Source organism: Onychostruthus taczanowskii, unplaced genomic scaffold (genome assembly GCF_017590055.1).
Source record: "Onychostruthus taczanowskii isolate IOZ18803 unplaced genomic scaffold, ASM1759005v1 scaffold14, whole genome shotgun sequence".
In the NCBI taxonomy this organism is placed as follows: domain Eukaryota; kingdom Metazoa; phylum Chordata; class Aves; order Passeriformes; family Passeridae; genus Onychostruthus; species Onychostruthus taczanowskii.
In genome coordinates, this window is record NW_024498573.1 from 12836128 (window position 1) to 12908216 (window position 72089).

Sequence of the window (72089 nt, forward strand, 5' to 3'; positions counted from 1 at the left end):
CCTCCCTTTAACTCCTCAATCTTTGTACTCCCACAGACTTTCTCCCTTAACCATTTTTCTGTAGGGAGCAGTGGACGCAAATGCTTTCATTTAGAAATTCCGTCTGGGACCTTCTCAGTTCATGACAGGAAGAAAAGGAAAAAAATAACGGGTAAGTCAGGCAGGATAATAAGCTGGGAAATTAGCATATCTCCTGTGCTTCTAAATTCTCTTCACAAATCAAGTGGTGCCTGCCTGAGATAGTAAAATATAGCTCATAAAAAGTCTGAGGAGATATTAAAAATAAGATGCTGCTGATGTTTTGGATTTGGCTCCTTTTAAGTCAAACAGCACTGGATAAACTAGTTTGAGTTACATGTATACTTGATATATACTTTTTAATGCAGGCTCTCCAAGCTAAATAATTAGTAGCTGATTCACGGAAGTCCTTGAAGAATGGGTTTTGAGCGCCACAGTCATGCAGAGAAGTTTGCTGAAGAAATGTGCTCTGGGTGTGATGGATGAAGAAGTTCCCAGCAGGGAGAAGCTGCCCTCTCTGCTGGTCTGGGGTGTGGAGCTCCTTCCACCTTGGGCTCTGCCTTGTCCTTGTCACAGTCTGTTTCTTGGGAGTTCACTCTCAGAATTTGGCTCCTTGTATTAAATCCCCAGTAGCTATGAATACAGGACATAAAAGCAGTTGAGTGCCTTATGTGGAGGTGGCCAAGTTTCTGTGCTGAACTGGACAAAGGCCAAAAGGTCCCTAAAGCAATGAAGCAGTCCTGTGCCTTTATTACACCAGAGAGTAGGATGGGGAGTGGGAAGTGCTCTGGGAACAGATTGCTGAGGGCTGCTGCTCTTCCAAGGGTGCTGCATGTCCTACTTCAGTGTGCAGATGAGTCTGTGAAGTTTGTGAAAGAAATCCATAGGGTCTTGTGTGTTGTGCAGTCCTCTGGCAGACACAGGACACAGCCCTGGCACGAGAGCTGCTGCTGGGTTTCTTGAGAGCCACAGGAAATTCAAGACAGGGCCCCCTGAGCTGTTGTATGAACAGATCAATACCCTGACATTTGTTTAACTGGTGGAAATCTAGATAGATGGTACTTGGTAACATGCATCACTTTATCTCTCATTATTTACGTTTTCAGCTAAAACTCCATTTCACCCTGTTTTGCAGGTTTTCAATTACATCTAATTCAAAACTGTAGTACTTTAAATAGGATAAATTAACTGATGTTAGTAGAAAAGAGAAACCTCTCTTTTCCCTGGGTATGGGAGGACTGATTCTCTGATGGGTTGTGATAATATGCAAATATATTCTTCCATTACAGCCCAAGCAGAGTCAAAGTCAGACTGGGGAAATGCACCTGCAGCACGGAAATGGATGCTGCTGACAATGTTATGTCAATCTGTAATTTCACTTTCTCCTTTTTTCTGTGCTTTGAAGGATAGGCAAAAAAAAAAAAAAAAAAAAAAAGGCAAATATTACTATTTATGCCCTACAGATTCTCAATAGGTGGCATCATTCCCAGGACAGAGATTTTTCTGTGTCCTGTACAAATACAAATCTAGTATCAATTCACCAATCGTATTTTATTTCCTATTTTAAAAGGACTTTCTTTTACACACAAACGCTATGGACTGAAGGCTTTTAATTCTAATGAAAAGTGTTGAGCAGAAAAAAATATACATATAAAAGGCAAATCCCCCCTCAGGTTTACTGTTTCTGATAGACCAGAGTAGAATTTATTACTTATGCTAAAATAAGTATTGAGGATCACTCTTTACATATTCTTAAGTTTTAAGGTATAGATATATTAAGATGTGATATTTAAGGTTATTCCAAGTGATATTTTTCTCTTGTGTTACTTATCTCTTCAAAACTAAGGAGATTTCTCCTTCAGTAGCAATTTGGGGAAGCATGTGATAATTTCCACAGTGGAACTAGTCCCAGCTGCCTGTGTGTGGGAGAATTGTGTCTTTGGGGGATCAATCACACAGAAAATCCCCCCATTTCCCCAAGACTATAGTGGTTTGCAAATTACTGATTTCTGCCCACTTTGTAGAAAAATGACCTGGCTTGTGACAAAACCCAGTGTTGTATTTCATTAAAATGAGGGGTGAGCCTGGGATGGGCAAAAAATAAATGTTTCTATCCATATATTTTCACATCCTATCTGCAAATAGATGGTCCAGAGAAATAACAGTAATTATAACTGTCATTCTGATTTTACTTATTTTGCATTTGAATAAACAAGAAAGGGTTTTTACAAATTGATTCTACTTCTGTCAGTGTGACCTGAATCACTTTTGACCAAAAATAGATAAATACAATTAATATGTCTCTCCTTCATCTGTTGACCTGGTCATGGACTTGGATAATGTAAGGCCCATTTGTAGAAATTTTGATGGAAATTAAATTAATACTGAAAAATGCAAAATTAGTTTTGAATTATAGTAAAACTTAGTGTGAAAGGAGGTATGTGCATCTCAAAAGGATGCTATTTTCAAATATGCTGATATTTAAAAGGAAAGAGAGAAGACTTCTAAAAACTAAGCCAAACATGATTTTAACTCCCATTTTCTGCCATTTTTTTCCAGAAAAGAAATGGAGTAATAATTGCCTGGTTAATTGCTGCAGATGTAAAACATTTTATTTCCTGACAGTTTACGTCTCCAAATTTTAGTCCAGATCTGACAAATGACAGATATTCCATGCCTCATTTGTACATTGAGATCTTGTTTTCTAAGCATGAGATTGCCTTAAAATACAAATATGGAAATCAATATACAGATGCTTTCAACAAAGAGAGCATTGTAAAGTGTCTGCTGAATTAGCTTCTGTGGAATCATCTGTCACATTGCTGACAGCCCTGCTTTTAACCATGATGGTATAATCCAAAGTGTTCACTCTAAAGTTGAGTTAGATTTATAATGTTTTAATTGTGATCTACTTTGTTATATTTTGAGTGAGTCAGACCAGATGGTATAAGGAATATATTAATTAAATTAGGGGGCTATTAGAAAGGTACATGAGCTCTTTGCATCTTCAGAAAGGCTGAGCAGTTCTTTCTCTTCTTGCATTTATGTTTAATCTTTCCAAATGTCACGAACACTTGTATTTTATTAACAACAGTAAACACCCTCATCTTTTGAGCTGAATTGTACACAGGGAGCTGTTTTTAAAAGTATGATCGTTAATTTTGAATCAGATAGTTTTCACTTGCTTTGGTTAATGAAGATATTCGTAAAAGAAACTTCAAATGACAGATTAAGTTATTTTGTACAGACCTATGAAATGCTAACAACGGACTCCTTGTCAAATAATTAAAAGTCGGTGCATAGTTTGGTAGTGGGAGTCTTCTGTTTACAAATTAATAGGAGATGGAGGCTCATTGTAACAAACTGTTTCTTGTGTGGCTTTAAAATCATCACAGCTGCTGGTATTAATTAGCACTATCTGTCTGTCCTTTGCACTGAGCAGAGACTGTAGCACAGACACTTTCTGGAGAATTGCAAAGCTAAATTTTGGCATGGTTGGCCTTAAAATCCTAGTTGGAGATTTGTGTGTGTGTATAAACAATAAGCTAAACTTGATGCATAGCAATAGTCACACCAGAGTCACCTGGATGATTTACATCTGTAGAATGCTCAAGCTTTGCTATTTGTAGCTCCTTCTGGAAGAGCAGATCTCAGTGAACCCTTCATTCTGTGGGCTCTGTGTGTCGGCAGTGATTTCTGCTTCTCCAGGGCTGCCATCCCAGCACATTTTGCAGCTGCTTCTTTCCCAGCTGTATTGTTATGGTGAGACTTTGTACTGCTGCTTTAGTCAGCAGCAGAAAGCGCGGAGATAAGCAAGAGGATAAGGGGAAAAGTTCCATAGTGAACATGACAGAGAAGTTTAGTGGGGATATTTTCCCTCTTTCTGACAGTGGCTTCTCTCTTTCATTGTTACAGGCAAGTGATTTTATTCCCTGTGCCCTCTGCATTGTTAGCAGGGACATCTCTGGGTCTGTGTTGCTGTTTATATTCTCTGGCATAATAATGTGGTTACAGATTTCATAACTCTAAACCAAGGAACAAACTGGAAGGTCAAGAAGATAGAAATCAAATTGAGAAAGAAGGAATGGATTATTTAGTGTGGAGTTTGTTTGCACTTGTCATGTGTTTATAGCCTGTGTTTGGAGTACATACATATAATTTCTTTTTCTCCAAGGGACTTATAGCTATTTTGAGACTAGTAACCCCTACTGTAACATTATGTCAACATTTCTGTGCCTAATGACTGAAAACTAATCCTCTGGATTTGACACTTGTCCATGTGAAATACCACCCCCACCCAAATGTTATATTTTTATACTTGTACTAGGGAGTATACATTTATTGCTTCACCTAATTGAAAGTAACACATGTATACAATCCAGAATAATACATTTCTGAGATGATAAATATTAAATGGACATCATAAATCTGTCCTCTTAAAAAAATAAGAAAAGATACCAGAAAATGGCAGAGAAGATGCTAATTTTCATTATGGCTTTTAGGCAATAATAGCTTCAGCCTGTTCTGAAGCCTGAGTATGAATGATGAGCAGTTGAAATCCAATTTGAATTCATAATACCACATTTGGTTTACACTACCACCTGTCAATAGGAAATAGACTGAGACATATCTCCTGAGATATCCATAGGGAATGCTCATTTATAATTAACATTAAAAAAAACCCCTTAAATATTTTTCATTGCAATGGATTGTTTGTGCTGTTTTCCATTTTAGTAGCAGTCCCTCACTAAAAAGGAGTTGAATTTTTATCTAATATCCACTATGAAATATAGCAGAAAATTTTTCCCATTATATTTTCTCTAGTTTGCTGTTTGCTCCATCCCTTTCTTCCTTTTGTCTGTGCCCACATTAACACCTAACCCACAATTCAAGTGCAATGGCCTCCTCAGATTCTTGAAAGGTCCAAGTAATATCATGCAGGTTTAAGTCAGAATATCTAGCAGAAAATGTAACTATCGTAGGTCTGCTTTTTGAAAGAGGATGTCAAAACCAGATGAAATGATTATGAAAGTGGGCATTGGCACAGATTTAACCTAGTCATTATTCTCATTAGACTGTAATTTTGGGTTCCTCTTTAGATGACAGCACATGATGAGAGCTGACATCTACTTTGAATTAATATTATTATGCTTAACATGTTCAACTAATATTTTCCAACAGCTGAAAGTGCAAATCATGTCTTCTAAGATGTTCATATAAACACTGTTCATATCTATCTATCCACAAACACTGTGGATAATACAGATGGCTGGTACTTAAAATTTGAGAGATAAAATAAGAGTTCTTCTGAATATGAACATTTGAGATTGATGGGGAAAAGAACACACAAAATCAAACCATCTAATGATTTTTTCCCCCATTCAATTTTATACTTCTTAATTCCAGAAGCAATAAAATTTATTTCAGTGTTGGCACATCTAAGAGGATTACACTAGTTTGACAAAGCTCCTGAGTCTTTCAAAATCTTTCTTGAAAAGACATATTCAACTGATGTTTTGTCACTTAATAACACGTGGTGAGGAAATAATGCAGCTTCATCAATAATTTCTTATGGCATCTATGATGCTTTTCTCTTAACAGGAGACTCAAAAATAATACTAAATAAAAATCTCTCTAGAGAAAATCACTTCTTTTTTTTCCCTATAAAGCTTGGAAAAGAAATCAAGCCCAAATGATATGCAAAGTATCTTGGCAGTGGTCTCAGTTTGCAGACTCCCTCTCAGCCTGTACTCTGAAGCAAACTGCGTTTTGCTCCTTTGTGTGTTTGCATTTGAAATGCAATGTCACTCTGGAAAAGAAACATGATTTCTATACACCAGTTTATTTTTTTCTTGTTTCTCTTTCTTTTTCCCCCAATCCATAAATCCTTCCATTTAAGACTCACTGTTAAGCTAAGCACTGTTAGTTCACTAGATATTCTTGGCCTGAGTTTCAGTATTTCAATAAAAGCTGCATGAAATCTTTCTGATCTCAGTGACTTGGTTTGACTATGACTACTGATCATGGATTGCTGTTTTGTCTTTGTTTGTTTTGTTCAACAGTGTTTTGTTTGGTTGGTTGGTTGGTTGGTTTTTGTCTGTGAATCGTGGTTAGTGTCTAACACAGTGGGTTTGCTAGAGTCTTGCAATCTTGAGTTTTCTCATTCTATTTCAATCAACCTCACTGTGTTAAATGACGACAATATTTACCCTTAATGTTATATAATTTTGAGAGCAAAAGGGAATGTGTTTGTATGGGGCATCTGCATAATTTATTGTTTATGTGTTTAGGATGATCTGTTATAAACAAAATTTCAAAAATTCAGAATGAAGGCATAAATACTTCAGAACAATTTCCATCTCAGAATCCTAATGGTTACCAAAGCATTAGAGGAACTAGAGGGCTTTTCTCTATTCTCACACATCTGTTTTACACTCAGCAAAGCAGAGGGACATGCAATTGTACCAGAACAGCACAGAAATGAAGCCAAAACCAAATTGTTCCCCCTTTTCTGCTTCATCCTAAACTCTGGAGATTTTGGCATTTGTGTTATTGAAAAGGCTTTGAAAACAGCAACACAGCACTGCAGTCTATAGAATGCAAAGCATTTAGTCAAATGTAGCATATCCTTTCATTTTTCAGTGGGGAAAATTATCTTCATAGAAGGAAATTAAAATCAAGTCATCTTTTAAGACTTAAACACTATAGATTTGAAAATTATAGATTGTCTTTCTAAAATATTATCTACTCCCATAGTTGATCTTCTTACATTGAACCATGGTCAGTTATCAGATACTTGTCCAAATTCAACTACTCCTAATTTTGAAATTCACTTTCACTCAAGCATTCTTCTTCCTGCTTCCTGGTACTGACAGTGCTTTGTGAACTGTCCCACACTGACTTTGGTACCTATTCTACCATGTGGCTTTCATCTTTGGATTTGATGAATGAAGCCATTATCCTCAGATAAATCCTGATTCATCTGCGGGAGTAGCTGAACATATATTCTGTGTCCTACTGTTCTGCCTTTCCAAAGTTCAAAAAATCCTTATAACACTTGAAACAAGCCACCAAAGTAACACAGAGGGGACTTATTGTATGTGTTTGATTTAAATCACTGTAGCCTGAAGCAGTGCATGTGGTGTTACTTTCCAAGAAAAAGCAGGAACAAGGAAATTCAGGGAAGGTAAATGATATTTTGTGTGAAAATTTGTTTGTTTGCAGCTCTGCAAAAAATATACCTTAAACTTCCCTGCCTTGTTATAAAGGGCTAGGCATGGGATCACCATGTTTTACCAGCAACTATTAGAATTTTCCCATGCAATCTGAGTAGTTATGTACACAGATGCATAGTTACACTCCCACTACATTGTCTTGGTAATCTAATCAGTCTGAAACACAGCAAGCTGCAGCTCATTTTCAGCCCAGGCTGGGTTTAGGTACTACAGCCCTTAAAGCAGAACTTCTACCTTGGCTTGTTATCTCTGTGCACCATTTCATGACTAATGTATGTACATGATTTTCTGCTGGCTGAAGAGACCCCAAACAACTTTACCTGATGATCAGTAAGGGTCTTTTCCTCTTGATGTTCATTATTACAAAAGAGAGAAAAGATGCCCGTCCTGTGTAGGCTGAGATCAGCAAATCTGCTGTGACCAAGAAGTTGATTTCTGTCAGGAACTGCTTTTACCCTGAAATATCACATTTATTATGATTAAATAAGAGGTGAATTTCTCTCCTTGATACCAGCACTATCAAGGATATTGCTTACAGTACTGAGGACAGAGATCTCTGGGAGTATGTAATGGACCTAATGCATCAAACGTAATGGTGTGAGTGATCTTATACAATTATTTCCAAGGGTGTTGAGTCCACATGCTATCAGCATTAGTGTGCAGATGCCACAAGAAACCTGAGACTATAATTTCCACATCCAATTCGCATAATGGATATGGAAATAGAAGTAATTTCAGATAGTAGATAGATATCCCTAGCCAATAAAAAACATATATAGCTCAATTTCCTCTTCAGCACTACAACAGAAGGTAAACAGCCATTCACATACCGTGCTGTGCTCACGTTGCTCTGGACACGTGCAGTGTTACACCTTTGAAAGAATTAGGAATTGTGCAATGTGAAAGGTGTCCTTTTAAACTCAAAAAAAAAATATGGACTAGGATGTAAATTCTGTGTTCTGTATGTTTACAGTTTGCACTAGGGGTAAGAAAGTTAAAAGATATATTTCATCAACTTGTTCTGATGATGTAAAATTTTGTTCTACTTTATGTAATTTGCACAGTTTTGAAGAGTTACTGAACATCAATAGTCTAATATTTTAAAATATAGTTTGTAAATTCACACACAGATTTATTTATGTCAACTCTTTGAAATTTAGAACCTTGCTTAAAATATTAAGAAACAAATCAGCTTTTCCCTCATCCATCTCTGTGGACCAATGCAATAGGGAATTATGCATTCCATCTGATTTTAATAGTTATATATTTTGGATCAAGGAGAAGCATACACTGTATGACAGCTTCATTATAAACAGTGTGAACAAATAATAAGACTTTGTTCTGTATCACGCAAAGCTAAACTCTACTTGATCATGCTAATATAAATCACTTGTTAAAACAACTGTATTCCAGTTCAGAACAGGTGCAACTGATTGAACACTGGTTTAGGTCCATTGACTGCATAAAGCTTTGCAAAAATATTTCCATCCAGTTCCTGCAGAGTAATGTTCATGTCATCCTTTTTGTGTACAGGGTATGAAATGTGTACTGTAAACACTCTAGCAGTGATTTCACTGAAGGGAACTTGCCAATGCTTGAAAAGCAACTATGCTGAAGAAAGGAGCCACAACTCTTTCCTTCTCTGTCCTTAGCTTACTACTGAGAGGCTGAGCATACAGCATTTTTGCCATTGGGAAATAAAGTCTTCCTCATTGCAGAAGTGCACTACTTGATCTTATGGGCATTTAGTATTTTATGACTTCATCTCAGCTTCTTCATTACTTATAAATCACTGACACTTCATACTTAAGCAATTAAAACAAGTAACAATTAGCTTATTACCCCCATGATCCACTGCAAAATAATTGCACTAGAGAATTCATTTAACATAGTAAAATGAAGAACATTAGAAATCATTTTGTGCAGAGCCAGCACTAGTTTGACAATAAGCTTTATGGTGGTCGAGTACCTTATGCTCTACTAAAAGCAAATAGATTTTCCATTACTGCAAGCCATTCACATACAGCCAGCAGGGCAAATTGTGATTCTAAGTAAAGAGTAAATAATCACACTGGCAGAATGTTTCCCTGCAAGTTAAAAAAGTACAACTGTTTTTTATCTTTCTTTTTTTTACATCTTTGAAGGCACAAAAGTATTTGGTGCACTAGAAGTACATTTAGGTGTACTAAGAGGATGTACTTATGCTAAATAAGTAAAAAAGTTTTAAAAGTAGATCAGCAGTGTCAACTGTCTTAAATTTCTTTATGGGTCGCTGATGTGCACAATAATAAATTGAAGGTCTTGAGAATGAGCTGGCATTTATCAATATCTGATTTTGCAAAGCCTTTTCTTAGGTACTGCAAAAACACATGGATGACATCTTGCCATATTTCACCTGAGTTAAGACCTGAATCAAGTCCTGGTGAAGTGGTTAGTATCTTTCTCAGTGGCTCTGCTGGGTAATATCTTCTCCCCTGTTGAATACAATGCTGGCTCAATATTGTGTCATGGGAAACCATTAGCCAAGTGTCTTAGGAGAAATTGTAAACAGCCAGTAGTTGCTGTTTATTCTACTGACCTCTACATTCCCCAAAGTGCTTTCTACCCTGTCCGATCTAATGCCTCTTATTTCTTAAAAAAATTACTTCAATAGCATTTTCTATATATTTTTCAGGTACTTCCCTGAAGTTTATAATTTCCATTTCTTTTTTCTCTATGATTTTGTTTACCATTTTTCTATACCATTGGCAGATCTGATATTTCCTGTCAAATTCCGTCTTCGAGATGATGTTTTCATAGACCTTGGGAATTGGCCATTTAAAAATCTACCATTTCACTTATTCTCTTTCATGGGAGGGATAGATTTGGAGGCAGAATCCTAATCAGTAGAACTTCTTGCTCTTCCTTCCCAAAAATGCGTGCATCTTGGAATTTATTGCCTTGTAAATAATTTATTTAACATTAAGTCTGCTTGATATAGAATTTTTATTCTTACTACAAGGCAGATGGGAACTGTTTCTGCCAATTTCCTCAGGGAAGTAAGACATCAGATGCCCTTTGCTTCTATTCTTATGCACTGACTTGTTTGGGACAGAGCCTGCTGCTATTTTACTTCTAATAAAAGTGCACAAAATGATGCAGTAAGACAAGGCAAGCGTGCAGTTGAGCTAATAGGAGATGAAAATGAGCTGTTGCAAGAAGAGTGCCACTGCTTTCTCTGGTAACTTGCAAGGAGTTAGAGGCTGAATTGTGATTCTGTTCCAGAAAAAGTACAGTAGCAGTTTAGGAGAAGGGAGACTTCCATGTGGCATGGTGTCAGGCATGGCTAGAGTTGTATCCAGTGTATCCCTTCCTTCCTAAACAGAGTTCCCAAAATGTTTGCGCTAGTTGTTTGAAAATTTTGTTCCGAATCTCTTAATTTCTTTCAGTTTATGTTATTTCCCCCACCACACAATTAAAATTAGTTTGAGAGGAAATTTAAATCGGTGCTCTAGCAAACACTGTCCTAATATATGAAGTGACAGTATCAGTGCTGAAGTAAAGACAGAATTCTGAAAGCATGCTTGGAATTAGTTGAGAGTTTATTGTAAAGCCTGAATTAAAGCATGTTGTGTGAAGTGTGTTTTGAAAGGTTACATTCCGAATGTTTATATCTTGAAGAAAAACACACCAAACAATTATTAAATAAGCAAGACACTTAAATTAATTTAGTAATTATTACTGACATGAAGACAAAAGAATATAAATGCGGAAGTTGAATATGTTATTTCTGTTAGGATAATTTGTTCAGCTTTTTAGAATACATAAGGTAAGCTACTCAACAATATTAGGAAGTCAAAACCATATTAAAAAGAAGTACTGCCCTTTCCACTGCCCTTTATTGCTCTTTCTATTTGGAAGAAAGAACATTTAACCTCCGTGTTAGAAGTGATGATAATGGTAGGTAGTACAGCATAATCTTTTAGAGGAAGCCTACAAAAAGCCATTTAAAAATATGACAAGTAAATAATACATAATTAGTCAAGTTTTTGGCATTTAGTGATGTAAAAAAATAATGAACCTTTCAGTTTGAAGAAAGTATTGAACAATTATTCTAGTTCTTTCTGCAATGTCTTAGCTTCAGAATAACTTTTGTAAGTACTTGTATTGGTTTTGCATGGCCTGGTTTTCGGTAGTGGGGGGCCATTGAGGTGGCTTCTGTGAGAAGCTGCTGGAAGCTTCCACCATGTCCAGCAGAGCCAACCCCTGCTGGTTCTGGAGATGGTCATGCTGCTGGCCAGGGCTGGGCCAATGAGAGGTTGGTAACACCTGTGTGATAACATATTTGGGAACAAAATCAAAACAAAGTGGGGGAAGTGTTAATTCCAGCTAGAGAAGAGAGAGAGGTGAGGACATGTGAGGGAAACAACTGAGAGACACCAAGGTCAGTGGAGAAGGAAGGGCAGGAGGTGCTCCAGGGGCCAGAGGCCAGAGCAGGGTGATGCCTGGAGGGGCTGTGGCCCAGTGGGAGGCCCGGTGGACAGAGGGGGCCTGGCTTCCAGGCTGTCCTTGGAGGGCTGCACCCCAAGGTGTGAGTGTGGCGTGGAAGAGTGACCCACGCCGCAGCAGTTTTGGGAGGACTGTGTGCCCTTGGGAGGGACTCACCTTGCAGCAGTTTTAGGAAGAGTGCTGCCCATGAGATTGGAGCCATGCTGGAGAAGTTAATGGAGAACTACACTCCTCTACTGGAATAGCAGAGGAAAATTGGGTGATGAACTGACCAAAACCCCCATACCCTGTCCTCTGCACTGTTGGTGGGAAGGAGGAAGGGGTTGGAAGAAGAAAAATTATCTTTACTTCTCGTTATCATCCTCTGACTCTGTCAGTAATAAATTCATTTTGTACCTCTAAGCTGAGTCTGTTTTGTCCTTGGAGTTTTCTCCCAGTCCATATCTCAGCTCATGAACCCTTAGTTAATTTTCCTCTCCTCTGTCCAACTGTGGTAGGGGAGGGGAAGTGAACAATTTTCATGGGTGACTGGTGTTTGGCCAGCATCAAACTATGACAGTGCTATCCAGGAAAATTGCATATTTATTCCTGTTCAGGCTGCCTTTATTTATGGTATTCTTCAAAGAAATTCTTTGGAAGGATAAATTACAATAAGTTATTGAAATACTTCCTGTTTTACGAAAGGTGCAGTAAGTTTGTCTCCCTACTGACACAGCTCCCATTAGGATGAGCATGATCTAATTTTCCCACCTCCTGAGCTGCTGTTTGCACATTTTCAGCACAGGTGGCTTCCCCCACCCATTCATTAGTTGTGTCTCAGAGCACTATTCATCAATAGGGTCTCAATGGAGCTTTATCCTTGGATAATCCCTGAATTATCTAATCTGTTTTAATTTTAGATGAAATACTGATGCTCTTTTCCCTTTGGGTGATGACAGTAATGGGAATTGGTTACCAAACAGTCTTTTTGAAACAGAAGTGTTTGGATTTTTGTTGTTTTTTTTCTGTTGTGTTTTTCTTTTGTTGTTTGGGTTCTGTTAATGAAAATATTATAGAAACCATGAGAATAAATTTCTTAGATTTCTTCTAAAACTTATGCTTCCTTGCCAGTGGGAAGACTCAATTCTGAAGAAGCACAACGAGACCACCTTTCCTCATGAGAACGTCTCCTTGCACAGCTTCAGAAAAATAACTCCTTTTTGGGTCCAGTAAAAAATCACTTCAGCTCCTTCATTTCCCCTGATCTGTCCTCCCCCCACAGATTCATGGATCTGTAAAAGTCAAATATCTTCCCTAAAGCATTAACCAGTAGTTATCTCAGTTACAGAAAATCTCTGAAATGGTTTCTTTAGATTGCATTATACTTTGAACTGTGATATTTCTGCCTTCAATCACAAATCAAGCTGTAATGTACAATTATACCTTCCCTTGGAAATATTCTGCTAATATGTGGGTACCACCATCAGTGTATGGTTCTGGCAGCAATATTTTTACCAAGTAACCTTTTGGAAATGTTGCTTTTGATTCTCCATTGATTTAGAGTATCTTAAAGGTTTTATCATTGATTCTTTACTGCAGTAGAGATTCCAGCATCAAATTTATCAGTTGTTTGTTTTACCATTTTCTGAATAATGTGAATGAGTGAGCAGCTTATATCAGGTGCTTGAATTAGGCATTTATTCAAAAAATATATACATAACTACATTAATCAAACCCACAATTCTGCACTGAACCGTCTTATTTCCCTAATAGATCATAGATATTGGTAAAAAATTCTATTTTTGCATTTGTTTTGCAAAAGTGATGATGGAAGGTACTCTGACAAATGCAATTCTAAATACCAGCCTGTCTTCCTGTAGCAATAGATAATACTTGAATAAAGACACTGATTTCCAAGTACAAGGTGTTCATTATAAACATTTAAAATAAACATAATAATTTATTATTTGACAGTGAAATATATAAGTGGTCATATTTAATGCAGACAGTATAATCAGTTAGTTATTCTACAAAATGTATACATAGAGAAGTAGGCCAATCATCTCATTCCTTCTTTTATGTGTTTTTAACAATAAGGTTTTCTCAATCAATTCTAAAAAAAAGCTCCTAAGCCAGCTGGAAAGTGTAATTGCCAAGGAGTGTGCTTCACTCCATTGTCCAGGTTGAAAATAAGGACATTAAACAGTATTGGCATGAGTGTCTGAGTGACACCAGTCACCAGCTGCCTTTTGTACCACTGGCAAAAGCTGACCCTTGCAGCCTGAGAGCCCAGCCAGTTTTCCATCCTTTTGTCCTGCCTGTGTCTCACCAGCATGGCTGCAGGGAGGCTCTGGGGCACTTTGATTTCAGCAGGGCAGTTTGAACTTCACAGCAGCCACTGGACCACAGCATTTGTTGGGCTGGAGAAATCTGGTTCCTCTCCCCTCTCTGTTCTCTGTCACCTTCAGTTCTATCCCTGCTTCTCCTAGCAATATTTTGGTGGCAGCTTGTTCTAAATTCCTCTCCAAACAGAGAGCACTAGGGAGGTTTGGGATGTTTGAGGCGTTTGAGGCTTCCTCAAGGAACTGTGCTCAGATCTGCAGAGGCAAAAGGATCAGACAAGATCATTCTGAGTGAAGATTCAGATCACTGGGTGAAAACTGAATACAGTCATCCCCTTAGACCTCTGGGTAGTATATGCATAAGAAACCCTAAGAATAAACATGAAGAATTTAATAAGACTGTTCAAATAGATATGCTACAATTAACAGAACAGGGATTTTCCCCCTACATTTTTCAATTTCCTAAGTAATCTCCTATTTTATTCTGAAACATCAAATTTGCCTAGAACTGTTATCTTTTCCAAAGAGACTACAAGGATTTCTTCAATTATACCAGCATATATTACCATTGTTCTTCTTCAAACTAGTTACAGAAGAATATGCATGCATTTCCAAAGTTAGAATAGTTTTTCTGTTCTTTTTACAGTCTTCTACTTCACTGATGTTCTTTCAACCATGCATTCTCTTTTCCCCAAGTTACATGGTTATGAGTATTTAAAATACAAGTGCAGTACTTTAAACTTTTTAGACCAGTAGTGTAAATTCCAGGATGGGTTTTAGTCTGAGCTTTCTACTTCATGCTTCAGCAGTATGTAGTTTAGCAAGAATCTAATAATGCATAACAATGTTATACAAAATTAATGTAATAAAACCTTGGAGCAAATTGTCCTGCCTATGTACAATTAAGAAGCAGAAGCCTTCAGAATTTTAATGCTGTTGGAAATGAGGGATTTGTAAATAGATTGTTAGTTTTACCTAAAGTTCCCTATGAGCCTTCTGATTTGTAATATGTGTGTTTAAAAAAAAATACCCAAACCCACCAGCAACTACACATTTAACAAAACTGTAACAGGAATAACTAATGTAATAAAGCATGATAGAGGCAGTTATTGAACATGTCATAATTTCTTTCTTAGATTATTAGGGTTTTTTTTTTTTTTACTTGTTTCTTGGTTGAGGTTACTGAAATGTGGTCTGTGTAGATCTCTTGGTAATGACATTCAGTGTTCAGATATTTATTATGGAGAGGCATGCACTCAGCTGAGGAGTATTAATGGAATTTTAAAACAAATTACTAATACATTCACATAAACAGGCATATGTGCTTTTGTATTTGATTTATCAATGATGCTTTCCTGTGCATTCTGAATCAACAGTTACATGGCAACTCAAGCACATCCAGTGCCTTTATGCAATTTGGTGGAGAGGAACTAAATTCAGAAAATCCTGAAAAAACCCAACCTTCTAACAGTACATGTATAATAATGTATTTGAAACAGTGAGCAAGGATGCTCGTTAAATATCACGTTTTCTTTTGAGAATTTTATTTCCTAATAGTAATTGTAAAAAAAAGGTGACAATTGGCAAAAAATATAGGTCTGTCTAATAACTCTTGTCTGGTGCATCTTCTGAGCTTCTGAGGTCTGTATCCTGTTTCACAAAGAAAAGGATGTGTAAAATCCTTTTTAAATTGTCTTCTTTTGAGGATTCAGAGAGAGCAGAACCAACCCCCTTGCTCCTCTATGTGTTCACTTACCTTAACAACTTTTGGACACACTAAATTTTAAAACTGGCAATTAGCACCTATCCTGCCACCTTTGAACAACCTTGACCTTTACAATTTGTATTAGGAAGCATCATGCTACAGCTGACTGGTATTAATTTTGCTGCGAAATATTTTGCAGAAGAAAAAATCTTGGAAAAAAGCCCAAATGGGATATGATGGGATGTCTACTTTAGGAAACAGAATGAGAAAACTTAATAACAGTTTGTTTCTGTTTCTCACAATAACTCTGGTAGGTTCTCATGTGAAAATCTGATGGTGTTGTTTTTATTGGGAATACTTGTGAATATCAGTGTGTTAGATATTCCATGACTGTAAATAATGAATCTCTTAGCAACTAACGAACCATTTAGCAACTTCTTGTATGGGAGTAAAGTACTGCCACAGTCAAAGCCTGCCATGAAATCTCCACAGCAGAACTTCCTGCAGGAGAAGAGGTCAATAGTGAGAAATTCTGGCAAATGTTAACATGTAATTTTTTTCCAATAAGAAATCTTTTTTCTCTTGTAATTTTTTTTTCTTAGTCTGCTGCATAAGCAAAAGTATGCTAGTAAAAGTTATATTAAGTTAGACTACATGAATGCAATTCAGCTAGAAAAAGTAAACAGTAAGCTGCCTTATCACCTCTCTTTCAATTTAAAAATTACATTTTAAATGTACATTGTGGAATATTAGAAAAATAATTAAAAAATTGCTACAAATGATACTTTATACTTTTATCTGGTGTTTCCCTTGGAAAGATATTTGCTTGCCTAAAAAACAACCCCAAACAACCCCTCATCCAAAAGAAAACCCAAACAAAAATTTAAAAACCCAGTATATTATTCCCTCAGGTGCAAAGAACAGTTGGGCTTCCTTCCATTTAATGAGGTTTAGATGACAGGCCTCAAGAAACCCTTGCTCTTCCAGTTCAGTACAATGCTGAACTGAGCTTGAAGCTTTGCAGTGCACAGCAGCTTCTCTCAACCAATGTGGAGTCTGTGTTACTTGACTTGGGACAGAGGAAAATGGGTGTGAAAGGACAGAATTCATTTTGCTCTGATTTGCCTCCTTCTCTCCACCATGTGAATGTTGTGTGATAAAGAGATTTTTTTAAAGAGAGAGAACATAATAAATGTTCTGTAACATAATAAAGAGATTTCTTATGTTCAAGACTCAAGTAGAGGTTATAGTCATGACTGGATAGCATGAAAAGTAGTTCTAGCACCATGGACTTTAATACTGACAGTGTTAAGGCACTGGATATTGGCTGTATCCAGACATATACCAAGGATATAGCCAGAGAAAAGCCAAAGGTGTGGATACAGCAACAACAAAGGACTACTGTAATTTCAGATGAGTGAAATCTGTGAATCCTCTTGGAGGTGATTTGTGGGAAAGCTATGATGCACTTTTTAAATTCTCTAATTCCTTATGATGCTATATGTTAAACCATGAGGCATGGAATGCAGCCAGGAAACTGGGATGGACAAAGATCAGAGGCTACCAAGATCATGATTTTCATCATTTCATTGCATATCGATCAAGTAATTGAAGTTATAAAAGCCTCTTTTTAAACCTGCAACATTTTGGGCATAAAAATGTGAATGAGAGATTTTTAACAACTAAGTGCAAGAACTCCGTGAAGCAACAAGATATTGCAGAATTATGTTATAAAAATTTTAGTCATGTGAAAAAGCACATTACCACAGTTTAATTTGATAATGTGTATGTGGGCTTGCTCTCGCTTTTATAAATACCATACTGTTTTGATAATTTCCCAGACACAACTGTGTAATAATTGCATGTCTGGAATGGTTGAAAGCATGAGGCAAATATAGCCTAAGCAAGTTTTCCTAGAATAATTGTATACTGTCATGTGTGATTGGCTAAGTGTTACACAAAGTGTACAAAACATAAGCAAGCAGGCATCTTTAATTAAATAAAAACACTGCTATGCTGGTATTCCTCTTTTTTTCATGAACCTCAAGAGTGGATTTTTATGATTAGGTCCACTGTGAATGTTCTTTCATCTCAAGGACAGCCATAGAACTTGGAGTTGTGGCTGTCGTGCTGTGCCCGACTCCAGAAGTACAGTCCTTTCACACACGCTGTGCCTGTGCTTTTATGACTCTAAATGTGCTGTTCCTTCACCAGACCCACTTCATCCTGTAGAGGTGCCCTGTGCATCCAAGTGAGTGCCACAGCCCATCTTCTTCTAGAACACTCTACTGACACACATGAGGGTGTGCAAAGTTTCAGTTCCCAGCTGGCACATGAATGCTTGGGAATAAATTCACTTCTTTGTTTCTTCCTCAGTAACATGAGAATTGTGCTACTTACCTTCTATGAGAATTGTAAAGACAAATTCACTGAAGGTTTTAGGTGCTCAGAAAATGTCATGGAGGAGGTTGTATAATACCCAGGGGGAAAAAAAAATCAGCAGAATCAATCAAGGACAAACTTAACAGTAGCTTACAATGGATGAGTATCCATTGCTTCACTGCCACTGGGCAATTACATTGCCAGTAAACTAAATTAGTCCATCTGTGGGTTATGTGTCTCTGGGATATTCAGTTAATTACATTACAGTATATTTTCACTCATGTGAAGCAGAAATACCTAGTGGTTAAAAGACTGAATAATGAATTTGCAGGTGTGGCATAGGTGCAGCTCATGGCACAACATCCTCATCCATCACACTGTCTTGTCTCCCTCAGCCAAGGCTCAGAAGGAGTTAAACACCATTCTTAGAACTTCATTACACACTTTGTGATTAACAGAAAGAGAGTTGGCATTGCCTCCCTGTAGATGAATGCTTTGGATTGTTTTATACGTGTCTGCAGCCTAGTTGTGTGATCAGCATGTGATGGAGAGCTTTGTAGCATGTAGCAGGAAGGAGTGGGTTCTATATCAGCATTCTGAGGCAGAAAACCTGAAATCCTTTTAATTTGTCTTAAAATGTTCAGAAGTGGGTACTTAACAACATAGTTGCATAACCCAAAGCTGAGATTTCTAAAAATGTTTATTGTGGCTTAAATGTGCATCAGTGTAGAGGTAATTAAAACAGTCAGAAGAAAATTTCTGACAAGCTGACATTTTCAAAACAAATAAAGATTCTCCAGATATTTATAACTTTGTGTCAAGGACAATTTATACTCCATGTCATATTACAATATTTAATTTGTTTTTGTTGTCATACTGTATTAACTCTAAAAGACTTTTAATATTTCAGCAGCTGCTGCGTTGCCCTAATCAGTACTGAGAAAACATTCAATAGTGAGTATGCACAATATGCCCAACATGTTCTTTGGGTCACTCCCTGCTCACCCCTAGATGAGGGTCCTGTGCACCATGTTAGTTTCTGGAAGCAGCAGAATCCACATGAACGAAACTTGGAGGAACAGAGCAGGGAACAGCAGCTTTGGATGGTGCTTCTAACCATATCCAGTCATTTATGCCCATGGCCCTACTGACCTGCTGTGTGGGATGTGGAGTTAGATATGTTCAGAACATGCTGCCCTGAATGAATAAAGAGACACAACTTGTCCCTCTCAAAAAAAAAAAAAAAGAAATTATTCCCTAAATCATCATGAATCAGGCCTGAATCATGGGCTTGCAAGCAGATCAGAGCAATCATTTTGACTTTTATCTATTAAAATTCTGTATGCTCACTCCAAGAATGGCCCAGGTTATATTTAATTTGGATTTCTCATTGGTATTGGGAATTTGGAGAAAGTATTATTGTTATCTACCTTGCTTCTCTTATATATTGACATGAGAGTTGCTCATTAATACAGATGCCTCAGGGTCAGATTTTGTTTAATTATATTAGTCCTGGTCATTACTGGTTTCTTAATTATTTAGAAAGTGCCATTTAAATATATCTGATTTCTGTTCTAAACTAGATCTCCTTGTGATGACTACGAAATATTATACTTTATTGAGCAATAGAAGTGTACAGCATTCAAGGATAAGAACAGGATGGGAAATACCATAGAAAAGTTCTGATTATTATAGTATTGCTAAGCCTTTTTGTTTGTTTGTTTCCCTTGCTAAGGGTTTTTTCGGTCCTCTAATTATCAAAATTCTGCAGTAGTACTAAAAATATGACACCACCACTTGGACTGATAAATCGGAAATGACATACTTCAGGCCAGTGCTTTGAACTGGTACCAGAGGTTAAAACTATTAATAGTGAAGTACCTTACTGAAATTGGACACTACTTGAAGCAAATTGATGTCATTGATTTGTAGGACAGGCTGTAGTGCTCAGCCTTTAGTGAATGTGAATGTATCTGTGTTAAGAGGGTACTGTCACCTTCATATTTTTAAAGACCAACCCAGACCATTCTCACTGTTAAATTTCAATTAAACAAATTTGGTTGGAAAAAATGTTCTATATGTCTTTTATCTACCCTGAGCTGCTGGCAAAACAAACTGGCTGTTCCATATTTGGCATTTATTAATAATATTTTGAATACCACTGCGCTTTTTAAGCTGAGTGTGGTGGAATTCTCATGTGGGATTATTAAATGAGTCGATTTGCATTCTAATGAGAACAAATGTTTGGGATTGCATTGTTAAAATGCTAAAACGGTGTGTGTATAATTATTTTGCAGCTTAGATTTGCAGAACTCATTTCCCCAAACTCTTTTTTTTAAATAACTAAAGAGACAGAGCATACTGACGGCTGGAGGGGAGGTGATTAGGGGAATTTAAACTGTTCACAAATGACTTTGCTACTGAATGAAAGCATTTCTTTGGCTTTGCTATGCTCCTTTCATTATCTTTAAGCGGCTGCAGTGTTGAGTCCCATAAGAAGCCTCACCAAGCTCTCTTTCCTTGTACACTTTCTCATTTGTATTGATTAATCATTTTGTAATTCCATTCTAGGTGCCTTGCTCATCTTTAAGGCATGTGCTGCTTTTTCTTTGCTTGTCTATCCTGTAACGGTTATGTTGTCTCTTCTAATACCTTAGCTTTATCACTGCAAGTCAAGCTTTAAAACATTAATCCCTTCATGCTTTAATTTCATATTCTATTATCAGAATGAATGCAAATACTGTTTCCTTTTTGCTCCTTTTTAATCATCCTCACTACAGCTTTTGCAAATGGTCCAAGAGTAAAGTAAGCTTTTTATTGCAGTCAAAGTCAAAGATTTCTTCAGTTACTCCTTTCATACATTCTTCCACAAGTACTGCCAAACAAGAATTGTTTATTGCAGGCTTCTGAGATGTTCTGCTGCTGTCTATTCACCATCTACGTGCACTGCAAGGCAGTGTTGTTTAAAATACTGCTTTCCTAAGAAAAAGCTCAGTATTTCTCAGAATAAATTACCGTGAGAAACCACAGGGAGGTTTTGCTAAAGTCTTGTCTTCCCCTCCTACCCCGTCCAAGTTGTCTTGTCGTAGGCAATTGTGGTTGCGAGGTGTGGGTAGGGGCTGCTCTTTAACTTGCTGTGTGAGCCACCAGGCAACACTGTGGCATTGTAAACTTATGTAAAATTCATCGAGAGAGACCTTAGCAGCTCCATAGTTAAGCTCAAGTTATACTCTTCAAGCAGGTTTTAAATCCTTGAGATTGACACAAACTTTTTAGAAGATCCCATCAGAAAACTTGTACCGTTTTCAGTAGGAAGAATACATGTGGAAGTTTCTAGCTAAAAGAACCATATATTCTGGTTACAGTTTAGAAGCTTAAATAATTTGCAAGCCTCTATACATTTTTTTTCTGTTTGTTTGGAGTTTTTTTCCAGGTCCAAACCCTTTGTAATTGCAAAAATTGCAGGATCCCAGTTCCTTTTAGAGCACAATCCTTGAGTAATCCAGATGAATACTCCTTTTTTGCTTTAGCAGTAGCATCTTTTGCCAAAAAGAACAGAACAACAACCCAAAAGTCTCATTCCTTCAATATTGCTAGGGAAAAAGGAAGATGCTGTGTCATGGGAGACAATTCCAAGCATTACATCAATTTCCTACTAGCCTTTGGGAAGGACAGAAACATTCCTTTTCCTTCTCACTGACTATTCTATTGTTTCTTGTGTAAAAAGCAGTCCTTTGAGTTAGAATAATTATATCAGAATTTTCTTCTTGCAAAACTTAGTTGTGTTTCCAATTCTGTCTCCAACAAGCTTGCAATCAGTAATTCTGTGCAGGCTGAATAAAAGATTTGTTGGAACTGCGGAACCTTTGCTTTTATTGACTTATCTCTGTAAAAGCAGAAGTTCCCCCTGCTTCTTGAGACTCAAGAATATTCCCCAAATATTGTCTCCTGTGCTGCATGATGTGTTTTTCTATGCATGTGAAAACAGAAACAAGGTTTTAGTATGCTAGTTCTCCTTTCTAACATCTCTACCAAAACAGAGCTTCTGTTGCTGCAGAAGGCTGGTATCTTTCATCACCAATAATAAATTTCTGAAGGAAATGAAAGGAAAATACCAAACATGCCACCTCATGCAACTTCATGTACACTGTAGTCCTCAGAAATACTTCGTTTTCCTCCTCTGCATCTTGCTTACTAGTTTTAGCCATCCACATTGTGCGATTCATGCCAAACCTTCATGTTGAAGCTCACAGCCTTTATGTTTACAGAAAGAGACTCTCTATTTCTATGAAATTAGTGAGAAAATTTATCAATGTGTCTGTTAAATCCTGGAAGAACTAAATCCATTTTGTATGTTCTTATGGTAACAGGATAAAGTCATTAATCATTATTAAATCATGATGCTCATCAACACGTATTTACAGTTTAATTAAGAACTGTGCTCTCTAAACCTGCCAATTAATTATCAGAAGCACAAAAACCTCTCCACCTACAATCTGTTAAATCATTGGTTACTATGACCTTTTAGTCTATTTATATCTTCACACCATCTTTTAAAATATGCTGTGGCTTTCCTTAGAAGCATTAATGTTTAGGTATACAGCAAAAGAGTTACCAAACTTCTGAAGCTGATGGTTTGTGTTATTTTTTAGAAGTTAGGTTTGTTTTAGATCCCTGGAATTTTTGGCTGGGCCTAAAGCAACCTCAGCACTCCTAGCACAGTGTTGCACCATATTTATTCCAGGAGTCTCTGCTTTAATTAGGGCTATTCAGAAATTAGTGTTCTTTTACCTGTTCTTCCATTTTGTACTCAGCAAAGCAGGAGTTGCCTGTCTACATGTTAAATTTTAGCATTTTTTTTACTGCAGTGTAATTTAGAAAAGGTCTGGTGTGGCCGTGATTCAGGTCAGTGAGTGCCTGCAGTGAGTCAGTGAGGGCCAACACCCAGCCCTGCTTGAGGCAGCGCACGGCTGTGGAGTAATGTGTGAGCTGAGAGAGAGGCAGAAAAAAAGCATTTCTATTGAAATTTTTGCAAATGTTATGCCTGGCACTAAGTTGGCATTTATGGAACATTTCAGAGTTTAACACGTTCAACAGCAGCTGTTGGACGTCTCCTTCTAGAAGGTTCCTCCTGGAACTGTGGCAGCTTGGATCGCACCTGCTGCCTGAGGGAGCTCACAGAACCACAGTTATCCATGTCAGAAAGACCTCTGGGATCACTGTTTTCCTTGTAACGGTGACATTGCTAGCATTTATTGTCCCGTTTGACATTAGTCAGTATCAAACAATAATCACTGAGGTGCCACTGAGCGCTGCTCCAGGCCCGGGAAATGCGTGTGGTAGAGCTGAGTGCAGGCCGGGGGAGCAGCGCTGAGGGGTGGCTGCCATGGCAGGAGGGCTTGGGGGCAACACAGGGACACAGAGAGCGGCTGTGTCCCCGAGGAGGGATGGGGGACACCCGGGGACGCTGAGAGCGGCTGTGTCCCTGAGGCGGGGTGTCCGCAGCGGGCTGTGCTGGGCAGTTGCCGGGGGGACCGGGGCTGGAGCGGGGCTGAGCTCGGCCTGGCCCTCAGCGGGAGCCCCGGTGCCACAGGAGCAGCCGCTGGCAGCACCGTGCGGGCAGAGCTTCTGGGAAGATGCTGCAGTCTAAGAAGGAGTGCTTTAAAAAGCTGCTCTCAGTGATGTGCTCAGTGACCCTGCTGAGGGACTGCTGGGTACAGAGCTGGCAAAGCTGAAAAACACCGCTAGTAAATACAGCCTGGGCTTAGCGGAGTGCTGTGGTCAGGTGTGTGTTCCTTGCCTGCACGGTTTGTTGTGCAGAAGTGCTCTGGGGCTGCAGCTGGACAATTGTTCCAGCCAACAGTCACATGGAGCAATAGCGGTGCAGGAGGAGGCTGCCCGCTGCTATTTCTGTGTTAGAAGGGAGTTCAGGGAGTTGTCTCGCTCTGTGTGTATCTTTTATATATGTGCTTTATTTCTCTGAGTAGCCCTTGGTGCTGGCAATAACAGGAATATCACTTCTCCTTTAAAGTTAGCCATGCAGAGACACTTTGGGATATGACCCATATATAGACAAATGCCCCTGGACACACTAGTGTCTGTAGGGTTGTTTCATGATCTCATGTTGTAAGTTTTAGCAACATTATCAATACTTGGATTATTAAGGGAAAAAAAATATTTTTGCTTGCTTTTTCATATTTATGAAGCAAATCACAGGTGTGTTTAAAAAGGAATATAAAAAAGATCTCCCCAAAACTCACCTTGAAAACCAGACATTTATTTTGCTGTAGGGTACTGTTTGCAATATTCATAAATAGTACATCCAAAGGGAATCCTTTCCTGTCCTGATTTTTCAAAACTATGAAGTCTCTAGGAGACATTTATTTTGTTTATAGTACAATTTACAGAATGGTGTTTCCTTTTTATTTCCAAGTCTTTCACATATGGACTTCTAACTTCTGCTAAAACAACAACTGAATGAAGAAAAATAAAATGTGTAGTTTTGCTTATTTGTATTTGTTTTCTAACAACATCATAATGGCTTATCCACCTCAGTCTTGATGTCCATAGGGTAAGGTTTCCAGGATTGTGCGCTTAACAAGGAATACTGATACACAGAAAAACGTGCATGTGACTCATTCATTTTTAAATTAAAGCTAGGGAGAGTGAAACAGAGCTGCAAATTGGACAACAGGCTGAAAATAAGTCAAGTCATGCAGGTGTCCATATAGTGTATAACAGTAAGAGGTTAATGACATGGACGTTTTTGCCACTAGATACAAGGATAGAGAGATGTATGGCTGATTTTAATTTTAATCTTACTAACATGCTGGAAAAACATTCTAGGAACCTGCTCAGCATGTTAACCACTTGCAATTACATCTATTTGCATGTTTCCATGTAGATGCAATTTAATTTCTGGGTGTCTACACCAGGACACACACAGAGTAAATATTCCGTTACTCTGGAATATGAAGTTTATTGGGCACTTCAGAAGGATCATATCCTGTCTGTAGAAAACCAAATAAATAGCTCACTAGATGTTAGATTTGACATTATTCGCTGAAAAAACCTAGATAGTTTCTCTGTATCCTTACAGCCGTTATTTCTCCCATCCTTTATGTCTCTTATACTTGGCTGCCTGTAATTTCTGTCTTGCTCCATAATTGTTTCCCTAAGAATTGGGGATGGAGGGGAAAGAAAAAAGTAAAATAAAAGGTTTTAAGGAGAAAGTTTGTATGGTAATAGCCTGGAAAAAAAAGACAAGCTTTCCATAGCTTGCATTTGAAATTTACTAAAAACACGATAAAGAGTAGAGATGTCAAGCAAAATGCTAAAAAGAATTTTTGAGCTTGGGATCTGGACATACCTGATGGTCCTTTGTTATCCACAACTTCAGGGCCTTTGCATACTTTTAGTCGTGTCATGTCCCAGGGCAAAAGCTGGAAGTGAATTGTGCTGCACTTGTGTGGTATTGGATCTGATTTAGGGTACCCCTGAATCTGAAGGGCAGTTGGTAGCAAATGTGCCTTGTGTTTTGGCATATTAGAAATTTTAGATGTAGTTGACTTGTTCCCCTTCTGGAGGATTATACTTTAGCAGTAAAAATAAAGGAGATGATGTGTTAGCATGCACAGCAAATACTAATGATATTAATAGCTTTAAAAGTGCTCTCGATCTTCCTGGAGAACAGTTCAAGATTATCTTCTCCACTATCATTAAATTGTAGATTACGTGAGCTGGATATTGAAGTTAAATTAGAAAAAATATGCTCTGACAGTATCCAGATCCCTAGAATTATGATATTTCATGGCCAATTTGAAGTCAGTGATACAAGGATTACTTCATAAAAATATTAAGCTTTGCTCCAGCATCCTAGATGAAAGCACATTTTTTCCAGTTTCAAGTAATAATTTATGCATGACAGTAAGTAACTCATATTGAAGTTTTGTTGGTGTTTTGGGCTTTTTTTTTTTTTTTTCCACAAGTGATGTGACTGAAGTGAATGTAAGGAAGCAAACCAAATCTTTTGGGTTTTGAGCAGCAGTGCTAAGACTACCCCAAGAACTGCTTTCCTAGCAGGGACACTGCTGGGAACTCAAGTCATGTTTCAAGACCAGACTGTGCTTCTGCAATGGGAACTCTGCCAGGATATAAAAAATAATGCTTATCTGTAAACCAACATTAAACCTTTCTTTTGCTGCTTTTGAAAAAATGCCAAACCAATCTGTATAGGTCATGATAATACTCAGTGACAAAGTCCGCATTCACGTTAGGAGGCAGTGCAGGCTAAAGAATGAATGTGCAAAGTGAAAGAGATGGTGTCTTGGGCATGGCATTTACAGTATTTTTTTTTACAGGGATTATACTCTGTGCTATTTCTAGGCTGGTTTTCCCAATAGAACACTCATTCTGGATGGGAAGGATTTATGTGTAAATCTGGCACACCTAGCTTCCTTTCAGGTGAAAGGCATCTTGTTTGTACACTCTGTCTCCTGATTGTACTTTGGTTCATATGATGCACCAGATTTAATTGTGAAATTAGCATTAAAAACAAACCAAACAACTCTCCTGATCCAAAACAGACTCCTAACATAAGCAGAGCCAGAGGTGATTATCCAACGCCAGTGTAAAAAATCTGTGTGTGGCACTTCAAGTGCCTTTTGCTATGAGGGACAGAGCTCATTATGTTTGTACCCAAAAAAGTATGAACAGTTTGTTTTGGGTGGGAAGGGCTCACTTTTGTCGTTAACAATTAATTTGATTATGCACTATGCAATCAAAACACTAAGGTTCCAGAGAAAGGGCCCTGTGTTACATTAAAGAGAAATAAATCCCACAAATCCCAGTATAGTTTTCCAGCCACCTGCAGCCAGTGTGTGCCCTGAATCTGAACACTGGCAGGTTCAGAGGGATATTGCTCAGTAGAAGCTAAACCTGTCAGAGTAGATAGAATGGCCCAGATCTACCACAGATGTAATGAGACAAGCTAATCTAAAATTCAGATCTGTCAGTAAGTATAAGGTGGCATTTTTTTATTCACCGCCTATAAAATGTATAGGTATCACTGTTAATTTAAGCTTGGAATAGATGAGCACAGCACTATTAAACAAATACTAGTGATATTTGTTATCCTTATAAACTGACACAAGAAGCAAAAACAAATGTTGAAGAACAGAAGTTTCAATGCATGTGTTGTTAAGAGAAAGTGAGAAAAAAAATTATTAAAAAAATCCAGAGTAACTTTGACATTGTTTTTCAAACTATAGCTAGTAAAACTGTCTCAGCATCTTGTGGGAAGTGTGGGTATGCTGAAGGTCTCATGAGCACCCATCAGAAATGAAATAATTCCTGTCATTTTAACTACCCAATCCTGGCTGCAAAAATGTGGAGGTATCTTTTGGGTCATGATGATTCTTTCTTACCTTCCACTTCTTTGAAGGAAAAGTGACATTTTCTCAGTTCAGATTGCCCCCATTGCTGGTATGAAATGTCTGCATCTCTGAATGACAGAACTTCCATATCCAGTTTCTAACTCTTGATTTTCATGTTACTCCTAAAGTTACCATGAATCACAGCAAAAAATAACAGGCTCTTAAAATAAAAAAAAAAAAAAGTCTTATGCAATTGTATTAGATTTTACCATATAAAATGTGACTTTATGTATTTTATATTATGATAGTATGATACACAGGACTGCAGAGCTAAGCCTTGGTTTAAGGTTATAAATACAGGGAGTACCATGCAATAAGTTAGAAATTGTTCTATGATAAATATCCTAGAGCAGTAGGAGTGTTTGTGGCAGGTTATGCCATCGTAGGTCTCTGAACTTGTAGGGCGACATTAATATTTATCATGTCTTCATTCCTCTGTGCTTTCATGAAAGTATCGTAAGCTTGATAATTGTGACCTTTTTTTGTTAACACAGTCCATGGAATTAAATCCTTGCCTTTTTTTGGCCTTAAGGAATTTCTACCTGAGGTCAGGTATGCAAACCACTTCATGACTGAGGTAGCAGCCAGCACAGCATGTCATATGTCTTTTTACAGTCACAAAGGAAACACACCTTATGTGAAAAGATGAGCATATTGCTATTATATTCAAAGCCTAAAAGTCAAATTGCAGGATTATTATTCTTGATGTGGATTTAATTGTTGCAGAAAAAAGAAAAGATGAGTGCTACTACACAGAAGGAGTTTCCATAATGTAGTTAAAATTGTTCTGCACCACACATGTCCTATTTTGTATCCTTTTCCTTGTGATGTGCTCACCTTTACCTTCCTCATCTGGGTCCTTAGCTATTGTCTTCAGTATGGAGTGCTTATGGCAGGGAATGGGTTGACAAGTTTCAGCATTTTGGGTCTTTTACTGGGAGGAAAATTGTCATACTTTTGAATTTCTCAATTTATAATTTACATCCTTCTTCTAATCTTAGCTGGCACTTAAATAGAAAGGGACAATTATCAGAACTTCCAATAAATAAAAAATTACCAAGCTGGTAAAATACTAACCTTTAATTTTTTTCCCCTTGGTCGTAGGAAGAAATAAATGGGGGAAAGGATGAAACAAATTGCATTTATTAATTGTTACAAATTATTTGTTGTGTTTTGGTTTTTTGGGTTTTTTCCTAAGGCCTAAATTTCATTATTGTTAGTTCTGAACACCATATTTTTCTGAATATGCATCACGTTCATTTTGGATTATTTAATTTAACTTCTTTCCAGATGAACTAGCTTTATTAAATGCTTGCTATGGTTGAGCAAGCAAAGTTTGTGCAGACTATAAATATCTATGATTAGTCTTATACAGTATTTTGTAATCTAAGGTTTAACAGTTATGTATAATGTTTTCATCTGAGCTGGGGACGACTCGGTGGGGAGGGGAGCAGGCTGGGGTGGAGGGAGGGAACAGCTTAAAATCCATTAGAGAAACACAACCAGAATTCCAACTCCTCCAAATAAAAAAACATTAGAGTCATATCCTGGCAGAGGTCACACCTGAGGATCAATTTCCAAGAATCTCTAGAAAATGTGCTGTAGTGTTAATTGTGAGAGATTGAATTCTTCCCTTCTTCTCAAGTGCCAGGTTTTTAAGGTGATTTCCAGACTTTTACAGATTATATTTCAAGAGTTTTACATTCATTGAATACTGCTTTATTAATACTTTGAAATAAGAAATTACTAAGTTAAACACAAACAAAAAGGTTGGGGTTTGTTTCTGCAATTAAACGGTATGCCTGAAGTTCCCACTTAATCAGTTGTAGTCATGAGTCTTAAACAGTCTGAAAGCTTTTCAATTTGATTTAAAAGATTGATGTTGATTATTTCATTTTGAGATGTTTTTATCTGGGATTTTTATCAGCTGTTGGAATGAATGCCACAAATATTACAGCAGCTGTATTGATCACTTTGTTTTGATTTATGTATTGGTGATTTTTTTGTCTGAGATTCAAACGTGCATTTTGAAGCTCTAATTAACATTTATGTTCTGAGAAAGTGGAAGTGGCTCTTCTATTAAACTGATATAATCTCAGCTGTGTCATGAGAAGACTTGCAAGCTGAGTATGATGCAAGGCTTAGGCTTCTTAAAATTTGTTTAAGATTTAATTACAGTGTTCCTGGAGGAAAACCTAAGGTTGTTTGACTTAATATGTAACACCTCTGTTTTGGTAATATATTTCAAGGGTATAAATAAAAGATAAGCCACTTTTGTTTATAAATAAATAAATTAGAGCCTGTCTGAAAATACAGTTATTAAATGAACTCTATGTCTTTAACCCAACGTTAGATGGTGTCATTGTCACTTAATACTCAGCACTGACTGGTGTTAAACAAACATATCTTTTCTTTAAAAAACAACCCCCCAAGACGAATAATACCATCATTTCTGGGGTAGTGGAGTAGCAGGAAAATGGCATCTCTGTCATAATGTGAGATAAAGTAATGCATTACCAGGCATTATGTGGAATTTTGGGTCAGGTCAAAAACAATGTATCGCCATTTAGCAGTGAAGTGCTGGGAGTACAACATTGTTGGCAGTAACAATGACATGCAAGTGAGCAACACACTTCTGGGTTGGGTTGGGCTTTTTTTAAATACTCACTGGAAAAATGTGGTGGGAAACAAAACCATGACCTGGCTCAAGGGAATTCTTTGGATTCCTCACTCCAAGACAGGTGAGCAGATCAAGGGCAGTACCACCACTGTGCTGCATTTTGAATGCTACTGAGTAACTTTTACTGGGATGCTGAAAAAGGTCCTTGTGTTTTTTTGCAGTTGAGCAAAAGCGAATGCAAAAAGCCTCTGCTAAATCTGAGAGGGCTGTTTCAGACAATGAAAATGCTCTTCAGGAAATGTAATATCCTTGTTATAGTGGAAACTCTGAGGCAGGATAGAAATGTAAAATACATGTTCATAAAGGGACTGAGACGTGCACATTCTGAATTCTGATAGGAAAGTTAGTAGCCACATTCCTGTTTGGAACAGTGCAGTGTCCAAGCATGTAAATTATAGCAGCTCCTTTTGGCCTATTGGACCATTATGTGTTCAGAAAACAGCACCTCATGTCATGAGGGTGATGTGGATAACAAGAATGAGCCAGTGCTAGAAAGATATTTCTGCCATGACAGTAAGGGCAGATGCAGAATACATGGCATTTAGCTCAAAATAGTATATAATTGCACTAGATCACTATCCATCAGCAAGTTTTGATATTTTTTTGCCAGGTTCCATAACCTAGGATATTCTTATACTTGAGAGTAGAAGCTGTTTTTTTCAACCCTTCATAAATATATCCCTCATTTGCATTATCATCTAGTTCTCTAAATGTCATTTTTTAAATATGAATTTATTAAATGTCAGTTGAGCAGAGTAATTTGAATAGTTATTTTCCCTACTATTATTCTGTTGCCACTATCCCATTATTAAGGATATTTTAACTGCTGATTGCTTGTATTACTGATTGGAACCTTTGTTTGTTGTTAAAAACAAGCTGGGAGGTTTTTTTTTATGTTGCCTGATTTTTCTTTTTCTCCATTAGAAGCCAGTGCAGACAATGGAATGCAATTGCAAAGTCATAGCGCAAATTCCACTTTGTTGAGAGGCGTTTTTGTCTTATGCTGAAGATAATTCCTGCCTTCTTTCTACCTCAAGCTGGATTTTGGTTTTCTTTTCATTTCTCTTCATTTTGTCTTATCAGAAGATTTACATAAAAGATTCAGTTAATTGCAGCTACAATTGTCATTATGAAATTATCAATCTTCTGCAAAATCTTATTCTCTAATTAATGTTGTAGCATATGCACATTAATCGATGTGCTACTTCTGCTCTCTAATGAGACAGAGGCTTGAAATGCTTTTTAAGAAATAATAATAAACTGACTGCTGTGCAGGAAGTTATCAGATTGTAAATAAGGTTCTGGTAGCTTTTGTAATCATCCCCATCCTTCAACTCTTACATCATCAGTGTTTTTACTCATCATACCTTTAGATTCAGACACTCAGGATTTAATACATATTTGAAATTTGGCAGCTGTTCACCTTCAACTAAATGAGAAAGTAAATATGAAGAGAAAATAACTTACTTCTAAATTTTTTTAAAAAAAATAGTGATAAAGCAGGGGACTGTAAATTCTGTATGAGAGTGTGGTTCCCAATGTTCTGCTTCTAGAAAATAACTTACTTCTAAATTTTGTTTAAAAAATAGTGATAAAGCAGGGGACTGTAAATTCTGTATGAGAGTGTGGTTCCCAATGTTCTGCTTGCAGTGACATCTAGTGGTGCAGGTTCTCTGGATTAAGTGGGAGTACCCAGTACAAACACAGGAAATTGTGATAAGAAAAAAATAGCATATGGAAATTAATTAATTAACTCTCTGATTATAGGAAGCACTACTGACCTTAGAGCCATAAATTACTTTAAAACAGGCATGTCTTGAAAGTCCTTTGTAAAAGAGCACTTGTATGATGTGTTTCATAAAATCCATGCTCTATTTTACCCATCATCTTTCTCATCACTAAACAAAGCATAAGACAGCAGAAGCACTGCTTATGAATCGAGGTAGAAGCTGTGCTACTTTTGAAAAGTAACAGTGCCAGACAGGTAAGAACCTCTCATATGGGCGAAAGGAATTAAACTGACCAAAAAAAAAAAAAAAAAAAAAAAAAAAGAAAGAAAAAAATAATTGCTTTCCTGTGCCTTCCCACAGTCACCAAGAGGCTCTGATGCTGCATTCAAGCTTGAATTTTAAATGCCTTGCTTTGAAACAGGAAAAGTATTTATGTAGGGATTGGCTGATTGTAGTAGCTTGGTCCCATCCAACTAAAGGCCACAGGTCACACCCATGCCTGGTATTTTTAGAAGCTGTTATGTGACGATCAGGTTTGGGAAATGAGGATGATTTCTAGTTCATTTGGCTTGAGTTTTTGGTGGAAATCTGATCAGCAGTGGAGAGTCAAGAAAGTGCCACACATTGATGAGTTTCCCCAGGTTTAGCCAGACAAACAGCTTGTGTTAAATGAAGCAGCCAGCTTTCTAGATGGATTTTCTGTATTCCCTTGAAAGATCATTTAATTCCTTCCCCCTCTCCTCCCCCACATTTTTTTTTATTACGGTGAAACCTAATACATATTTCTCTATGGTGTTTAGAGAAGTAGGAAGCCGCATTCCAAATAACATTTTCTTTTCAGCTGCATCAAAAAGCCTACAATGACTTTCCAGAAAATTAAGCATATGCGTAGATTTTTTCCCAAAATTAATCACTATTGAATGGGATAGCTTTTCTCAAACCTTGCTTTTTTCTAAACAAAACCAGTGTGGATGAAGAGGCAATATTCCTTCTCAACAGTTTTATTGATTATCCAAGAAAATTTTTTAAATTCTCCAAAGTGCCTGGAATAATCTAGGATTTGTTTAATGGTCATTACTTGTTAGAATTGCATCTGTGTATCCATCTACTGAAATACTGTTAATGCTTGGTGGAACAGTATTAGTGAAAGACAGGACATTGAACTCCACAATTGACAGAAGCATTACTGGGAATTATGAAACAAATTTAATTTGAAAAAAGCCTAAACCAAATATATGTTACCTCTTAAGCCTGCAGAAAGAGATAGGCAATTGTGAAGTGAATCTGTAGATAAAAAAGAGAAGTTTCACTAAAAGTCTTTCATTTTGGTGTACAACTACATTTTCCATTTCTGAGACTTAAGCATTTCACCACTCACCTCTGTTCTATGTGCTCAAGGTTGTCTTCCTTCTGACACAGCTCTGACAGTTTTGCAGGATTGGCTAAGCACAACTATGGTTGGAGACAGACAAACATAAGCGTCACCCTGTGGGTTTGTGGCTTTTCTATGGTGGTGAGAATAGCAAGGGAAGACCTGAGGAATATATCTGAATTTTTATCTTTATTATGGGAGAAATATTGGTATCCTTCACCCTGCACTATGAGGTATTTGAAACTGATCTTAATAAAAACAGAGACCTAATCCTTAGAGGAAGTGCTTGAACATTGCCTATCAAAAGGTAAATATGTATGCACTTAGGAAAGACTGTGAGAGAGTTCCTTCTTCCCATTTTCTAAACAGATTTCTCTTTCAGAATTGGCCATTTGGTCCTGCTGTGGATGCCTGAAAGTGATACTCACTTTGAGCTTTGTGCTGGGTACTGCTGAGCTTCATTAATGATTGAATTCATGATTGACCTCTCACTATAACAAGGAAGGGAAAAGAGTTTTCTTAAGCAGTGAAAAGAAGCAGCACTTCTTGTAAAAGTTATTTATAAATCTCTATGCATTATATTGCTAGTTCTTAGTGCTCAAGACCTTTCCACACACAGCCAAATGAAAGTTAAGGAGAGTGTGTAAACTGGTCCCCAAACTCAAAAATTGAGAGTGGTCAAGGCTCATTAACAGGTGTTGCTAAGGTTTGTTTCTCTGGAGGTGTGCTCTCATAAACAAGCTTGGCTCAGGTTTCCCTGAAAAAAAACCCTGTGCATTTTAAAAACTGTAGTGTGTTGGGCTTTCACTTATCCATTCTATCCACATTTACAGCTGGATTCCAGCAGATAGCAAGGTCTGCCAGATGCTCAATAGAGCCACCAAACACCATCTCTTCTCACTGGACTTCTTTGAAGAGCATGGAGGAAAGAGAAGGGGGAAAAAATCCCCTAACTTGACATGCCAGAAAAGTAAAATAAAAGAGGTGGGGAAGAAGCAATGCATTTCTGGTAACTGAAATCTATGGGAATTGCATGTTTGGTTCCAGGAGCACAGCTGTGCCTTAGGAGTCTGGGTTACTAGGAACTCATTAAAGTAATATACAAATATTGACTGCTACCAAGGGCAACAGCTGTGAAGCCACACTTGGAAATTCAATAAAAGTAGCTTTGTGCTCCAAGGCTTATGCAATAAGTATCACGGAAAAAGGCATTTTAACCAAAGTACAGTTTTTGATGCTTTTGATATTTAAACAGCTCTGTATATGTTTTATCAATTGCATTGATAATTAGAAGAAGTAGTGCTCACAACTGTGCTTTTGGAATGCATCAAGGCACACCACAGGAAATTGTCAGTTCTAAGTTCACTTATATTTCTGCTAATAATTGCAGTGAGTTGTAATTAATAGTAGAACTGGGAGTGGTAGGAGAGGATCTGTGGATAGAAATTGCATTTGGTCAGTTTTCAAACTGTATGACATTCACTTCAACAGTGTAAAATCCCTAATGCTACTTGATACTGGATCACATCTGTATCTACGGCCCACATGGCTGTTCAAATTTCAGTTAAATACTTTCTCAGGTAGACACTGTTAAGGCTACTGATTTACTTTGTTCTGTATTCTTCAGCTGCTTTACCTCCAAGGTCTCATTCTGTGTTTCAGTGTCAAAATGTTTACTTCCTTTAGAAAACTGTAAAGTACTTGCATGTCTTTCAATTGTACCCTGAACAGAACAGCAGCAGGAAAATCAATAGGGAGTCATTCTGTCCAACACTTCAAGAACCAATACTGAACAATTTATCTTCTTCCTTTGTTCAGTGATATAGAAATAAGTGATATCAAAAATAAAACGTAATATATTTGCACATTCAGGAATCCGCAGAATTTCTTTTCATTGTAATTTTGTAATGTATTTGGAGCAAACTCTGCTTTGGTAACACTTGTGCAAGTCTACCAAAATTAACTAATTGCATTATGTTGTTTGCTTTCACATATGTTTTACATCTTGACGACAGCTGATACTGTTGTAAAAAGTGTAAGGTTTACCTTTGAACTGTGAAGTGATTAGCACAGTAAATTTGGGTGTTTCATGCTCCATAATTTGCAAAATGCAAAAGCCTATCATTAAAATTGCTGGGTTGAAATTAACAGTTAATAGTAAACACATTTGGAAATAACGTTCTGGATAAATTGTTATAAGAAGACAGACTGAGTTATGAAAGATAATGAAGCTTGATCTGTTTTTTTTCAAAAAAACAATAAAACACCCCAAAACCCCAAGGCGTTCCATTCCTCATCAGAAGTTAACCCATACTACATATTTTCAGTATTATAAACTTGCATAAATTAGAATATATTTTAATATAGATGATAGAGCATGAATTTAAAATACTTTAAAATATAAATTCTCAGAAAAGGTTTCAGGAAAGATCTCATTATTTAAAGAAGCTTAAATAGACAAGTGCAAATCAAGGTTGGAATAAAAGATTTTGGTATTCCTAGTGTGTAGCTACATATTATTGTTTGCTTTGTTATGTTGTTGGAGTGTTTTCCTTTGGTTCCTGAAATCAGCTGGCATTGCAAACTGCCCTCACTATCCTACATGAGCATTCATGGCTCTGCCTCTCATGGTGCCTTTCCTGATCAAAAGAAATTGTGAAGCTACATATGCTCAACTTGAATAAACAGTTCTGATCTATTCACAAATCACAATAAACGTGCGTCTAGAGAGAAGTATAGAATTCATTTGTATACCCACCTGCCTTGATGTGCTGGTTTCAGTTATGTTTTTCTCACTCTTTTTCCTTTTTTTTTTCTTTTTATTTATGAAAAAGTAACACATTTTCTCTTAAAGAAAAGGGAACAGCATTAAAAAAAACCAGATGCTAGCTGCTTTCAAGACACTTTGAAAATCTGATTATCAATCCATAAGGGTTCTTTGAGCTAGATTGTGATCTGTTTACTGAAGTCTTTAAAGTTTCTCCTTTACTTTATCTGACCTGTCTGTGGTCCTAATGATCCAAGAAGGTACCAGATGATAATGAAACATGAGGGTCAAGAAATTAGAACATCACAAAGATATCATCATCTGTTCAGAATAGCCAAAAGCAAGAAACTGATTTTTTACTTTCATTTCTAGACAAAAGTGATAAGTATTTAAAATAAGTTAAAGAATACACAGGAGCTTAACTTCATATTTTCCTGGACAACTTGGCAAACCAAACAGTTTGCAGTATTTTCTGAAATAATGTGTCTTAATACAAATAGTCCACGGTGCTGGGTCCATGGTTTTGCAGTTGATGGGAGGTACTGTGATATTCATAAAATAAATCCTCCTCGAGTAGAAAGTGATACAAAAAAGGCAGCCTTTTACTTGGCAAATCCCCTGTGCTTAGTTAGAAGATCAAATATTTTCTGAGGCACTCCAGTAAGAATTAGGCTGTCTCCAGATGTTTTGGTACAGTGAATGCTGAGGCTCAAATTCACTTTTAATGAACCGTATTTTAATGTCAGTCTCTCCTGTCTGCTTAAATGACAAAGAGCTCATCTGACTTTGTAATGAATTGCACAACTCTATCCTTTATTGAGCCTCTGTCTTAGTGTTGTACTGGTCCACGATAACATAGGTTGGCAGTCTAAGTAAATTGCATTGAAGGTTTATTTCCAAAACTCCAGAACTTGAAGAAATGACATCCAACACAGCAGGTGTTGAAATTTCTGCTGAGAAGAACTATAGGTGTAGGTGGGAGATGGGTTAAAAGGGCGGGAAAAATATAAAAATGGGCATGGCTATACATGAGGAAATATCCTGCTGAAAATCTAATCATAAACAAGCCAGGCAACATCTGCTTCAGACAGTAACCAAGTCTGATTAGACTGTATGTGTGCTTGTTGGGAGTGTGTAGAAGACTAGTGTAGGTGGTCAAGCAGATGTCTAAATCAACTGGCTTTTTAATAAAGGCATGTGAAAATTAAAGAAATGTGGTACTCGTAGCTTGGTACGTAAGTCTAAGATTTATTTATATATATATATATATATATATATATGGAATAAAGGTAGCAGTAAAGAGCACAGGATGTGCATGAGATGCACATAAAAAATTAAATGCTGTTAGTCCATTGTCTAAGTAGCAATATTGGCTATGTAGGAGAAAGAGAGAGCTTGCAAGGCAGTCATAAAAAGATGGATGGATGTATAGAGTGAGGACCGACAAATTATAAAATGAGGCAAAATCTACCTTGTACTTTCAAAGTGCCAAACTAGAAATCAATACCATTGTATATTTAGGAAGTAAGGAGGCATTGGAGCAGGCTAATCAATGGTTAATGTTTATGAAAGACTGGAAGGAAGAAGTATAAAGTTTTGCCTCTAGGCTCATGCTCAGGAGTGAAGCAGATACTGGAAGAAAATGCTAATTGAGGAACCTCTCTGAGATGAACAGCTAGTGAGGTGTGCCTTTTCATCTGGCTCTGTTAATTATAAAAGATGTAAGCCCAAACCTTTCTACTTTGTTCTAGTGACATTTCTAGTGACCACTAGCTCACCTGTTTCAGATGTTATAAGTAGTCATGGTCCCAGCTGTGAAGGAGCCCCTTCTTACAAAGGTAGTTTACTTTCTGTGTTTGCTTCTGTTTCTAGTAGGTCAAGTGTTGTTCCTCCTCTGAAACAGGACTGTGATTTCTCACTCTAGTACTCTCTATTATTCAAAATAAATTGACAGTAATGTAGGAATCTTACCAAAATTAGTTTCATTTTATTCAAGTAGTATATGAAACAGTGACAATCGTGAAAGGAGGTGAAGTGTTTGTCCCATTTGGCATTTCTGTTGAAAGCTGCATTGATTGAAATGTCCTGAGTGAGCATTTGGACCAACATTTCCACTTACAGGTATTTCAAAATCGTATTTTCTCTCTTCAGTCCCACAAGACCTGACTAATACCAGATTTACCTTTCTGTTCTCCATGTGTACACTGGGTTGTACAGGCAGTGGGAGCTCTGCTGGCAGTGGGTGTTTAAAGCCGTGTTTGAATCCCTTTGGAATCAGAGTGTTGGTGGAACTTATTCAGAGAAAACATCCCCAGTGCAGCGAATGTTTTAGGTAAACATTTAATAAAACTGTCATGCTTCTACTGCTTTTTAGATCTCAGGCAACATAGGAGAGGAGATTCTTTGTGGCTTTTAGGCATATAAAAATGTCTGAGAACATAAACTGACTTGAATTTTGGAGTAGTACAGATTAAAAAAAAAAAAAAATCTCTCCAGGGAATTTTCTGTGCAATTTAAGACAAGCTTCCGTCAACTGCAACATGAATGTCTCTTTGGGTGTCATGTCTGACATCTTGTTACAAGGAATGCCAAATTAGAATGAATTTCCTACACAGGGTACTGGATAATCTGTGACCCTGAAGTGGGCACTGGGACTAAGTTGGAACTGCCAGATGATTGGGTTTAGGCTTAATCTTCCTGTAAACAATCTTTGAGACTCTGCACAGGGTCCAAAGGAGTCTTCAGCTGCCAACAGACTGATTGGTGGGGCCTGGAAGCAGGCCTGGAATTTGCTGTACTGGGGATTCAAAGCTGCCAGCAGAGGCAAAGGGATCCTGTTCTCCACCATTCCAGAAGGATAGGATTTTGTGGTGTCTGCTAAGTGCCTGTGATCCTTTTGCGACCTGGATCCTGCACTGAAGATATTTCCATTTGTCTTGGGAAGAGGTGATGTGTCCCAAAGAGTTCTTTCAGCTTCCTCAGGGAAAGGTCCATTCCATCAGAGAGGCACACGTTTTGGACTGCCTAGGTACACATGCCAACATCTGTCTGGAGTCCAGCAGGAGGCATGGTTATGCAGGAACGTCTTTTGAGGATACTCTAGTTCAGCTAAGGATTTGACGGTTTTAGCTGCAAAAGAGAACACTGAGTTGAAGATCAGCAGAAATATAATTTCACAGAACCTTAGTGTTTACTGGGGGGAGTCAGGGAGCAGGGAGAAAATTGTGCCAGGTGAAGGATATGTACAACAGTAGCATTTTGGAAAACTTAAATGATTGTGTGGTAGCACCCAGAAATGTTTGCTGTCTGTACCTTTGATTGACTGAGCATACACGCACTGAGGCTGACTCTCCTATTCCTACTATGGCATGGTCATATTTAAATGCAATGGACATGAACAAGAATGGTGAAAACTGCAGGATGTTGAGGCTGTTTAATCAGAGTACTGAATCCAGATCTCCAAACCCTGCATGTCTTTGCTCAGTAGCTTCTGCTTTTTTATGTAAGTAATTTTTTAGTGAGTTTTATCTGCATGCATTTGCCTTATGCTTGTAAATGTTCTGAGGGAGAAACAATAAATGGTGATTAAATTTTGAACAGTTACATGCCAGAGAACACATAACATCTACAACTACTTAGAAATCTATCTCTCAGTTGCAGAAGCCTAAAGGAAATAGAAATAGCTTTTTTTTTTTCTACCAGTGTTTATTTCCTGTCTTGTATTACTTATATTAAATTTGTATCTAAAATTCAGTTGCCCATTCAGTAAATGCTATTATTAGTCAGTTCTTAGATAGTATAAATATTGATTTACTCTGACAGAGAAGAGAATCAGTTTCTCCAACCTATGTGAAAATGCTCAGCAGAAGATTTTATTCCGTAAGCTTGTGCACTTTGTGTGCCTTTGAAATGTGTTATACATGGTAAGTGAACCAGGGACACTTAAGCAGTGAAAGCAGTTGCTTTATTTCAACACTTAATATCTTCCAGAGTATCCTGTTACCAGCACCAGTAAATATGTCATGCTGAATGCAAACTACCCAGCTATCTTCAATTGAATAAACAAAAGCTGAGTAAATAAGGCTGTGAAAAACAATAGTCTGCTCTGTTCTGTGAGTGTCCTAGTATATTCATTAGATGCAAAAGGAAGCTAAAAATGCTGTATCTATTACTGTAGGGGGAAAATAAAAGTACAAAAGGATATAATGTTCTGTATTGTATTCCATTCACATTCCAATTAACCTTGGAGATTGGTTTTGAGAGCTGTACTCTTTATCTTATATAGCCACCAAGTTAAAGGAAGTGAATAAGGGTTGCTGTGTAACTGGGCTCTTTCTTCTGTCATATGCTGTAGTTTTACTTTCACAAGATTTAATGTAAGGTCTTCTTCAGTGGAGGACTACATTTGCTGCAGCAGCAAGGAGAGTTTTATTCTTACCCAGGCAGGATGCCTCATGGAGAGATACCATATGGGGAGTGCATATTTTTAGCAGGCTCTGAGCCTATTCCAAACTTGTGGAAATCAGATGTGGAGGGAGTGGCTCTTTGACTTAGAATTGAGGGCCTCTTCACTGCTCAGTCAATGAACATTAAGCACTTTCTGTCATCAGTAGTTTGCTGCAATCTCCCAGCTAAGTAAAACTTTGTGTTAATTTTGAGTTGGTTTTTGTTGGTTTAGGTTTAGTGACATTTTCTTTTGAATCTTTTAAGACAATCCAGTTTATTGTGATCCTCTGTCCATTCTCCCTTCTAAAGAGATAATTATGGGCTCACTCCAATGGCTTCAGAGAAACTGGTACATAAAGTATGAGTGGCTTTATGTATTGGCTTCAGCATTCTGGTCTGTAACATCATCACTCGTGGCTATTGCACCAGTGGGATTGGGGAGAGGCTCTCACCTGTTTCAGTTTCTAATTTTTTTTCTTTCTTTAATTTGTTCTTTGTACTTTCCCCAATTATCCGTCTTGCATGTCATGGGTTAATCCTCTATTTGTGTTTTTGTACACTTCAATCAAATGTCCTGTCCTTTATGTGTGATGCTTTATATTTCCAGTGTCTCTTTACCTGTAGGGTTTTTTTGTATGCTGTTTAACACTTTGGATCCAGGTTTGCTGCTGCTGTTATGTTCTGTTTAATCTGAGTTTTCCTATTTGCTTTGCTAGCAAACACAACTTACTTTGTCAGGTCTGTTTTTACTCTGTTCTTGTGTTCTGTATTGGCTTTGACCTGTGAGTGTAGAGATGATCTTGACTCCAGCTCAGTCTCTACTCCAAAGGAGGCATTGCTGGGTTCATAGCTTGGTTGTGTTGCTGTTGCTGGCAGCACTTTCCCACTAGTTTTGTTATTTTCCTGTGGATTTGAATCAAAGCCATCCTCATTTTAAAATGAATAATTTTTAAACCTGTAACATTCTTATTAGACTTTATTTTAAACATCCAAAGAGCTTAGTTTTTGCAGTGCTTCTCTACTTTTCCATGTATAATATTTGGACTAATTAAGGATACTATTTCTAAGTGGAAGTGTGATCTGCCTACTTACAGAACACCATGGCAAAGCACACTGTGGTATAAATGTACAGCACTGGATGCAATTTTAGTAGTGTGAATAAATACATTTAGGAGAATGTAAGAGTCTTTATTTTCAACATTTTTACATCAAATTTCTAAAATTATTGCACTTATATCTACAATATTGCACTTTCAGTGAAATAAGTGAAAAAATGAGTATGTGCCAAGGTATTTTACATACATTTAATGGGGAAGTTAAAGTGTGAATGAGTTCATTTGCTGCAACTGGTGAAAGCAGAATTGTATAGCAGAAAAAAAAAAGCCTTACTTAGCAAGATAATTCTTTGAAGGGATTACATTTTCAAGAGGAGAATATGTAATATAATACATAAGGATTAAAAAATGCTGCATGAAAGGTAACGATGCATTCTTACTTCCACATATATGCCTGGATAAAGTGAATTAATTTAAAGGTAACCCTGTGCGGAAAACCAGTTAATTTCTGAATAAATGGGGAAGTATTAAGTATATTTATTGTCATAGATTGATATGTGGGTTTTGTAGTTTACAGCTTCCAAAAGAGAAGTAATTTTGGGAACAGTCTTGTGTAAGTTGGATATTACAGTCCTTAAGTGGGTGTCTATACAGGCACATGTGTGCACACCTTGGGTCATCTGTTTGCTGAAGCCCCAAGAAAGAACTGACTGAGTACATGCACTTCGATTCATTTGTATCAACTTATCCACAGACAAGTAACTTCGTCTATATAAAATAATAACATTATTTAACAGTGAGGAAGATACAAAATTGTTAAACCTGAAGTAACCTTTATACATGTTTTTATTTGTCTGTGCTTGTTTCTTGTTTCTCTGCTTTGTTTCAGGAAAAAGAATTCTAAAGTGCCATTGATGTCTAATTGTATTTAATCAGGAGGTAATCAGCAATCTTAAATTCATGATCTTGACTTCTGACGGAAAATTTTGGTTTTAGTTTTTTATGTAGAAGTTTAGATATCACTAACAAAAACACACTCAGTGGTGCTCTAGGATAATCTGTTCAAGTGCTTGTTAACAACATATTGTTTACCAGGTAGATTTTCCTCCCATCAATACCCTCAAATTTTTTGGTTAGCTGCTTTTCTTTACATAATTTCTCTATTAAAAAAAAAATTAAATTATGTATGGCAGGAAGCTACCTGTAAAATTTTAAATTAAAACATTAAGATGATATGATAGGGAGCTCACTTCTGAAATATTAGGTAGCAGATGCAATGGGAACTGATTTCATACATAATTTTAACTATTGTCCCTTTCCTTTCTTTTACTTTCCTTTCTCAGGGAAATATAGCTTTGTGGAAGTCCTTGTGTGTCAGAGAAGCTGTAATGTCTGGTAGGAATGGTCATTTTGTTGGGACAAGAATAGAATAGAGTAGCCAGGAATAAACTCCTAGCCTAAAGTAAAAGACTTGTTACAGGTGCCAGAAAAGGCACCATGTACCAAGGAATGGAGAAAACAACAAATATAGGAAAAAGAAGGTCATTTTTGTTTGTCATTTTGTGGTGTGAATAATTATATTCTGAAGGCTTTGTGTAATGCAAGTAAGATGCTTTTATTGTTTATTTGTCATGTTTGGTACTGCTGGAGACTGCACAATCCTATAATTTGGGAGCCTTTTATAATTTGAGACTGTTTCTCATGGATAATTGTTCTTTGTAGGGAGTCTTGTTTTTTGAATGTTATGTACAGCTTCATACTCTTCCTTTCAGCACCTGCTGGTTTGTTTGTTTTTTTTTTTAACTACATGGCCCTTCCCACTTGAATCACTGTGGAATGCAGTATATCCCAAGGTTTATTTGGAATAAATTTCCAAATTTTATCTATGATGGACTTGTATTTTATTTTGTAGCTATAAAATAATCTTATTTTTGGCTTGTGAGGTTTTAACCTCCTATGATTTCTTATTGCTGCTAGCTATAAATGCCTCTCAAAAGTTTAAGGATCATTATCATTAAATAAACACACACAGAATCTATTTCATTTAATTGACAAGCTGTATAGGTGACTTAAAACTGTAGAAGCTTCTGTGGTTTTGCTTCCTCAGGGTGCTGTCCATGTCAGGTTACATCGTTTCTCCAGCAAGGAGCAGAACAAGTGACCCTTGTAATCCTCATTTTAGGACGAGATAAATGAGTCTTTGGTGGGTTTCTAATTGCTGCACTGGTGAGCAGTGTTACCCATCCCACCTGTTCATTGCTCATGAGCTCTCCTGTGGCTGATGGAACTTTCCTGCCTGGTACAGCACTCAGAGTTGCTTCTCTCTTCCTGTAAATCCAGATTTGGCTCAAACTTTGTGAGATGTATAAATGTACTTCATTAAAATACTTCTTCTATGTCTCAAGAGCTTCACCTTCCACAGAACTTTAAACTGTAGTACACTTTCATGCAGATATCTTAGAGGAAAAAAACTCTCTGAAGGAGCTGTGAGCAGCTCATTCAGGTGGTCTCACTCAACGGCACACACATCTCATTGTCTGGTTGGACAATCAGAGCTTTGCAGAGCAGAAATCTCCTTGGGTTCTATCTCTGCAATAACTTTTTATTGCAAATAAGCTAATTTACCTGATGATATGAAGCAAAGCAAAAAAAAACACCAAACAAACAAACCCAAACAACAGCCCCCATACTTCATTTGAGAGCAATAGGTGGGCTTAGTAGAGTTGTGACTTCATTTGATATTAGTTTGTAAGGTCAGTTCTCATCACCAAAACCCAATTTGTTCCATGCCTTGCAGCTGTATTGGATAAAAGACTCATGGTGTTATTATATCATAATTTGGCAATTATTCCATCTCCTTCCTACTGAGGGTTAATGGTAATCTGATGTGTCCAAGGTCATGGAAAATTCTGTTGCATATATTCAGGGGCTTGTTTATGTATATATATAAATTATAGATATTTCTGGATGATTCTTTCTCATAAGTTTGGAATAGATGGCAGTCACTGATCTGTAAAATTCTATATGCATCTGTGACTATAGTTGTATAAATAAAAATCCTCACCAGGGGAGTTTCATTATAGTAAAGTGGTGACTTCAACCATGTGCCAAGAAATAGCTTAGTGTATGCAAATGAGTTTTCTCTGAAAATATTAATTTTCAACCCTTTGACATTATTCATGTTATTTCACAGAAAACACTTTAGAATCTGCACTGTTTTTTTTTTTTTTTCTGGAACATATAGCTGAAGGGCTAACAATGTAAGGTAAATATATATTTTTTTCTTGAAGTGGACAGAATGCAACTCAGCTGTTAATGGGCAAATCTTTTATTTAAAAAAAATGCAAAGGAAAAGGAATATTAATGTAAAAAGTTGAGGACCAAGAAAGGAATTAGACAAAAGTGACTTTAGAGAATGTGAACGTGATTTAAAAAGAGGGGTTTCAGAAGCAAAAGAAAAATTCTTTTTATATCATGTGGCCTGATGTGCAGTGAAAGGGATTAAATTGAATATTGATTTTTGGAAAGGTATGACTATGCTGTTAAAATTATAAAGAGAAAAACCCCAAAACACTATACAAGAAAACAATGAAAGAATTGATCCCCAAGGAAAGTTGCAACTGAGGGCCATATTCCAGTTGCCATGTCCTTAAGGGAGTGTCATGGTGTCTGTAACTGGCAGAAGTGCATTGGGGTGATGATGGCAATCAAATAATAAGTATCCAAGTAATTGATAGTGAGGGTGAGAATGTGAAGGTAATAATGAAGAATTCCCACCTAAAAAACCTTCAGCAGTAATGAAGAGCTGATGTCCAGTGTGATGAAGGATGAAATGGAAGGTAGTAATCAGTGTGGAGAGATTAGACCATTTTTCAAGCTGGCCAAAAATAAGATAGATGAAAAAATTAATCTCTCATAATTAAAGATGTGCAAATTACTTGACTAGGCTGAAGCTTAAGCAATTGAAGTGATTATTTTCAAAAACATAATTTAGCTTTCAAGGGGTTATAGAGAATTAACTGGCTAATGAGATTGGTACTGACTATGTCATGGAGTCTCAAAAATGTTCCAAAGTAGGAGATCTGCTTTCTTCAGATGTATAGAGAGATAGTTTAACTTCTTCATTCCAAGTGGGGGTCTGGTCTAGATATGCATTAGTCAAGGTTTATGTAATAACATCTTTTCACTTCTAGGAGTGAGAAATCCGCTTCATAAGGATAAGAAGGGGAGATGGGGTTTGAGTTCTAGAAAGTAGAAAAGCGATGAAATAAAATATGCGGCCAAATGTGCAGTCCTAAAAATGTCTCCTCTATGTCTCTGTGATCAGAATTCCTAGGTATGTGATGAGGAATTAAAAAAGAAAGAAGGATTTTTTGTCAAGGTATATTGCTTTTCTAAAGCCTTTTCTTGAAAGGACCAAACAGTTTGGATCTTTCCTGTCTCACACACCAAGCACAGGTCATCAGCTACTGTTTTGCTTTTCTCAGCACAATAAATTATTGTGTCCTCCTGCTATGCCATGGTTGAAGCACAGCTTTTGTTGCAGTGCCTTCTCCCTTTCAAGATATTTATATCCACATAAGTTGTGTTTTCAGCCAGCTGTAGGTTAAGAAAAGGAGTTTGCAACACTTAACTTTTCTTTTTATAGAGTGTTATAAGGCAGAAGTTGCTTTTGGTTCAGTAGACCAGAAGAGAGTGAGAGTGTATTAGGGAGCATGGTTTTACCTCTGAGACTAGATCTATGTACTATTCTTCCCACTGGGAATACTTCCTGGAAGAACAGAGACAGCTTTTCAGACCTTGTTCAAAGACCAGTTAAAAAACCCCACCCAAAGCAACTCTGAAATTGCCCCAGATTCTAAGTCAGAACACCAGTTCTACCAGATGAGACTCCCATCAGTGTTCATATATTTATTCATCCACTAATGCATCCTCTGGGTGCTCTGTTACCATCTAGCCCTGTCATACAGGGTACCATGGAACATCAGGGCTCTTGGTGGCATAAGGAGGGAAGAAGGAATATGCTGATATGGCTAAATGCAGGTGCTCACACGTTATTGGACCTCACCCCAACTTGTCAGTTCTGTGCACAAATGAATGCATTCTTGTTTTGAGCCCAAATTGTGTAGACAGGGACACATTTCAGTAGTGTGAAAGGCAGATAACAGCTTGTAGCTGCATGTGCAGAAACTAGGAGGTGTGGCCATGGCTATGAAATGTTGCAAAGCCCAGAAATAGACTGTTCTGTTGTGCTTATGGCTTTCTCTTCACAAACCTAGAGAATAGAAAGTACTCTTACCTCACTCATCAGCTGCTGGCAAGCAAGTGTGCAGTGGCAGGTATCCTGGAAATTCAACTGAATAGATTTAGGGGTGGGATTTGGAAACCACTATGGACAACACAAATAATTTAATATCTGTGTAGCTGTGACTAATGGAAAAAAATGTGTTGTGGCATAAATCAAGAGACAATAATGCATTTTGTCTCCTTGCTATCCATCCAAGTTTTGTTTGACAAATAATGCTGCTTATTTCTCTGTGATGCTTTTGGCATTGTACCTTTTGCCTGTTTGATGGCTGTGCTGCACACATACTGGTTCTGCTTCTAAAGCTTATTGCTATCTGCAGTATTTGTTAGCTTCAGTGTTTTCCTCACGTGCTTCAGATAGTTTGTTTTACTTTGTTATTAAATAAATGATGCAGCTCTGCCAGTGCAAAATCTTAAATAGAGGCAGGGTTCTTCAATTCCTCTGGGGCTGCTATAAAGAGCAGCCAGATAAACTTTATTCTCTGGATGTGTTAATTTCATGTTGCTTAGCTTACCGTGTGTGAAATGCTTTGACTCCACTATTCTCTTGCAAGAGAAAGTTTTTGGGTATTAGTTATCCCATGATGAAAACAAGTTTTCCTGTGACAGCAAAAGTAGTCTTAGAACGGCTCATCCGTCTCAACATGCTCCACAGAGTGCCATCGTATAATATAAGGCTGTGCTTTATTTCTTAGAGGGAACAGAAAGAAACCCTTTTACTATATTGAATTCTTGAGTTATGTGTAATGCTGCTCTCCCTAATGGAAAAGAGAAATGAATTAGTTGGTTTGCAATTTTAACTATGTAGTCATATTGCTTTTAAGGATTAAAAGGCCTTAAAAGTAGTGATGATACCTTGATGCTTCTTAAGGATTGTGCTCCTTGTTTAGGGAGTGTTTGCATCCTTCATCCCAGTGTTCCTGGCCACAGGTCTGGTTCTATGGTGCTCCCACATGCATCAGACCTGAATACAGTCTGGGTTAGCCAAAATCTGAGCAGGAGGGGCCTTTTTTATTGTCTTTGTGGAATTTTGGACCAGAGAGCGTGTAGAGCGTTCAGAACAGAGCTCAGTCCAAGAAGCAGTAGGACTGGTTTTTCCTTTAGCAGTGAAAGCACAGCACGTTCTACCCTTCTCCTTTCTGTCTTTCCTTTTCCAGTATGTTTAGGGCATGCCTGAGGTCAGGTAAATCATGTGCCTTTGTACATGCTAAAGAACAGCTTTGAAGATTACAGGGAGTCATGTGGGTTCTTTACTGTCTTCTGACATACCCTGTATACAGGAAAAAAGGGTAGAGATGCAGGGAAAAATAAGCAGCAGCAAGTACTGCAGCACATGTTGTTTCTGTTACATCAACACTAAGGCTAAGGATTAAAAAAATATAAGTGGAACATGAGATCTGTCATGTGAAGCAGTACCTGCAAAGAAAGACACTTCTGTCTAGTTTAAAATGTGGCAAACTTGTAGCAATTTAAATATTTATAGTAGTTTAAAGAATGACAGGTAATGCTTAAATCTTGCTACAACTGTCACAAATTATATTCCCTGGGTATTTATTGTTCTTGGTGTTTTTTTTTTCTTTGCTTGTTCTTAAATGATGGTTTTTTTGAGTCTCATATTCTGGAAGAGAATTCAATAAAATTAGATAACATAAATTTAAGTGTAGAATCACTCTCTATTTTCTATTGGTATTACAAAATTATATTCTAACTGTCCTGTGAAGCTTTTGCTTTAGAAACTCAGCCTTTCTGAGTTTATAAAGAAGTTTCTTTAGAATTGCTCTGAAGAAATGTATCCCTTCCCCGTCTCTGTTCTGTTAATGGTATTTGAGCAATCCTGCCTACTGATGGGAAAAGCAAATTTGCTTTGTCCTTTATGAGCTGTATTTATCCTTCATGAATATCCACAAAATTCAGCAGGGATTTGGCCAAGAAAGTTGAATCATTCCTCCTGGAGAAGAAATTTTTTAAATCTGGGAGGGTGGTGCTGTTTGTACAAGACCTAAAAGCAGCTTTCATAATTTGCTAGAGAGGCTTGTGTAGCTTTAAGTAAGGAGATTATGTAAAATGCTGACTAAAGCTGAGAGCTTGCAAAGGCTCTGCCTAGCAGAAAATTAATAAATAGCTTTTGAGTTCTCCAGGGCAAGGACTTCTCACTATGACATATTTCAGTTTCCTTGTTTGGACATTAGTCAACCCAACTTTCCTCATTTCATCTGTGTCAACCCTGTGTTCATCTCTCACTAATACATTAATGATGGGCTTTCTTTTTGGCTTGGATAATTTTTTCTGGGTATTCATTTTATTCTCAGAGCACTAGAGCAGAACATCCTTACCCCTATATCAATCCCACTTAATGAAAAATAAAAGAAAAGTATTTGAATTTGTATTTAGATGTTAATTTGAAAATTCATATGAAAGCAAACACTAATGATGGCTTGGCTTTGCTTAGAGTTTTTTCTTGGGATGCTTTTTCTGTTTGAAAAACTGATTGAATTTTTAATTTCAATACAAGGAGGTGATAAAAATGAATTCAACTTGAACTGAAGTAAAAAGTTGGAGGGTAAAGTGAAGGATTCTTCCAAAGAGACATAAATTCCAGAGATCCCATTCTATTTCTTAGCTTCACAAGATTATTGTGGACTTCAAGAAGTGTGATTTGAACAAACAACTGCATTCTACCATTGAGGATTTTTGTCCCATAACTTCACCAACATGTTTGAGTAGGATCAGTGAACAGGTGATGACCTGGGATATCTCAGTTTATACCTGCCTTGAACTGTGAGGATCAGATTCCCACATTTCATTATTATATTTTAGATATCTTGTTAATAAGGCATGGTACAAACTTCTTTTTTGTTGAATGAAATAGCTTGAAAAACACACTGGCTATAAAAATCAAATTGGGCCCAATTCTGTCTTCAATAAAGCTTAAAAACAGAGTTCTCTTGAAGTGAATAGATATCATAAACATTCTCAATTCATTATTGAATGCAGTATAATAGAGAAGCACTGATATAAGAACTACCTTTTGATCATCCTTCTCAAATAGAAGCCTAGTTTGAGTGTACAGTCTCTTTTTTATTAGCTTTCCTGACACACATCAAAGAAACAAATGTTTCCACAAACTCCTATTTGTAGAAAATATATAGGAAGTATCTCTTATTAATTCAGAGCCACTGAATCCATTGTCAAAGAGAGCAGCTGTGAATTCTGATAATTGCCTAATTAATCTAATGATACATTTTGCCTATCCTGATCCATCTAATACATTTCTGCACTGGATTTAAATTCTGTAGCTGATTTGTTTTGATGCTGGTTTTGGATAGTGACTTTTAAAATTGAAATATGCCTAGGTGCATTAATAAAGCTGAGGAGGTAAAAGTCATTTTCCAATAACTTAATTATTCTCAGTAAATGTATGGTAATGAAAGGTCTCAAGGATGTGGGGATTTATTATTCAACTGGTAGATTTCTAATTAACTACCAGAACTTGGTTAGCTGGTATTTCTTCTTGCCATCCTTTTTCTACCTGGGTGGAGAAAATACTGGAGTGTTGAAATGGGAGGTGGCAGTCCTGGGAAATTAAGCATTCTTCCAGCTCCAAGGGTGGCCAAACTACATACTGCTGGTTTGGGATAATTAGCCTACTTTGTATAGTTATTCTGATATATTTTTCCTAAGCTTTGATTCCAGGCAGTTCTGTAGTCATGCAAATCACAAAACAGAGTCTCAAATGTATCTCCCCAAAAGAGCTCAGAACAAATTAGTCTGCCAAGCATACATGTGTGGATAATCAATTAAACTAATATAATCTTGATTTAAAACAAAACAAATAATTAAACACATACAGCATGTTATTGCTAAAATACAGGCCAAAGGAAAATAGTGCAGTTAAAAATACACTACTAATAGATAGCTACTGCCATTTTGTAGAGTTCATTTTATATCAATTTCAATTTTATTATCCAGTCTGTGAGTAGTAGAAAATTTCAGAGACTAAAAAGGAATTGGGAAACAAATAGTTGGCACCAAATTAGAGTTTCCTTTTTTTTTTGGTTTTTTTTTTGGTTTTTTTTCCAAAACTCCTTTTTTTTCTCCTACACTGTTTGTAAACCTTTGCTCAGGACCAAATGTTATATAATAGATCCTCTTGTTTGAGAGGAAAAAAATTACGAGTCATCTTTTAGTCCCTGCTCTATCCAGAGCATTGACAAATAAGAATAATTTTACACATTGAGCAGAGTCTGTCACTTGAAAATGCTTTCAATTTACCATAGCAGCAATGTTATGGAATTTGTTTCATTTCTACCTAAGCAGTGTCTTTTTGAGAAGAGGCATAGCTTTGGAATCTGTAATCTCATATGCCATTGAGTCTTTCCCCCTTGTCCACTGTTAATCAATCCTTGCTGACAGATTTGGTGACTTATGCCATACATTCATTTGGAAAATATCGTCCTTAAATAGCAAACAGCAGAGGCAAGGATGATAGAGAGACTGACATGAGAAAAGGCATGTTTGGGGACAGGGAATCTGAGACTCCAGTTTTGGATTGTTGTCCTTGAATTAACCTCTTGTGTTTCAGGTGTCTGGAATGTAAGCAAATGTGATGGCTGTTTAATAATAATTTGAACTTCTACTGCAATTTTTTTAAGCTTGCATTAAATGGAGATGAAATATAAGTGAAAGTAAACTTAGCCTGTACAATTATGCTAGAAAAGTTGAAAGTGGCATCTTTCAATCTAATTATTAAAGAACCAGGAACATGGGCTAATACTTCAGTGATATTGAATTGTAAAAACATTGACTCATCTTAGGGGCTAGAGGCAATGAAAAAAACTCATGTGCAACCCATTCCTACTGTTTCTGTGGAAATGAATGGAGTTGTTTCTATGACATGAGGAAATGCTGATAAAAATTTCCTTTTTCAAAGAAGAATAAATCACTTGTTTCACGAGGGATTTTCCATGCTAAATTACTGTTCATGCCATATAGTAGTCTACTTGATAGCTAAGATACAAAAATACTAAAATTATTTTGTGTTGTTAAATGGATGGAAGCTCTTAAGCCATAATGACAAGATTGGTTTAAGCAACTGGTGCTTTAGTGAAATGAGAATATTTTGGAGTAGTCTGCAGTCAAGATTAGATCATACTATTTCCTTCTTTGTCACCCAAGAGCTGATAAATGTGTTAGGTTTGAATGACTTCAATGAAGCAATGAAGCTTCTATTTAATTTCTATAATCATAGCCAGCAATAGTGGTTCAGCCTTGCTGAAGGTCTTCTGAAGTATATTCTTATAACCTTAATTCAACTATAAAGCTGCACTTCACTGCACAGTTTTCTTTCCCTGAAAATTAATTTGTAAGGTATGTTGAAGGCTGTGGTGCATTTTGGCCCCTCCTAAAATTATTTTGTTGGTGTGAACTTTCCAACAATTATCTACCAACCTACATTTCAAAACACAAATTTGATTTTTCTGTATTTTAACTTCCTGCCTTGTTTAGTCAGAGTATATGATCACAGGAGAGGGGTTTTGTTGGTTATTTTTTTTTACTTTATCTTCCTAAAGGGTGTAGTTTAGTGATGTCTTGAGCTTGGTATAACTATAAAATATTTCTGTTGTTGTAATGCTGAAAATTTGAAAAAGACCAAAATTATATCTATAGTGAGGTTTTTGACATTTTGTCCACTTCAGGAAACTTTCCTCCTCTTTTAAGGAGGAGGAAAAAAATTACTTTTTTAGTTATAACTCATCCTTTTTATACATCTTGCGTGGCAGATGAGTAGGTCTTTGTTGTTTTTAAAACTTTTTTTGCTGTATTTGGTAATGTGCTCAGTAGCATCATTATCTTTTTGCTTTTTGATGCACCTGGGTTAAGGTTGCCTAGTTTAGTTTAGCTACATACTCTTAAAAGGAGCAGCAAAAGGAACTCTCTAAGGCTTTTTCAAACAATCTAAAAACCTGTACTCAGTACAGCTCCTGAAATCCCATTCCTAATTTGACCATGGGTCAGAAAACTCTCAGCCTTGAAACTTGAGTGGCTTCTGTAATTGAAGTCAGTGCAGCCTGGAATGTTACAAGCCCCTTAATTCAGGTATTAAAATAACACCTTCTTGTTTACATTAATAATAAAATACTGGATTTCATATATTTATTCTCTGATTTTTGAACTTCAGAAAGTGATTTCACTCAGTTTTTCAGGATTGCTCTTTGTCCAGAGCTATGTTGCTAGGAATGTTTATTGAATCTCTTTCTTACATCAAAATTAAAAACTGTATTTCCTCAGTTGTTTTCAGTTGCTGGTACTTTAACGAGAATGCTGCCTACCATGGCAGCTAAGCTAAATTTGTCACTATAAAACTCTTCTTCTTTGTCAGGCAAAATATGGCATTGGAGAAAATTTAAAACTTGTCTTGAATGTGATTGAAGAATTAGTTATTAGCTATATTTTGGAACTCTGAGCAAAAGCATACAGAGAGCAATATAAATGAAGCTGTTCAGAGAATAATCTGTTCTCTGCAGGAACAAAGACATGCAGGGAATTGTCCAAGAAGAAGCTGCTGATTGAAGTGTTGGCTGATAATCACTTTTGTGTATGCTTAAATTATGCCACTAAAACCCCTTTCTGTTCAAAACCATCTGCAGGGATTGTATATTTGTAAACAAATACAGATTAAGATAATTTATTAATTCTTTGTCTGCCATCCACTCATTATTTCTACTAGAAGTATCCACTTCTAAGCTCCCAACCATGTTAACCTCTGAGCACTGAGACAACATTTTAATTGGCTTACAAGTATGATTTGGCTTTTATCCTTATATAAAATGTGAATGTTTTGAAATCTCATTCATGCTAGGAAATACAGTACCCACATGCTTTCAGGATTAAGTACGGTGTGTTAACTTCACTGAATGCAGATGTGCAGGGAGTCCTGTAAATTAGGCACACTCTTTGTTCCAGCCAGCGTGGACAAAAGCTTCCACAGGGAGAGGACAAGAAGCTGGTGTGAAAAGTTATTCAGGTTATCTGTGCCAGCTCTTAGCAGCAGAGAACATGCTTAGTGCTCCCAAGTGAACAGCCAGGCTTCAGAATCGCAGAGGCAGTAAGTACTCTGGGCTTAGCAATTAGCACAGGAAAGTAAAGCTGTATTTTATGTGGAAATAGAGATGAAAGGTTGGTTAATTGAACTTCTCCTAAGTGCCAAACATAGAGCAGCACAGAGAGGCATCCTGTCAATACATGTTTAACACTATCAGAGAAAGAAAGTAGAGAACATCCTTGCTACCAATTACCTGTTAAGCTGGAGCACTGCATCTACCAAATCTGCCTAGGTCTCTATGAATTAGAGCATCACACCTGAGTGGTTTTATTAGATCTGTGTCTAGGGTTGAAAAAATAGGACGCTTTATACATGAACTAGAAAAAAAATGGCTGCAGGAAAAAAGAAATTAGTCAGGTTTTTGTCTATGTTCTTTTCTTTCTTAAATGGAATAACTTTTCTCTATTTTCTTTTCATTTCAGTCTAGGTTCGTTATATAGCTTTTATTTCCTAATCCCCAATGTTATCAGAAACTTTTTTGGTAGATCTTAGATATATATATATATAATATAAATAATATCTATATAAATATATAAATATATAAATATATAAATACATAAATATATAAATATATAAGTATATAAATATATAAATATATAAATACATAAATATAATGTGTGTGAATAATCTGGATAATGTTGATATCCAGGAAATGTAGACATATTAAAATAAGGGTGTATACTGCTGCATGATCCCTGCCCACAGGGGCTCTCTATTCCCTGTAAGCTCACACCCATTCCCCACCTCAGAGAGTGAGACTGCATTGGAGAGGTGAAGACAGTTCCTGAAAATGACCCACTGGAGGTGGGGAAGCCCCTCCAAGAGCCTCCAGTGCAAGAGCTTTTTTGTTCCAGTTCACAGAGATTGAATAGAAAATGATAAAATTGACAGAAATGGCATCTCCCAAGGTCTGTTGGGATGAAAAGTGCTGAGATGAGACAGGGTTGGATGGAAAAGCTCTGACTTTCCTGGTGCATCCCCAACCCAAGGCAGCAGAACTTGGTAATGAAGAGCCTGTGGCTTACTGAACTGTGAATCCATCTGTAGTGAAGTGACACAGGAGAGTTGATGTCACTTGCCTGCAAGCTTTGAGCAGCAGGAATTCTGTTTCTTTCCTTCCTGGGATCTCTGAAAAATGAAAATTCAATTCATTACAAGCTGCTCGTTCCAATATACGTAGGAGATTCAGAGCAAGTTGCAGTAATAACTCTAGAAAAATAATCAGAAACTTGTGATTATATGCACATGAAATTAGGTCTTTTTTTGTTATTCTTTTTGTACAAATCAAAAGACTGCTCTGAAAAATACTTTGTTTTGTTTTACGATTACATTGTAATCTTATGTTCTCATTTTGACATTTCATTTCATGCTTCCTATTTTTTTAATATTTGAAAGTCCTTGTGATTTCTTGCCCATACTTTCCTTAGTCTGTATTATAGTTCACAAATACATACAACCAATTGAAAACTCTCCGTATGAATATGAAGATATATTTACTGGAAGTTGCAATGCTAATGTATCCTAAGCAAGAAAAATCACAAGTCATACCCTTCAGATTCCTAGCTCTGTATTTGATTACTTAGGTTGTTAGTGGTACTTTGAAAAAAAAAATTAAAAAATCAATGGCATCAAAATTTTGCTCAGGATACAAGCAAACAGTTGCAGTGAGTTCTACAAAGTAGATTTTGGTACTGCCAATATTTTTCAATCTCTCTTCTCTTAAATCCTGCTATTTATTGTTAAAATAAAAATAGTTTGGGGTTTTTTCCCCCCCATGAAGCAGCTGTGACTGCTGGCAATATGCAGCAGTGACACAGGATACTGAGTGTGCAGAGGCTGTGGATCCACTTCTTCCACATGGGGAATCAATCAGGTATTAGATACTCTGTGATATCATTCTATTTTACCTGGAGAGCACTGTGACATGTGCATAATCTCAATAAAATATCATGTCTGGAACTCAGCTCAGGCACTGTACCACCTATCTTGGTGCCAGTGGGCAAACAGCAAAGTGCTGCATCTATCACCAATTCCTTCATAGCAGGGGTCATCTTCATGGGTAACACATGTGGTTTGCATGTAGGAATGGCAAATCAGTGCACCTGCAATGACTACTGACATCTTCAGGCCTCTTTCTGGGGTTTTTACCAGAGGATTTGCAATCTTTCAGTTGCAGTGCCTCTGCAAATTAAATAAACTGTGTTTTATCATCCATCTTGTTTGGGAGCCATAAACATAATTTTCTTCTTCTCTGATAGATAAATACTCTGATTTTTAAGTGCTTGCATTTATTTTTCAATAGGCACATATTGTTCACAACAGTATCCTCACCAGACATACATGTAAAAACCTCATACTTTAAACTTTTCTGGCAAAGCAACATCTCCAGAAATGAGTTCAGTAAAAGTTCCTTTCCCAAATTAACCACTATATTTTGAAGGTGCAGGTGGTTCAAGGGGATTACTTAACACAGTGTTCATGCTCTCTCCTATCTGTATTATCAGTGTGTGAATACTGTCTCCATCCTCTCTTGCTTTGCTTCAAGTGCATTTCTCAAGACCACTTTTAATACAGCAGATCCTCTGTGAAATGCCTTCTGAAAGCTAGTGGAAAGATTCCCAATGGAATGAGTAGATGTTAGTTTTATCAGACATCCACTTGACTTTCAAGAGAGAAAATAGCAATGGTGAAGTTGATGGCTGAGAAACTGCTGCCAGAACAAATTGTTTTTGTTTGGGACAGAGTTTTACTCTGTGGGCTGTAGGAGTAAGAAGGCAAGTCTGCAGTGCTGTCATCAAACACCATTTCCCTTTACCCTGTAGCTTATCCCATAAAGTACAACAGGTACTGCATGACAAATGAGTTACATTTAATGTTCCATCATAGGGGTATTGAGTAGTGTGAAAGGCACCTCCAGATCAGCTCATCTGGTTAGGGCATGGTGCTAATAACACCACTGTGTTATTAACTGTGGGGTAGACACCTGTATGGGCCACTCACTGTAGAGTTGGACTTAATGACCCTTATAGGTCCCTTCAAACTCAGAATATTCTGTGATCTCTCCCTTTTTTCTTTGTACAAGCTCAGTTTCTCCCAAATCATGTAACAAGGACTAGGTAGCAACTGCACCTACTTTACAGCACCTTATGTAATTAGGACTTCTACTTATCAGTGCGAAGATCCCCAGCCAGAAGATGACTTCAGCACTGTGCTTTATTTGATTGGGGTGAAGGGAAGTGAGAGGGAGTTGTGTGAAGAAACAGACTCCCATTCCAGTTTAACTTTAATTACAGATAATGTCGAACAGCCAGTGGCTTTGTGTTAGGCTTGATTTACTTGGTTTGTTCATTATCAACAAAGTGTTACTCTCTGTTCTGGGCTTGGGAGGAGATGCAAAGGGGATTGAAGTAATTTCCTGCATACAAACTTTTCTCCTAAACTACTATTTTTTTTTCCCCATTATGTGTAGCAGGCACTGGTTTGACACCAAATATATTCAGCTTACTATATGTGGTTTCTATATACAGACTACTCCAGTGGGCCCTGTTTGTGCATAATGTCATCACAGATTATTTCAACTGAGTGTGGCTCCAGTCTCAGCCTGTTCCAAATGAGTGTGTAGATAAATTTCCAAAGATAATATTGGATAGATTGTATATCAGCTATGATTTTATGTCAGTGTTGGTCACTGAAATCTGTGTTGAAATGAATGATAAGTTTCAGTATTTATTTTGGAAAAGATTTACCTAAATAAAATGTATTCTGAAATTACTGTGTAGTTTGCTGTCTGATTGCTATGGACTGGCTGTGTTATCTTTTTAAGAAACTGTTCTGTGTTCTTGCCTATGGAACTCTGGCTGAGGATGTGTTCTCTCGGGTTCCCTATGGTCAGGATGACCCCGAGCCAGCCCGATGGTCGAAGAAAGAGTCGGAGTTCTTCGTTTGTGGTTCTCAAGGTCGTTTATTGTTGCTTATCTGAGATGTTTTTTCTCTGACCCACCACAGGCCTGTCTGGCAGGTCGATTCAAGGCACACTAAACACCTCCTGGGCTGGTGCTATCTTTTACACTAAAAACTACATATACTATGTTTACAATTATGTTCCAATACCTATCACCTATGTTAGACAGTGACTTTCTACCATAAACCAATCTGTGAGGGCCAGCATCATCCTGAACATGGATGCCAGGGAGAAGGAAGAAGAAGGAGAGGGCACGCCCAAATCCCTCCATCTTGGAGCCCCCCATGTACAGAATCTCAAACCCCCCCTGTACATGTATCTAAACCCCCCTGTACATGGTTCCAAAAATTTTTCTCCTTCACCCCGTGCTTACTACTACTATGTTACTTAGACTTCTCTGTCCTGTGACTCTTCATACAAGGTTGGTAATTTCTCCCAGGGGCTAAGATCGAATTTTCCCAAGTGTTTTTGTCCTTCTTCCAGGGCTCGTCAGCCCCCTGCCAGGGGACCAAGCCATCCAGGTCACCCAGAGGGATGTTCTGGGTTCCGACAGTGTTCTTATTCAGAAAACTGGGTTGACTTCTTTATTGCCTTGTTTCTTTCTCATAGTGATGCTTAGAGAATTATTTTTTTATTATTAATAGTTGTGTTTAAATATTAAATTACAGGGATTTTGCTGAGACTTGAGAGGCTGGTAAATACCTAAGGTAGCAATAAGAGACATGAAGTTGTAGGGGAGCACTTTTGTCAAGACAGGCAGTGAATGCATGTATAGACCCTTAGAAAGCAAGTAACTGATTGTGTTGTGGTTTGCTATATATATTCTCTTTTCCTTGAAAGAGAAAACACTTCATAACTGGACACTTTCCTTCAAAATGAAGCTGTTAGATTAATATGAAGACATTGTTTCATAAATACTGAAAATTTGAAAATGTCCCCTCTATGACCAGCTAATTGAAAAGACTTGAAACCAGCAAATATCTCTTCTTTCCCAATTATTATTGTCTACTGAAGCTGGCCCCTGAGCTTCTAGAATAAAGCAGCCCATGTACTCAAAAAAATAAAGTACTAATACTGTGCCTCATATCTGTAAGGTTAAAGTGGAAATGAGGCTTTTTGTAGGTTGGAGTTTTTTAATTACTTCATTGTGTTCATTATAGGGACTGACCAATGTTTGCTTCAAAGCTAAGTGTCTTTATTCTGTGATTGTACTGTTGTTTGTTTAGCTGAATGTCTACTCTACACCAGGAAGCTCACAAAATTAATTTACTTTTCCTATTATGACCTACTGTGCAAGGTTGTACAATATTGTCAAGTGGCTTGTGTACCATTTTTATTCATCCAGGCTCATCCCTTGCACTGTATAATAACAAAATCAAAGTTTTCACTGTGGGAGACTACAGTCTATACGGCAATTTTGAAATGGTACCTCACTGAAAAAAAAACCCAAAACTTAAGGCATGGTGATATAACGCAAAACACAGCCTGGCTGACAGGCAGGTGAATGATTAGAGAGCTGGAATGAGACCAAACACTTCCTGTGTATTCTGAATGAAACTAATTGAAACCAGCACAAACCTTTGATACCACATATGGGTTTCCATCCCAGGAATTTGACTGAAAATGTTCTTCCCATTTGAACATGAACAATTACCACTCACTCTCCCCTTGCTCAGGAATGAAGGTGAATTGAACCCAAAGAAAGAGTCCTCTGTGCTGACAGATGAAGTTAGAAGGCAGGTTGATTCTGTATAACAGAAGAATATGAAGATGCCATTTGTTAGCAATTAGTTTCTCTTTATTTCTCCTTTTTATGTTTGGAACCATTTGCAAGTAATGCATGTTAACATGATAAACACTTGTTTTGGCCTATCCACGATACTCCAGGTGTCTGCTTAGTGCCATTCTGTGTTCTTCCCACATGGAATAGTCCTGGTTAGTTCTCACACCATCTGCAGACATATTTGTCCTCTTCTGTGAGAATTGGAAATAGCCCATGGGTCTGCTGCTGTGGCTCTGGCCTCTGTGACCATGATGATTGTAAATGCAATTCAGGAGGTTGCACAACTGTAAAAAAACCCTGTTGACTCAATATGTGTCTCTAGGAAAAGTCATTACTTTCTGTTGGTTTATTATCAGTCAATACATGCTGCTAGTGGAAAAAAAGATATTTCTAGTGGCTAAAAAGCAGGTGAGTTCCCTTAAAGACTACCTTGTGATTAAATTTGAAATACCCCTGTCTAATAATAAGTGTGTGTTTTGTAGCAGCTGCTTCTCTCTTTCTGCTGAGAGCAGTGGGAATCTGGGACAGGATGCTCCCAGGTCACTGTTCAAGGACCTGTCTGGCAGCTGGGGCAGGTGCACAACACAGTTCTCACAAATGATAAAGCTCCAACTTCCCTGAGAGCTCCTCTTCCCTATAGCAATTGCCATGGATATCAAATAGCTGGTCTGCAATAAACTCTGCTTCTGAATGTCAAGCTGTTTAAATGCTATATAATCATCATTTGGAAGATAAAAATCTTTCTTTCATAAGTGCTGATTGTGACATGTTAATTTTGAAAGTAATAATAACCACGGGATGAGTGTGTAAATTATCACTTTGCAGACGCAGTTTTTGCATTAAGACAATTATTCAAAGCCAAAATAGCAGATGAATTAGCAGATATGTAAGGCCTCAGTTAAATGCTGCATAGATCTATTTTTCATTTAAGGAAATATGCTTTAATGCTTGTAGCTCCAGAGAATATTCAGCTTTGTATTGTTTGGGCCTTTTTTTTTTTTTTAAATCTTACTAATAAAGGAGTTTGGGTTGTTTAACACATTCTCGGGAGCCTGTGCTCCAAACTTTGCCCTCCAGTTGGGATTACAGTATCAGTAATTGCTGCCTCATGTTAACATTTATTTAAAGCTGCTGATTTAACATTTAAAAATTCTGAGGTTAATGGATCTGTATTCTCAGATCCATTAACCTCAATAAAAACAAATGGGACCTTTAGTGAACTAAAATAAGTGCAGATCAAGGATACACTTTCACTAATACTTACTGATAGCATTTAGATTGTACTGTTAAAATGTCAGGTCATAAAAAGGGCTAGTAATGTACTAATATTCAAGGTGAATTTCAGTGTTTTAGTCTCTTATGTGACCCAAGATAGGATAGTTTAAGATTAAGTAAGTTCAGTGTTCTAATTGCAGGATATTCTGGGTGGTTTGTTCTATAAATGGTATATTATTGGGGCTGAGCCTGGCTTTCATGAGAATGAATTTGGTTTAAATGCATATTCATTTAATGAGCATATTTGTCTAATTATTATAGTGTAGTTAAATTACTAACATTTATCTTATTATATATAAAAATTGACTCCTAGCTTGCAGCACAGAAAAAAACTCTAATATTTTAGAAATTAATAAATAAATAATGCAATGTATTTTCTTAGAGGTTCTTTCATTTAGTCCTCATATTTAATCTAACATTGCATAAAAAAACATATGGAGATCTAGAAACATGGTTTAGAAAGCAAGGTCTCTTCCCCAGTTCATCTTCTGCATCATAATACAGCAAATTGGCTTTCACAGTAGGTGTACTCAGAAATAGGAAGTGTGAATCCTGACTGGAATTCAGTGACACAGACATATTTGCTTTTGTGGGAATGAGTTGATTCTGCAATAAACATGTGATTACATCTCTGTTCATCTTTAGTTCTTGTTTATCAAAATTATATTTTCTTTCAAAATCTTAAATATGTATTAGATTCACTAATACACAGTTCAGGACATTTTAAGTTGCTCAGTGCTAACTCCACACTTGTACTTGAAGAGCGAGAGCATAAAATACAGATAAATGTGTGTTTGTGCTGTGTTATCCTGTGTATAGTAAAAGACTGCTTATACCTGCTAATAATAACATATACTACAAAGATGTTGTTTTAATCATGCAAAAAGGGCACATGGAAAATCACCCACCAGAGAACTTTGAAGAGCCTTATAAAGGGAGTTTGGAGTCATGTTATACTGAACCCAGAGTAGATGGGCCAATTTAAAGGCAGTTTAGTTATATGGGCATGCAAAGTTTTAGTGGATAGGTACTAAAAATTGTGTTATTTTCTACATGGCAAACACTTAGAGGAAGAATGCGCAAATGCACTTATGTCTTTAGAAGCCAAAATCCCATTGAAAATTCACATTCCCAACATTCTTCAGAAGAGTTTTTCTGACTTCATTTGCTGTCTCAAATAAGAGTGTGATATTCTTGCATGGTACATCACAAATAAAAGTGTATTTGAATATTTTGTTCAGAAAATCAACTTAAAAATGGGAAGAACATTTAAGAGGGTTGTTTGAGTCCAGTTCCAAGAATGTGCTACTTTTACTTCAAGTTTTCTGCTAACATTATTAATGTCTTCACAGTATTACACAGGCAGAACTGTAATCTAAACTGGGATTCTCCTAGAGCTTGTTACAATTTGTAGTAAACCACTATTTATGTTTGTGCTTTCTAATATGAATATTGATTATCCTCTATAAATCACAACAAACAGGTATTTATTAAAATCTAGTAAGAAATAAAACAACAAAAAAATCTCAGTGACAAGTCCACAGTATCACAGAGTAACAGCTTTCCAAGGTGTAACTGTAGAACAAACTACATTATAGCTGTCAAATAAAAGAGTTGAATAGCTTGGATCTACTGCCATAATATGTGTTTTGATAAATAGAGCCCACCAGTATTTAAGAAAAACAGAGAAAAGCCATTTTTATAGTATTTCTCTATTTAGCAAAATAGACAATGTCAGTTTGCTGCTGCTGTGATTTTGTTTCAACTCAGCTACACATCAAGTATACTAGATTCTCATGCTGGAAACCAGGATGCATTCCTCTGTGAATTGGAATGAATTAGGAACACTCTAATGCCCTGTTGTCCTGTCATATTTTTGCCTTTCTAAGAATAGTCCTGTGAGAATTCCCTATTACATCTAGGACAACACTTTAAACAAAATTTAATGGAGTTTTCCATCAGTTAAATTTTATTAGCAGTAATATCAAGGGGGTTTTAGCAGTGGAAGTATTTTTGTTGTCTCTGAAAATTTGACTTAAAGCATTCTCCAATTTGGCTGATGTGAATGAACCTTATAAATTCTTTTTCTTTAATCAATATTAGGTGGCATTCAAATCTTCAACTGCACTCTCAAATATTTTTGAAATTTTGGATTATTAATATTATTGCTATTACTATTATGATTACTGTTATTATGACTACCAGGGTATTCCTGTATTTCTATTTTGCTGGATATCTGTCTTGCAGGTTCTTTTTAAAATCACACTCCAAATTGTTAATTGAGGTTTATGAGTGGTTTCTAAAGCTATTGTTTGAGCTATATTACCCCTAACAATATTTGAAGCATGTGGTGAGTCTTTTCCACTAGCTTGTAATCAAGCCTTATGAGTACCTACTTTGCATTTAAATATAATTCTTACTTATACCTCTTCATTTAATGTTTGGTCATGAAAAAATAGTTTTGAGAAGATTGTTATAGAATGCCCATGCTGTGGAATTTTAGCCAGAATAGAGAACTGTTTAAAGAGAAGGAATGCTGTCTGGCAGGTGGCCTGCAGTATATTCTCCTCAGATCTGTGCCTAGGCTGTAGCTGAGTTGTTGCTGTTTCATTTTCCTGGAGTCTTTCCTGTGACCTAAATCTGCTAATGACACACGGCAGCAGGGCAATGTACTTACCCTCTTCCTTTGGTACTCTTTTATTAATGGACTGTGCTGATGAGAAGATCTGTTATTGATTATTGTATATTGGCCCCAGTTCAGCTGAGTGCTTCAGCACTTCTCTGACTTTGAGTGGAAAAGTGTATTAAGTACCATTAGAGTATTGACACAGTCAGACTGAGCTACAGTCTGGGAATCATAGTGAACTGGGTCTTCTTTTAATAAATTTAAGAGTGAAAGAAGACAAACATTAGACTTTCATCTTAAAAAATGTGTGAGTCATTAATTTGGGGAACTCTCTAAGTTTCCCTTTGATACATGTATATAATCTATTTTAAGAAAGAATGAAGGAATTTACCTCAGGTGCTACACTTACATTTGGTGTTATGTGTCAGGGATTCACAAAAAATGGTTAAGATTTGAAGGGAACACTGAGGTCATCTAGTCCAATCTCCCTGTTCAAGCACATCTTCATTTATTTAATGTTAAAAAGACTGGGGGATATTTATCAAATTTAAAAAAAAAAAACCCTGCTAAAATCTCTCATTATTTCTATTAGTCTATAGCTAACCATAATATAGAAGGAATAACGACATTTTCTTCCATGTGTCTGAATAAATGAAACTTTAAAGTCTAATTCCACAAACTGTAAATAATTATTATTAATATAGGCTGGTAAAGAATTTATCTTCCATGAAACAGGTGGATATTAGAAATAAGTGTATCTGCTCCATATAATGCTTTAAGATATCTAGTACTTTGTGGGTTTGGGGTTTTTTTTTCATTCAAAACAACGGTCTCCTTTCTTGTCTCTGACAGTCCACTGAAAGGTGGGAACTCTGAAATGAAAATGTGCAACTTTTCTGAAAATGCCTATTTTCCTTTTTTAGTTTCATTCAATTCAGACTGTTCATGTTCAAATAAATTGAAAGCAATCTTTGCTTTAGGTAGATGGGAGAGCAGAGTCCTGTTTGTCTGGAGCTGCACCTGACTCCCAGAGCAGGCTGTAGTTCCCATCTGTCCCAGTAGTGTCTGTGAGCTGTGTGGCCACATCTCTGAGGCATCACCATCAGCTGCTCCCTGAGGCCCTGTGTGTAGAGATTTTAGATATGTTAAACAACTTTGGAAGGCTGGTGGAAAGCTCTGACTGCTCCTCTGCACACCTGGCAGTGCCATGGTCAGTGTGGAACAGGATTGTGGTGATTGCAGAGACTTTGGAGCCCTCTAGGAGTGTCCACCACGGCAGCTGGGGCTTGGCAGGGAGTTCTGGCTCTGGTAATTGGAGAATTGCTTCTTTTGGCATTGCCTTTAATTCTCTTGCAGGGTTTGAAGGGATTTCTAGTCTGAAGGGCTCAGCTCTAACCAACACCTTTCCAGCTATTTCATTAAGTGGGAGCTTGGGTTTGCAATCACTGAGGCTTGATTTAGGACACACCTATTTTATTGTCTTTATTTACCTGTTGTTTTGGATTGTAATGACTGTAATTAAAGCACCTAATTCCAAAAGAGGTTATTAAGTAAATAAATTAATCAGATTGCATTTCATGGTAATATAATTAAGATGATATTTCTCTAGTAAAGTATACTACTTTATAAATAGTTCAAGATATCAGACTGTTTACATATATATTTATGAATATATTAACATTCAGGAAAATATTGCAACAGAATTCTAAAGTAGTCTATTTTAAATATTTTTTTTAAAGTTGTGCAGCATAGCAGTAACACACTGTTTTACATACTTTTATTTGCCTTCCACAACACATGAATGCACTGTAAACAGTTGCAGGAAAGTGAAAGTATGTTCTTTAAAAAAGCCTCTTTTGATATTATATCTGCTGGGGTTTGTATTTCATGGCTCATTGAACATCCTGGGCTTCACTATCTTATGTAAAGAGAATAGCAGATTATAAGCTTACTTATTACCATTTCAGTTTTTATGATCTCACAAACAAACTCAGCAGCCTTCCATCCTACCCTTTACAAGTTGTGGTAACTAAACAAAATTAAGCTTGTAATTCATCCCATTGTAGTTAAAATATTTTAGAAGAAATAACTGTATTAGCCTGCTCTCTGCCATAAAACATAAGCAGAACAGAAGATTGGATAGAATGTAAATGACATCCTAATAATGAAAAAACAATAAGAAAAACTGAAATTCACCATGGGTTCCTCACCCCTATAATAAGAGCAATTCATTGTGAAATAAAATTGAATGCTGACATGTTGAGAACAATTAAGCAATAAAAGCAGTTGGTTATGGTAGACATTATATGAGAAGCCTTTTCAGATATGACTGGGTAAGTGTGCGCTGGCATAGAGCAGCAGTGGCATCCCAGATCTGTCTTGGTTGAAATGCATAATTTTCCTCATTTTAATGGGACCAGAGGATATGGCACTTCAGCTGCAGCTGAGAAGAATTGGGATGGCTTCTCCAAAGCCACCAGCTGAATTTGCTGTAAACACTGCAGCTAAGCGTGTTCAGCCATGGACAATTTGTCTCTAGTATCTCTTTTCCATAAACAAGGAGAACACAGCACTGTTTGGAGAAATGTAAACCACAGCTGGAAATGGGACAGTTTTTATTGTCTTTGCTCATTACTGTCTGAGTGAGCGTCACCTTATTCTTCCCAGTGTTGGTCAGGAGACACATTGGATAGTTGGTGCTGGTAATGTTTGCAAACCTTTCTTTGGTAATTCATCCTCACATTTGTTATTTGGCGTAAGTTGAGCAGCTCAAGGAACCAGAGAGAGATCAGTTTTCACGGGAAACATCTCCATTCTGAAATTGAAGAACATGGCTGAATATGAGGACCTTTAGGCCAGCAGCACCCCATATGTTTGTTCAGCTCTTACTGCTAAATGAGCTCAAACACTAACTCTGGCTTCACAAAAACCTGTATTAAAATGTATTTGTTGTGGAAGATCTGTCTGAAAATGCTGAGCAGAGCCTCTTTCAGGGTTCTTTATATGGATGCTTCTCAGAAATTTCAAATGAATTCTACTCAATTGTTGTCTTAATGGTACTTCTTCGACTCTTTCCCTGACCAGCAGAGGGTAACCTGATTGCAAAGGCCCAGCTGTCCTGAAATATGAGTCCTGCTGAAGAGATGGTATAAAATTAGAGCTTATCTCCTGGAAGGGAGAATAAATGGAGGATATTGTAGGAGGTTTTATATATATATATATCTTGTCTTTTTTGGATAATGAAAAAACATGAAAAAAAAATAAACCAAAACCAAAAGCAAACAACAAAAAACTCAAAACCAAAGTACCATAAAATTCATGAATTCACAGTGTTTTGCCCTAGATAATGGACAGTGAAGAATTGTGAGGTTTTATAGATAACTAGATAGTTAAAATTATCCCTAAACTCTTTCTATTAAAAAGTATTAATTACCACTTTAACTATGCAAGTCCATAGATGTCTAAGCCCATGGAATTTTGTGGAAATTAATAGCTAGGAGTTTTGAAAATATTACTCATCTGGTAGTTGTCTAATACCTTGAAAGTCTGATTGCATCATAATATTCAAAGATGAAAAGTCTATTAAATAATCTCTGATAGGCTAAACTTTAAATCAAAACTAATTATTTTCAGGTACTTTTTTTTCCATTTCAGCCACTTTTTGTAATATTATGTAGAGTGTTGTTTTTATAATAGTCAAATAATATAATAGTTAAAATACCTTATAGTGTAACACATTTGCAGAGAAGTTTGAAATTCTGATTTCTCTCTCTCTTCTTTAAAGACTTTCAGTCATTCCAGGAGTATAAAAAATATTTGAAACTTGACCTAAAAACTCAAAAAATAAAAAAGCTGGGCCAACATCAAGCAATAAACCTGGGCCATTTCCATGCTGCTGAGCATTCTACATAGGACAGGTACTTCTCCCCTCCTAATCCACAAGTCTTGTGTGCTGCATCCTTTACATATTTTCAGTCCTTTCAGAGCAGCTGATGTGGAGTGAACATTCAATCCATTTTGCTATTACCTTTATGAAAGCTACAGTGCACCTTGAGAAGAGCATGTCTGACCCAATTTGATCTTTCATTTCAAACACCATTGCTTGCTGACTTTCTAAAGGATACTCAAGAAAGGCTTATTAGCAGATGTTATCACTGCAATCACCTTTTCTGAAATAAGGAATGACAGGACCATCTGTTCATTTGTTGCTTGATAACCTAAGCTTCCATGTTGTCCTGGAAATCCTGCTGATAGATCTATCTCCATGTGGTCACATAGCATTGATCTGTTTGGAGTGGATTTTTGTGGAGCAGAACAGAAAAAAAAAAAAAAGGAAAACAGAAATGCTATTTTAAAGAGCAAGTAGCAAAGGCTCCTGTAGGACATGGGTAGAATTTTCAGTGGAATCTAAGTGAAATAGTGCCACAAATCCCATTGAAATGAGGGACAATGAAGCAGTGAACCTGTACTTGACACTTATGGAAATTGTATCTCATGTTGGTTTCTATAGCTGGAGGATGTGTGCACTGCTGATTAGAGAAGAACTTAAGTGCTACTGATAAGTGTAGAGAAAAACAAGCAGTGAGGCTTAGAAATTCTCTGAAAATACAAAACAAATGATGAAAACTCTTTAGGGAAGTAATTGACCTTTTTAAAATTATATGCTCTAGAGTAGAAAGATTTAAGAGTACTAATTTGCAGTGAGCCAGGTGTGACAGCTTAAGTGATAATGTTTTACTGATATGGTGTGTGAAGTCTAAGCAGTCTATAATGTTTAATAATGAATATATAATTGAGATCTTAACAGGCCACAATGTCTACAAAAAAAAAAAAAAAGTAATGTTTGAAATTAGTGCAATGGCCTTTGTAGTTATCTAAATCTTCGGTGACTCTCATAGTCATTGATTATAGTTGTATGCAATTTTGATCAAAAGTCATTTAAAATAGTTATAAACAGTTTTGATTTTAAAAAGTGACAGATTACATCCACTTGATATGATTGACATGTTTATCTTAACTTTTTCAGTAGAGTACAAAGTGGCATAAATGTATCTCATGAATAGAGTTGCTTTGCTGGATGTTTATTGCCTAGGAAGAATTTGTATTGCCAATGAGGGAGTTGTGTGGACTTTTCCCTTTTTACTGAGTCAAGGAACACTGGGTTAATCCATCAAAGCCAACAAATGCTACCTAGACTAACAGAGCATCAGTCGTTTCTTCAAGGAAGTAGAAGGGGAAAAAAGGAAGAACTGAAATTTGGGGGTAAATTCCAGATAGAATATGTATTAGAGTTAAGAGTATATCAGTTCAGTTGAAATCAGAGAAAAAATATCCTGTGGGATATAATATTGATACAAGTAGATAAATTGCAGGTTTTCTTTCATCTGATCACTTATGCATTTTTAAACATGGTGTTGGGGAACCTATTAATATATGTACAAGCCCTCAACATATTTTCCAAGCTATTCAAAAAGTAGCAAAATTCCATCGAAGTGGAGCTACACCAGCTGAGTTAGCAATGCATGAATCCCTGTGGGAGGGCAGCCCCAGGGTTTGCATTTTAAGTAAGAAAAGTGTCTGGAAGAGTGGGGAGTGTATCTGAACCCTAATAGTCCATGCAAGATATTTCACAAAAGCAACTACACACCACTGCTCTTTGGGCATTCCAGCTCATTTTGGATTCCTTCATTAAATGATGACTCAGTGTAATAAGGTCATTCAGAACCCAGCCTGTAACAGGGGGAAAAAGTCTCTCTTAAGGTTTTTTTTTTTATTCCACTACTTGTTCCAGAAAGACAGTTGAAATATTTGTGAATGCAAGTAGCTGACATTATGTAGACATGAAGTTGTTGGGGATCTAGCCATGAATAGTGAAAACACAGACTGTATCTAAAAGGTAAGAGACATTTGTTTCAATTAATTATTTTGCAGGTTAATTTTTGTAACAATTGGCCGAAGGAATGCCTGCTTGACCTGCTTATGACTAATTAAGAGGATTGTCTCTTGTTTAAAAAATGTTGCCTGAAAATACACAACAGTATGCACAGAGACTTGTAACGAAATTCCTTTAAAAAAATTCACTCAGTTCTTCATCTAGGATTCCTCTTAATACTCCTGCCAGGGCAGAGGGAGGGGAGGGAAATGTCTTGTTCCAGCAGGAGTTTCTGTTTCCTATTTTCTGTTTCCTGGGCTTTAAAATTGCACTATAAATCCTGAATTTGTTTCTTTGTTTGCTGTAAGCTTTTTAAATGATCGGCCAATAAATATGACTGGCAGTATTCAAGTTCACTTACTGCAGGATATGCAGAGCTAATGAGTCTCCTCCTTTTACAGGGTCCTGTGGGAAAGCAAAAGAGTTGTCATGAGATAAACAATTGTGAATCAGGTTGTGTAAATATGCTACCTGCTCTCTTTCTCCAAACAATGAATCTCTAAAAATAAATACAGTAAATTATTTTCATTGCAGCTAATATTACTATATAACTATCCAGTCTGTTGGGTTTTATTTGTACATTTTTAGGTAAAGAATTTGAGGATGTTCTCTGCCCTCTTTAAAAATCAAGATTGGCAAAATTAGTCTCTATTTCCAGTTCTTCAGACCAGGGTACACTTTGTGGAGTTTTTAGTTTGGTTGGGTTTGTTTTTTTTCCCTAAACATATTTTTGAAGGAAGTCTTTCAAAAAATGGGCATGTTTCCCAGGTTAGACATTTAGTGTGTACTTCATGTGTTTCATAACTAGTGTTTTGTAGCTATAAAAGTGATGAATGCAAGGAAAAACTTGGAAGTGCCTTATTGTGTATGAACTGTCATAGTTTGTTTTTAATCTTTATACATTTCCAGTTTTCATTGGCTAAGAATGGGGAAATAAGCTGTAAGAGAAGCAGTGCCATTCTGTGAGGAATACTGTATCCACTCCACATTACTCCCAAGAAAACACGATTTCTTCTTTGTTACACTCTTACATCATGTCCTACTTGGAATCTACTTTTCCGAGTGCGACTTGTGCTCTTACTGCCATGATAAGAGTTGGGGGTGTTGGGATTTTGTTGGGGTTTTAGTTGTCTGTGCTTGTTTACCTTGCTTGTGTATCCTTGAGCTTCATGTACCTGTTTAAATTCTTGTGGCAATGTCAGCTAAAAACATGAGCAAATGGATTTATTTGATGTCCTCCTTTAGAATGGAGGAACAATGTCTCCAAGAAACAACAGTTCTCATGTACAACACCTGTTTCTCTGTAAACTTCTGACACTTGACTCATAGTTGGAGCTAGATTTACTGCAGTGGAGTAGGTAAAGAAATCAAAAGTAGTATTTGTAGGAAAGGATAAGATTTCATGGTTTCTATTTCAAAAGAACCCCAACTTTTGAAATATGTAGGAATATCCCTTTTTGAATATTTGTAATTAAAATTCTTCTCCATTCTGGTTGAATCAACTTTGTATTAAATTAAGATAATCTGTAGTATTACAAATAATGAATTTTGAAACAGAAATTAAGTTTTCTTAATCACTCAGATGATTTTAAATTTTATTTTTAGTTTTCTTATTTCTTCTCTGAATTCAAGATGAAGAAATGTTTGATATATCAGAAATGTTCAGAGACAGAAAAACTATTTATTTTTAAACTTTATTCAGCAACGTTATTAATAAACATCATAATTTCCAATGCTGAACATAAGATATAATGTGGCTGAAAATACTGTGGTGAACAACATCAAAGAAAACTTGGTTACATAGCAATTACTTTCAGTTAAAATGATCTCTGCATATCTCCTTTTCAGTTAATATGCTGTTTTGCAAAGTATCAGCATGTAAATGTTTTCTCTAAACTGACCTGGAATTTGCAGTAAGATGCAAAGAACATTAGGATAACTCCCTTCATTAATCCTCATGTTAAGGATGAAGGATTCTTACAATCAGTAGGACAAAACTATATCATCAGCCCTATATATACAGCCTACAGAGCCTTGCCTAGCTGGCCTTTAATGCAGAACTGGGAATGAGGAATAAGGGCAAAACCTGCTTAGAAGAAGATATTCAAGTGTGATCGAAACAATGGCTGGGGATTTAGGTGTGCCTACCTGGGCCCTGTCCCACAGGTGGCTGTAGATGGCAGGCCAGGGTTGGGTCTCTACATAAATTTCTTTTTCAAGGTTTATATCAAAATGGTGGAGATGATAGATTGGAAGGAAGCATGTGACACATTTATGTTCTGCTCTGCTGCTTATTTGTCTGCGAATGTCAGAAAAGTGCAATGTTCTCCATGGAATTCAGTTCTCATGGTCTTCTCCTGCCAGAGCAATGTCTGTGTCCATGGGTGCTGAGCATTCCTGCTGGAGCAGGGGGTACACACGGGCCATGGCAAGCAGCCCCATCCCCATGGCCCCTTGGCCAGGGTAACAG